The following is a 72,089-nucleotide window of genomic DNA, read 5'->3' on the forward strand; positions in this document are numbered from 1 at the left end:
TGCTACATCCACCCTGCAAACCCCTCCTGACCCCACACATCAACTTCCCGTCATCCAGCACCATGACAACCAGAACAGTAGAGTCCTGCATACACGAGGACCCTGATCATGTGACCGCTGACTCCTCCCCCTCCTGTGACCTCATCACAGGTCCTGTGTGCACAGAGCAGCCATCTATGAGCAACCCGAGGAGATGCATGGAGAAGAGCGACTTCAGCGTCAGGACCTGTGATGATGTCACGTGAGTTGGTGAGGGCTGGATGAGGAGATTCAGGACAGAGCCCTGAATAGACTCAATAGCGTAGTAACTGAACCTGCGTCTCCGACGCAAATCCAGTTACTACAGCGACAGAATCTGCCGCCCCCTCTCTTCAGGGACGGCAGTGTCACCTGAGCCAAAGCGCTCAACTCGGCTCATGGTAGCGGCGCCCCTGCATGGCATCTTGCAGCGGCATGCTACTCCATCCAGTTTGCGTTTAATTGGACCATCATTTTTATTTTTCAACAGGACAATGACACCAAACGCACCTCCAGGCTGTGTAAGGGCTATTTGACCAAGAAGGAGAGTGATGGGGTGCTACGCCAGATGACCTGGCCACCACAGTCACCAGACCTGAACCCAATCGAGATGGTTTGGGGTGAGCTGGACGGCAGAGTGAAGGCAAAAGGGCCAACAAGTGCTAAGCTTCTCTGGGAACTCCTTCAAGATTGTTGGAAGACCATTTCCAGTGACTACCTCTTGAAGCTCATCAAAAGAATGCCAAGAGTGTGCAAAGCAGTCATCAAAGCAAAAGGTGGCTACTTTGAAGAACCTAGAATATAAGACATATTTTCAGTTGTTTCACTCTTTTTTGGTAAGTATATAATTCCACACGTGTTAATTCACAGTTTTGATGCCTTCAGTGTGAATGTACAATTTTCATAGTCATGAAAATACAGAAAAATCTTTAAATGAGAAGGTGTGTCCAAACTTTTGGTCTGTACTGTATATATATATATATATATATATATATATATATATATATATATGTATTCTCTGTGTATATATCTATTCTATCTATTGTATTCTAACCTGTCAGTGTGATTTTACTGTACGCGGCACATGAATTGCCAGCATTTCAAGGGCACCGATGCATAAAAATTGGACATCACTTGCACGGTCCGAGTGCTGTGCAATTTTTCTTGCTCCCATAAACCAGCATTAGCGAGTCACGAAGGAGCCTCAGTGACAATCGCAGCATGCTGCGAATTTACACGTACACTGAATACTGGTCATGCTCCTGCAATATACTGCAGACAAGGAGATGGCAATGTCTTAGTACCATCAGAATCATCCAAAGGAGGCAGCGAGAAAAGCATGACTCTCTTGCTACCTGCAGAGCTGACAAGGTCACACATAAGAACGCGGATAGATACAATTAAAAGTAGGAGGAAACAGATCAGCGCCCTGCTCTTCCCCAGTTCTCCAAACCAGTCTGTTTGGTTTTAGTTACACTTATCACAGCTAAAACTCAAGAGGGTGAAAAATAGAATGCAATACTGATTATGTTATACACCTAAGCAAACACAAGAGGGCAAAAAAGAGCAACCAAGAATGTTAGAAACTGAAAATGGATCAGTCAACAGGGTTTTTTGGTTTGATGACTTTTTCTATGTTTGGTGTTTTTTTTGTGGGTTAAAATGACACAAAAAGCACTGTATATAGCACATTTAATATTTACCTTTTGATTTACAGTCATGGGGAAAATGGCAATGATGGGGGTGGTAGGGGAGAAGGCAATGATGGAGGTGGGGAAGAGGACAATGATGGGATTCAGGGGGGAAGGAGGATAATAGGGGTGTGGGGATTGGGATGGGAGGAAGGGGGACTTATAATGGATGTATGAACAGGGGGAGGTGGAGGAAGACGTTAGATATGGATGTAAAATGAATTGGGTGGTGGAGGAGGGTACTAAGCCCCTGATAGCGTCCTCGCACATCTAACAATTCATTGTGATGCTATTGGGGACTTAACATTTATTGAGGAGTGGGAGAGGAGGCGATAAGGTGCATAGGACACTTTATAATGAACTGAAAGGTGGGAGAAGACGTTGTCAGGGACTTGTAATGAATTGGGAGGTGGCAGAGGATGCTCATTACCTGATGGCATCTTCTCCCACTTCCAAATTCATTATGATGCTATCAAATACTTATAATGAATGATGTGGACACAGGACAGGGACTAAAGTTATGTGCACACGTTCAGGATTTACAGGAGAAAATTCTGCTGCATATCCTAATGTTTTGGCAGGAAGAAAGTCGCATAAAATACAGTAATTTTTTTCCACATTTTTTACATGCTTTTGTTACGTATTTTTTCCCATTAGTACTGGTGAAATACGCTGCAAGAATTGACATTATGCAGATTTTAATCTGCTGAAAATCTGAAAGGAAAAAATAAGCAGCATGTGCATCAGACTTCAGGGATCTCATTGCAGAGCCCCAGAGTCCTGGTCGTTGCAGTACTGACGCTCCGCCGCTAAGGGGAGTGATGGTACGTCTGATGGCACTTAAGGAGTTCACCTGACCAGGTATAACAGACACTAATACACTTCACAGTCTGGCCTCCAGGGGGAGCAAAGGGTACTATGTATTAGGCCACTCCTCACAATCTGGTAAAACTGGGGGTTGGATAGGAAGTTAGTGAGAAGCTGACTGGGTTGGAACCAGGCAACATCCTGTGGCAGGGGGTGTTGTAGGGGAAAGATTCAGGGGGGTCCCTGTCAGGGGTGGGATCCTGACAGAGGCCTAGCGAATAGAACAGAATGTTATGGAGCCGCGCCTGCACTACATTGCGGCGGTATCTCAAGAAAGGACAAGAAGCGAGGTTTATTGTGAAGAGTGAGAAACGAGATCACAGCAAAAAGGAGATAACACCAGTAGGAGTCGTGCCGTAAGATCGAGGCAACATCCTACTGAGGCGCGTAGCCGGTCCCGGAAGAACTCCAGGCCTACCCGTCATACGGGTGCGTCCTAGCCATATCATCTGGGGGACGGAGAAGAACATCAGAACAGATATAAGTTGTGAGAAAGAACATCACAAACAGACACAACAGTTGTGAGGACTATCCCGTGGTGCTCAGCAGGGAAGTACTACAACACACAGGCGCTAGAAGGTAGGCACAGATTTCCACCTGCAAAGGGAACTCTGGAAGTGCCATCGGACCGGCCGGTCTCAGCCAGCCCTGTTAACAGTACTCTGGATTGAGGATCTTGAAGCCATGGCCAGCCGCCAGGGATCGGAGCGTGGGGTCGGAGCAGAGGACTCCCCCAGCTACCCAGAGAGATACCGCGGCCAGGCATCCCCTGTTGGCCCTGACTTCCTGCAGGCCGGAGTGGACGAGCTCAGCGACCAACTCCTGTGGATGCAGCTGAACACTGAGGCCGGGTGGAAGAAGACCTTCATCGGGAGCCTCACCAGACGCCTGTCGGCAGCCTCGTCTGGTCCGGAGCAGGAAAGAAGTTCCAGCGCTCCGAAGCTGGAAAGCCAGGCCCTGCCGGAAAGCGGGATGCTGCAAGCAGAGGTGACAACGTCGCAGCACAAGGCCCCGCAACCAGCGTTCCAGACCCCAGCGGAGACAGAGCAGACCGGCACCGGAGGGACCGCATCTGAAGCAGGTATGAAGGACGACCCTGCCCTGACGACCGACACCACTCCAGTGACTGCTAGTGCCACAGCTGCTGACTCCGTTCCAGTGACTGATCTTGCAGCAGCCGCTACCTCTGCTGCAGCAAATGGCCATACTCAAGCTGCACAGACCTCCATCGCTGCGCATGATTTAACCGTACATGAAAGACGGATTAACGGCGTTTGCCCAGCACTGGGTGTAACCCTGGACCTCACTTTTCCCCGGCCGAGAAGGGTTAAGTGCCAGGTGCAGCCCTGGAAGCCGTCCAAGTAAACCTCGGAAACCTGAAACTGTAAATAGTTAACTGTTTGTTTCCCTGCTTTTTGCTGCTAATACCTGACCTGGGTCATTCTTAAAGGGATCCCTTCGTTTACCCGGGATCCCTATTGCTTTTATTTTTGTTTTTTTTATTTTCCTTTTGCTCCTTGTTCACCCATGTTATAAAGACTGCCGAATCATGGACGGTGAATGGTTCAGAAACTGTAATGTAAATAGTTTGCACCCTATTAAGGGTGCCCCCTACTGGTTTTACAAGAAAAATAACTCTTTTCGAAGAAACTGTTCCTGGAAACAGTACAGGAGTTCCTGCCATACACGGACTTGCAACTTGAGAAGTTGCACTACCTCAAAGAGACTTGGTCCCCTCTTAAAGGGGAAGTTCACCAGTTGCACTTAATGTATAGTGTTGCCTTAAAAGAAAGTGAATAGTGATAATGTTTTACATAGGAGTATTATGTAGTTAGCTACACAGTTATAGAAAATGTTTGATAATGTTGTTAAAAGATTGAGGACAGGAAGTAAACCCGTAGGGGTTAGTGGTGAGTCCTCCTAGGAGCCATAGAGAGATGGCTCAGTGATCCTGTACTAAGAGAAGAGGCAGTAGGCCTGGGCAGATAGACAGGCGGTCCTGCATAAGACAAATCAGAGAATAAGAAGAAAATGTTGCACTTAGGCTACGTTCACATTTGCGTTGTGCGCCGCAGCGTCGGCGCCGCAGCGCACAACGCAAACAAAAACGCGGCAAAACGCACGCTAAAACGCTGCGTTTTGCGCCGCATGCGTCCTTTTTGGCCGAAAGTTGGACGCAAAAAAATGCAACTTGATGCGTTTCTTGCGTCCATGCGGCGCAAAACGCAGCACAACGCATGTCCATGCGCCCCCATGTTAAATATAGGGGCGCATGACGCATGCGGCGACGCTGCGGCGCCCGACGCTGCGGCGCTGACCGCAAATGTGAACGTAGCCATAGAGGAGAAAAATAAAGAAAAAGTTAATTTATACTTAGAGTTTTATAATAAGCCTTTAGTGGATCCAGCTTATACGTCCTTAAAGGCAAAGTTAAATTATTGTTCAGAATTTGCACTTAGTAGGATACCCGGCTGGGTAATAGAAGTTATTTATAGTATGTTATTTAAAATATTTAACCATGTTTTGTTTGTAACGTTCAAGAGTCCTCACCTCCCATAAAGGGAAGCACTGTTATTATTACTTATTACTTGTTTATTGCATTTCAAAAATTTGTATGTCTTTTGCTGACATGTATTGTTGTTTTCATCCCAGTCCGGGAGTACTGGATTTAACCGGGGGGGAGGCAGCGCCCCAGAGTCCTGGTCGTTGCAGTACTGATGCTCCGCCGCTAAGGGGAGTGATGGTACATCTGATGGCACTTAAGGAGTTCACCTGACCAGGTATCACAGACACCAATACACTTCACAGTCTGGCCTCCAGGGGGAGCAAAGGGTACTATGTATTAGGCCACTCCTCACAATCTGGTAAAACTGGGGGTTGGATAGGAAGTTAGTGAGAAGCTGACTGGGTTGGAACCAGGCAACATCCTGTGGCAGGGGGTGTTGCAGGGGAAAGATTCAGGGGGGTCCCTGTCAGGGGTGGGATCCTGACAGAGGCCTAGCGAATAGAACAGAACGTTACGGAGCCGCGCCTGCACTACATTGCGGCGGTATCTCAAAAAAGGACAAGAAGCGAGGTTTATTGTGAAGAGTGAGAAACGAGATCACAGCAAAAAGGAGATAACACCAGTAGGAGTCATGCCGTAAGATCGAGGCAACATCCTACTGAGGCGCGTAGCCGGTGTCCAGAACGCCGAGGAAGTATTGGGCTCCAAGCATTACTTCAAACCAACGGCAGGACAGTTAATAATAGGTTGGCTGTCTCACCTAAATCACCTAAGCAGACATAGGGGGCCACTGTGGGAGAAGGGCGTCACTAGGGTCCCGGAAGAACTCCAGGCCTACCCGTCATACCTGTGCGTCCTAGCCATATCATCTGGGGGACGGAGAAGAACATCAGAACAGATATAAGTTGTGAGAAAGAACATCAGAAACAGACACAACAGTTGTGAGGACTATCCCGTGGTGCTCAGCAGGGAATTACTACAATACACAGGCGCTAGAAGGTAGGCACAGATTTCCACCTGCAAAGGGAACTCTGGAAGTGCCATCAGACCGGCCGGTCTCAGCCAGCCCTGTTAACAGTACTCTGGATTGAGGATCTTGAAGCCTTCAGTAAAGAGGTAAAGAGACTGCAACCCTGTGTCCTCGTTATTCACCGCGACCTACACCACGCACCACCATCACATCTTTCATTGGACGCCCATTAGCAGGGTCACGGACCGGGTCTAGCCACCGTGACGACCCCAAGACCGAGACAGAGAGGCCCGATACCGAGTACCCCGCGGCCCTGCGTCTGGGGCGCTCCATCATTCACTTTGCTTGTACTGTAAAACCTTGCATATATTCTGTGTGCACATAGCCTTACAGTTAATTGGGGAGAGTCACAGACTGAATAATTTATATTATTGGGAGTCAGAGACTATACACTGCTCCAAAAAAAAAAAAGGGAACACTAAAATCCCACATCCTAGATATCACTGCATGAAATATTCCAGTTGTAAATCTTTATTCATTACATAATGAAATGTGTTGAGAATAAAACCTAAAAATGGTCAACGTAAATCACAACTAATATCCCAAGGAGGTCTGGAGTTGGAATGATGCTCAAAATCAAAGTGGAAAATTAAGTTACAGGCTGATCCAGCTTCAGTGGAAATGCCTCAAGACAAGCAAATGATGCTCAGTAGTGTGTTGGCCTCCACGTGCCTGTATGATCTCCCTACAATGCCTGGGCATGCTCCCGATGAGGCGGCGGATGGTCTCCCGAGGGATCTCCTCCCAGACCTGGACTAAAGCATCCACCAACTCCGGGACAGTCTGTGGTGCAACGTGACGTTGGTAGATGGTGCGAGACATGATGTCCCAGATGTGTTCAATTGGATTCAGGTCTGGGGAATGGGTGGACCAGTCCATAGCTTCAAGGCCTTCATCTTGCAGGAACTGCTGACACACTCCAGCCACAAGAGATCTGGCATTGTCCTGCATTAGGAGGAACTCAGGGCTAACCGCACCAGAATATGGTCTCACAAGGGGTCTGAGGATCTCATCTCGGTACCTAATGGCAGTCAGGCTACCTCTGGTGAGCACATGGAGGGCTGTGCGGCCCTCCAAAGAAATGCCACCCCACACCATTACTGACCCACTGCCAAACTGGTCATGCTGAAGGATGTTACATGCAGCAGATCGCTCTCCACGGCGTCTCCAGACTCTGTCACATGTGCTCAGTGTGAACCTGCTTTCATCTGTGAAGAGCACAGGGCGCCAGTGGAGAATTTGCCAATCCTGGTGTTCTGTGGCAAATGCCAAGCGTCCTGCACGGTGTTGGTTGGTGTTGAGCACAACCCCCATCTGTGGACGTCGGGCACTCAGATCATCCTCATGGAGTCTGTTTCTAACCATTTGTGCAGACACATGCACATTTGTGGCCTGCTGGAGGTCATTTTGCAGGGCTCTGGCAGGACTCCTCCTGTTCCTCCATGCACAAAGGCTGAGGTAGCGGTCCTGCTGCTGGGTTGTTGACCTCCTACAGCTCCCTCCATGTCTACTGGTGTACTGGCCTGTCTCCTGGTAGTGCCTCCAGCCTCTGGACACTACGCTGACAGACACAGCAAACCTTCTTGCCACAGCTTGCATTGATGTGCCATCCTGGATGAGCTGCACTACCTGAGCCACTTGTGTGGGTTGTAGAGTCCGTCTCATGCTACCATGAGTGTGAAGCACAACCAACATTCAATAGTGACCAAAACATCAGCCAGAAAGCATTGGCACTGAGATGTGGTCCTTGGTCCCTACCTGCAGAACCACTCCTTTATTGAGGGTGTCTTGATAATTACCAATAATTTCCATCTGTTGTCTATTCCATTTGCACAACAGCATGAGAAATTGATTGTCAAACAGTGTTGCTTTCTAAGTGGACAGTTTAATTTCATAGAAGTTTGATTTACTTGGAGTTATATTCTGTTGTTTAAGTGTTCCCTTTATTTTTTGGAGCAGTGTAGTTAATGGGGACACAGTGCTGCTTAACACATTATATTTTTAATGGTGCGTGGCTAATAGTATATTAATGGTGGGTACATATCTGTATTTGGGGGTGAGACATGTCTGTATACAATGTATGTGACCTTGTTATTTTCAGAGCTGCAATGATCCTCGTGACAAGACGAGTCATGGCTGGGAGATGTCGGCATGAAGGTCTGACCAGATGGAAAAGAAACAGCAGAAAGCTGTTATAATCAGACGAGACGTCAGCGGTAAGTGCCTGGATGTAAATATTATTTTGTATCTTAACTGTGTGATGTGGAGTGACAGGGCTGCCACTAGGAATTTCGGGGTCCCATACTGGCAACATTTTCGGGGGCCCCCTTGAGACTCTGCCCAGGCTCCACCCCAGCCCCGCCTCCACCCCTCAAACTGTCCACAGTCAAAAGATTTTTTAAGCTGCCATCACGACAAGGTAGACTCTTTTAGCCGGGCCCTACTCTACTCTAACCTATTAAACATTTGTTAAAATACCCAATACAATTTAGGTATATTCTTATTTATTTTTCAATTTTTAAAATCTATATATATAATTGTCTAAGGGTTTTTCTGTCTGTCTGTCTGTCTGTCTGTCCTGGAAATCCCGCGTGTCTGATTGGTCGAGGCCGCCAGGCCTCGACCAATCAGCGACGGGCACAGCATGGCGACGATGATGTCATAAAGGTCGCCTCGACCAATCAGCGACGGGCACAGTCTGCCGCGAATTCGCCTCGACCAATCAGCGACGGGCACAGTATCGACGTAGATGTCATAATGGTTGCCTCGACCAATCAGCGACGGGCACAGTCTGCCGTGAATTCTGGAATCATCATTGTCCATATACTACGACCAATCAGCGACGGGCACAGTGCGGCCGCGAAATGGCAGCTCACTACTCCCCTGCCGTCAGTGCCCGTCCCATACTCCCCTCCAGTCAGTGCACACACAAAGTTAATGGCAGTGTTAAGGGACGCGTTATGCTGCGGTGTAACGCACTCCGTTAATGCTGCTATTAACCCTGTGTGACCAACTTTTTACTATTGATGCTGCCTATGCAGCATCAATAGTAAAAAGATCTAATGTTAAAAATAATAAATAAAAAAATCATTATATACTCACCTTCTGTCGGCCCCCGGATCCAGCCCAGGCCTTTCCCGCTCCTGGCGACGGTCCAGTCCATGCATTGCGGTCTCGCGAGATGATGACATAGCGGTCTTGCGAGACCGCTACGTCATGTCATCATCTCGCGAGACCGCAATGCACTCTTGGGACCGGAGCATTGCGAGGAGCATCGGTAAATGCTGGATCCGGGGGCCGACGGAAGGTGAGTATATAACTATTTTTTATTTTAATTCTGTTTTTAACAGGGATATATGTAAATATAATTTGGCCTGCACTCTAAATTTAGATCGGGGTGCTGGTGAGACAGACCGTAAGGTCTAGTATCAGTATTATTGAAATCCACCGCACTCCCTGTGTGGAATATCTTAGAAACAAAAGGATTTTTTTAAATTTGCTAATTTATTCAAGTGAAAAACAGAAAATCAAATGTGACAGATCAAATAGTAGGCAGTATAAGCGACTGAGTGATTTGACGTTTCGACCCTCCCGGGTCTTACTCTAAAGTCGCACTTAATCCAGGATTTATGAGTGGCTCTTATGGTAGTGAGGATGTTATCCCTGTAGTGTCAAGGGGCAGGTACAGTCTTTTTGATACCAAGTATGGCCTGATAGTTGATTTCTCTCTGAGTATGACCTTGCTGAGGAATAGCAGCGGTGCATCAGCGTCTTGCTGCTGTTTGCATATGCGATTCAAATAGAAAGTTGGTATGTCACTGGAGACAACCTTTCTTGCAGGTGCCAATATATCAGCCTTAAATTGCTGGTAAGTTGTATGTGGTTTAATGGATTTGCCAGTTCTGGATAAAGCCTTGTAGTGGGGTAACAGCGGCGCAACTGCGTCTTGCTGGTGGACATGTAGGCTTAGTACCCTTAGTGGATGGGGGATAGCGCTCCTGCGTCCTGTGGGAAGGACGCAGGAGCGCTATCCCCCATCCACTAAGGGTACTAAGCCTACATGTCCACCAGCAAGACGCAGTTGCGCCGCTGTTACCCCACTACAAGGCTTTATCCAGAACTGGCAAATCCATTAAACCACATACAACTTACCAGCAATTTAAGGCTGATACATTGGCACCTGCAAGAAAGGTTGTCTCCAGTGACATACCAACTTTCTATTTGAATCGCATATGCAAACAGCAGCAAGACGCTGATGCACCGCTGCTATTCCTCAGCAAGGTCATACTCAGAGAGAAATCAACTATCAGGCCATACTTGGTATCAAAAAGACTGTACCTGCCCCTTGACACTACAGGGATAACATCCTCACTACCATAAGAGCCACTCATAAATCCCGGATTAAGTGCGACTTTAGAGTAAGACCCGGGAGGGTCGAAACGTCAAATCACTCAGTCGCTTATACTGCCTACTATTTGATCTGTCACATTTGATTTTCTGTTTTTCACTTGAATAAATTAGCAAATTTAAAAAAAATCCTTTTGTTTCTAAGATGTTTAACAGGGATATGGTGCCCACATTGCTATATACTACGTGGGCTGTGTTAGATACTGCGTGGGCTGTGTTATATACTACATCTCTGTGCTATATACTATGTGGGCTGTGCTATATACTACGTGGCTGTGGTATATATTAGGTGGCTGGGTAATATACTACATTGCTGTGCTCTATACTATGTGGCCTGGGTTATATACTGCATGGGCAGTGTTATATACTACGTCTCTGTGCTACAGTGCCTACAAGTAGTATTCAACCCCCTGCAGATTTAGCAGGTTTAATAAGATGCAAATAAGTTAGAGCCTTCAAACTTCAAACAAGAGCAGGATTTATTAACAGATGCATAAATCTTACAAACCAAAAAGTTTTGTTGCTCAGTTAAATTTTTATAAATTTAAAACATAAAAGTGTGGGTCAATTATTATTCAACCCCTAGGTTTAATATTTTGTGGACTAACCTTTGTTCGCAATTACTACCAGCGAAAAGCCCACATGTGATCACTGAGTGATCCCTTCAACTAAATCAATATACCAATAGAGAGCAAACGAAGGTACACATGTATAAATTAATATATAAATTTATTAAATGCAAAAAAGTATATAAACATACAACATATGAACAAACAATACCCTATACCTAGGGGAGGGAATGGGATCGGCCGTGTGCTATACAGAGAGCCAATGGGGCCACAAAACATCTCCCAAATGTCAAACACCACTTACATAGGTAAGGCACTGAAACACCTAGACCTGCCGCAGGGGCATGCAATAGATGTCTAATGACATAGTGTAAAAGGGTGTAGCATCAAGAATGGAGACCCACATATAGTGTATCTGCAAATAGCAGTGTGAAATGTCTCCAATAGTAATATGCTTATAAGCACAGTATACTACCGAACAGGTGCACCGTCTTTAGAACACAGAAACTGACCCTGCCATCTAAAGTGCTATGTGCCTAATACCAAGATAATGATAGTGCCCACAAGTAGAAATGAACATAGTAGGCGGATATCATGATATGTATATACTACCTGTAGCCATGGTGGAGGATGGGCGATGTGAGTGAACCCGTAGCGCACCTCGACGCGCGTTTCACTGCCCCTGCAGTTTCGTCAGGAGGTATATATATATATATATATATACATACAATGCCTACAAGTAGTATTCAACCCCCTGCAGATTTAGCAGGTTTAATAAGATGCAAATAAGTTAGAGCCTTCAAACTTCAAACAAGAGCAGGATTTATTAACAGATGCATAAATCTTACAAACCAAAAAGTTTTGTTGCTCAGTTAAATTTTTATAAATTTTAAACATAAAAGTGTGGGTCAATTATTATTCAACCCCTAGGTTTAATATTTTGTGGAATAACCTTTGTTCGCAATTACAGCTAATAATCGTCTATAATAAGACCTGATCAGGCCGGCACAGGTCTCTGGAGTTATCTTGGCCCACTCCTCCATGCAGATCTTCTCCAAGTTATCTAGGTTCTTTGGGTGTCTCATGTGGACTTTAATCTTGAGCTCCTTCCACAAGTTTTCAATTGGGTTAAGGTCAGGAGACTGACTAGGCCACTGCAACACCTTGATTTTTTGCCTCTTGAACCAGGCCTTGGTTTTTTTGGCTGTGTGCTTTGGGTCGTTGTCTTGTTGGAAGATGAAATGACGACCCATCTTAAGATCCTTGATGGAGGAGCGGAGGTTCTTGGCCAAAATCTCCAGGTAGGCCGTGCTATCCATCTTCCCATGGATGCGGACCAGATGGTCAGGCCCCTTGGCTGAGAAACAGCCCCACAGCATGATGCTGCCACCACCATGCTTGACTGTAGGGATGGTATTCTTGGGGTCGTATGCAGTGCCATCCAGTCTCCAAACGTCACGTGTGTGGTTGGCACCAAAGATCTCGATCTTGGTCTCATCAGACCAGAGAACCTTGAACCAGTCAGTCTCAGAGTCCTCCAAGTGATCATGAGCAAACTGTAGACGAGCCTTGACATGACGCTTTGAAAGTAAAGGTACCTTACGGGCTCGTCTGGAACGGAGACCATTGCGGTGGAGTACGTTACTTATGGTATTGACTGAAACCAATGTCCCCACTGCCATGAGATCTTCCCGGAGCTCCTTCCTTGTTGTCCTTGGGTTAGCCTTGACTCTTCGGACAAGCCTGGCCTCGGCATGGGAGGAAACTTTCAAAGGCTGTCCAGGCCGTGGAAGACAGTAGTTCCATAAGCCTTCCACTTCCGGATGATGCTCCCAACAGTGGAGACAGGTAGGCCCAACTCCTTGGAAAGGGTTTTGTACCCCTTGCCAGCCTTGTGACCCTTCACGATCTTGTCTCTGATGGCCTTGGAATGCTCCTTTGTCTTTCCCATGTTGACCATGTTTGAGTGCTGTTCACAAGTTTGGGGAGGGTCTTAAATAGTCAGAAAAGGCTGGAAAAAGAGATAATTAATCCAAACATGTGAAGCTCATTGTTCTTTGTGCCTGAACTACTTCTTAATACTTTAGGGGAACCAAACAGAATTCTGGGGGGTTGAATAATAAATGACCCTCTGATAAAACTTTTCACAATTTAAAAAAAAAAATAAACAAAGAAATAACATTCTTTTTTGCTGCAGTGCATTTCACACTTCCAGGCTGATCTACAGTCCAAATGTCACAATGCCAAGTTAATTCCAAACGTGTAAACCTGCTAAATCTGCAGGGGGTTGAATACTACTTGTAGGCACTGTATATACTATGTGGCTGTGCTATCTACTACCTGGCTGTGCAATATATTAAGTGGCTGTGCAAAATACTACGTGGCTGTGCAAAATACTACGTGGCTGTGCAATATATTACGTGGCTGGGCAATATACTACGTGTCTGTACTATATACTACGTGGCTGGGCAATATACTACGTGGCTGGGAAATATACTACGTAGCTGGGCAATATACTACGTGTCTGTGCTATATACTACGTGTCTGTGCTATATACTACGTGGCTGGGCAATATACTACGTGGCTGGGAAATATACTACGTGTCTGTGCTATTTACTATGTGGGCTGTGCTATATACTACGTGGTTGGGCAATATACTACATGGCTGTACTATATACTACGTGGCTGTGTTATATACTACGTGGGCTGTGTTATATACTATGTGGGCTGTGTTATATACTACGTGGGCTGTGTTATACGCTACATGGGCTGTGCTATATTTCTTTGCTGTATCTGTGCATCTTGAATCGTGGTATGTGTTAAAGAGGGGGGCCCAATGAGACTCTTTTGCCCGGGGGCCCTCAAAAACCTGCAGCCGGCCCTGGCTTCACTGATTGTTTGCGGCCGGCCGTGAACTATCAGCGACAGGAGCAGTCCGGCCGCAAATTGGCGCAGAATTTGAACCACGCTTCGCTAATTGGTCGCACTCGGCCAGCCGAATCCTGTGTATAAATTGCATTATTCTGAAAACTTCATAAATAAACTACATACATATTCTAGAATACCCGATGTGTTAGAATCGGGCCACCATCTAGTGACCAATAATATCACATACAGGGGACAAATACCACCGCACCACATAGTGACCTATAATACCACATACAAGGAACAAATACCACCACACCATGTCCAGACCACATATTACCACTACAGTGCCCATTTAATATCACATACAAGGGACAAATACCACCGCAACATGTCCAGATCACATATTACCACCACATGATGAACAATAATACCACAAACAAGGAACAAATACCACCACACCATGACCAGACCACATATTACCACTACATAGTAACCAAATAATAGCACATACAAGGAACAAATACCGCCACATGATGTACGGACAACATATTACCACCACATAGTGACTGAATACTAAAATACTGATCAGTAATATAAAAAACACAATTCTAATATCATCATAAGTGCCTTTATACACAGGAGATCTGTACTTACTATGCAGTGTCTGTGTACAGGTATATATATATGTATATAGTGTATAGTGTATAGTGTAAAGGTAATACAGTGATCACTGGTGACATTATACACAGGAGCTCTGTATATATGTATAGTGTAAAGGTAATATAGTGATCACTGGTGACATTGCACACAGGACCGCTGTATATAGTATACAGTGTATAGTGTCAATGTACAGGTAACACACTGACTCACCAGTGACGTCTCTAGGTGAAGTCCTTCATCTTCGCTTTTAAACTTCATCCAGCACAGACCACCATCACTTATTCCAGTCAGGGCTCGTCTCTGCAGGACATAACACAGTTATCTATCACAGCTTGTAGAACACATTACTTATTTTTTTCCCAAATTCTAAACTACACCAGATGAAGTGTTGCTCTGCACAGTAACAGGACCACTTCCCCCATTTAAAACAGTATCCTCAAAAAATAAAATAAATACATCACTGCAGCAATAATATTCCCCATCCTGGCCCCTGTGTGTTTCATTCCTGGCTTCAGCCATATGTTCTCCCATCCTGCCTCCATGTGATGTCCCATTCTGCCCCATATGACCTCCCCATCCTGCCCCATGATCCTGCCCCATCTGTCTCCATCCTGCCCCATCTGTCTCCATCTTGCCCCATGATCCTGCACCATCTGTCTCCATCCTGCCCCATATTCCTGCCCCATCTGTCTCCATCCTGCACCATGTCTCCATTCTGCCCTGTGTCTCCATCCTGCCCCCTGTGTCTCCAATCCTGCCCCGTCTCCAATCCTGCCCCCGTGTCTCCCATCCTGCCCCCGTGTCTCCCATCCTGCCCCCATGTCTCCCATCCTGCCCCCATGTCTCCATTCTGCCCCTGTGTCTCCAATATTGCCCCGTATCCATTCTGCCCCTTGTTTCCTTTCTGCCCCATGTCTCCCATTCTGCCCTCGTGTCTCCCATCCTGCCCCAGTGTCTCCCATCCTGCCCCCGAGTCTCCCATCCTGCCCCCGTGTCTCCCATCCTGCCCCAGTGTCTTCATCCTGCCCCCATGTCTCCATTTTGACCCGTCTCCCATCCTGCCCCGTGTCTCCAATCCTGCACCCATCTCCAATCCTTCCCATCTCCAATCCTGCCCCGTGTCTCCATTCTTCCCCCGTGTCTCCAATCCTGCCCCATGTCTCCATTCCTGCCCCTAGTCTCCATTCTGCCCCTTGTCTCCATTCTGCCCAATCTCCCATCCTGCCCCGTGTCTCCAATCCTGCCCCCGTGTCTCCAATCCTGCCCCGTCTCCAATCCTGCCCCCATGTCTCTACCCTGCCCCGTGTCTCCAATCCTGCCCCCTGTCTCCAATCCTGCCCCCATGTCTCCATCCTGCCCCGTGTCTCCAATCCTGCCCCGTGTCTCTATCCTGCTCCATCTCCATCCTGCCCCCGTGTCTCCATTCTACCCCATCCCCATTCTGTCCCCGTGTCTCCAATCCTGCCCCCGTGTCTTCATCCTGCCCCCATGTCTCCAATCCTGCCCCCATGTCTCCATTCTGTTCCATCTCCATCCTGCCCCCGTGTCTCCATTCTGCCCCATCTCCATTCTTCCCCGTGTCTCCAATCCTGCCCCTGTGTCTCCATTCTGCCCCATCTCCATTCTGCCCTTGTGTCTCCAATCCTGCCCCCATGTCTCCAATCCTGCCCTCTGACTCCTTTCTGCCCCTTGTCTCCAATCCTGCCCCGTGTCTCCATTCTGCTCCATCTCCATCCTGCCCCCGTGTCTCCATTCTGCTCCATCTCCATCCTGCCCATCTCCATTCTGCCCCCTGTGTCTACAATCCTTCCCCTTGTCTCCATTCTGCCCCTGGTTTCCATTCTGCCCCCTTGTCTCCAATCCTGCCCTCGTGTCTCCAATCCTGACCCCGTGTCTCCAATCCTGCCCCCGTGTCTCCCATCCTGCCCCGTGTCTCCCATCCTGCCCCCGTGTCTCCCATCCTGCCCCGGGCTGCTATCAATTAAAAAAAAATAAAACACCTTTCTTCTTACCTTGCCGCGCTCCTGTGGCGAAGTTCCTTCCAGGCGTTTCAAGCGCGCACTCGCCGATGAATGACAATGATGTCATACGCCGGCGATGTGCATGCTGACCTCAGCTGCCAGCCTCCGATTGGCTGGTGACTTTAACTATTGCCGTGCGGGTCCGCGGGTTCAGTTACTGCACCGGCAGAAGCCTGCCACTGGAGCCCGATCAGCAGAAGAGATGGGGCCCGATGCAGGCCCCCTCTGCTGATCGGGCCCCATGCATCAGTCAGAGCAGTAATGCCCTGATGGCGGCCCTGTGGAGTGATAATGTTATCTGTAAAATCCCTTATTCTACATTCTCACATTAGTGTGAAATATCCATGTGCTTCCATGTTCTTTTATCAGATGTCACACGGGCTTGTAAAGTTTTATAGGTCCATTCACACATACATAAAAATCACGGATCTGAGAATGATATCCGTGAGGGTCAGAGAATGTCCTCTTATCCGATTTTGAGGATCAGAATAGGATATGCTCAATGTGCCTGTAAAAGCAGGCAGCACACCAACACTGCACCCAGATATAGGGATGTAGCCTTATTCTGTATAGCACAGCCCCTTAGTATATACAGTAGTGTACTCACTTATGTATAGCACAGTCCCTTAATATATAATGTACTCAATTATTATGTATAACACAGTCCCTTAGTATGTAGTGTACTCACACAGTCCCTTAGTATACAGTGTATTCACTTACTATGTATAACACTGTCCTTAGTTACATAGTTTCCTCTTTATGTATAACACCGTCCCTTATTACATACCATCCTCTCTAGTTGTATATGGTGCCATCCCTTATATAGCTTCCTCTGCAGTTATGTACAGTGCTGTCTCTTACATAGTTTATTCTGTTGTGAATTCTGCTCTTGGGTTCCCTCCGGTGGTTGTTGGTGGTAATACAGTTGTCCCTGGGTTGCAATCCTGGGCAGGTGTCCCTGCTGATTGCAGTGCTGACTGGGGTATTTAAGGTTGCAGGATTCATTAGTCCTTGCCAGTTGTCCATTGTTCTTGGAAGGTTTGGATCTCAGTCTGGTTCCTCCTGCCCTGCTGCCAATTCAGCAAAGATAAGTGTCTGGTTTTTGTTTCTGCAGCACACATGCTGTGTGCTTTACAGATCAGTGCTATTCATTGTTTTTTCTTGTCCAGCTTTGACTGTGCCAGGATTTTTCCAGTCAACTTGGATTCTCAGGAGATGCAGATATACGTTCCATGTCTTTAGTTAGATGGTGGAATTTTTGTATTATCTGCTGTGGATATTTTCAGGGTTTTATTACTGACCGCTTAGCATTCTGTCCTATCCTTTTCTATTTAGCTAGAGTGGCCTCTTTTGCTAAACCCTGTTTTCTGCCTGCGTGTGTCTTTCCTCTAATACTCACAGTCAATATTTGTGGGGGGCTGTCTATCCTTTGGGGTTCTGCTCTGAGGCAAGATAGGATTCCCATTTCCATCTATAGGGGTATTTAGTCCTCCGGTTGTGTCGAGGTGTCTAGGATTGTTAGGTACATTCCACGGCTACTTCTAGTTGCGGTGTCAGTTTAGGGATTGCGGTCAGTATAGGTTCCACCTACTCCTGATAAAATCTCATGCGGCTCCAAGGTCACCGGATCATAACATTATTCCCCTCTCTTGTTAGATATAAAATGATCGCTAATGGAGGAGTCAGTGACCAGACGACCAGTCCAACAGCCTCCTCCATTAGAAAAGAAGCTTTCCCATGCTCCATCAGCCGTCATTACCTTATACATCTAACAAAACAGGACGGTCTATATAATCCGATATGTAAGGGACGGTGCTGTACATAACAAGAGGGGGCACTGTTTAATAAGGGATGGCAATATACATAATTAAGCAGACTTAGGTATATACACTACAGATCAAAAGTTTGGACACACCTTCTCATTAAAAGATTTTTCTGTATTTTCATGACTATGAAAATTGTAAAGTTACACTGAAGGCATCAAAACTATGAATTAACACATGTGGAGTTATATACTTAGCAAAAAAGTGTGAAAAAACTAAAAATATGTCTTATATTCTAGGTTCTTCAAAGTAAACACCTTTTGCTTTGATGACTGCTTTGCACACTCTTGGCATTCTCTTGATGAGCTTCAAGAGGTAGTCACCCGAAATGGTCTTCCAACAATCTTGAAGGAGTTCCCAGAGATGCTTAGCACTTGTTGGCCCTTTTGCCTTCACTCTGCGGTCCAGCTCACACCAAACCATCTCGGTTGGGTTCAGGTCTGGTGACTGTGGAGGTCAGGTCATCTGGCGTAACACCCCATCACTCTCCTTCTTGGTCAAATAGCCCTTACACATCCTGGAGCTGTGTTTGGGGTCATTGTCCTGTTGAAAAATAAATGATGGTCCAACTAAACGCAAACCGGACGTGTCCCTCCAGCTGAACGGCACGCCTCTTCCATTTGGACCGGGACACTCAGCGCAGTACTCTTGCAATTCTGTTGCTCCTGACCCCGGCACTTGCTCCAGTATGACTGGTGTCCATCATCCTTCAGTTGTAAGAATCAGGCTGCACTCAGATGTCGTCCGAGTGCAGTCCTGTAACTACTTCTGCTGTGACTAGTGTGACAATGACGGAGAAGTAATAAGAAACGAAGGGGTGGACCCACTGGACCGTGACAACGATCCTCCCACGGGCAAGCTTACCAGATGGAACCGCCCCCTATACAGGGAGCGTTAGGGGCAGACCCGTGAGACACTATCGCCACGGCAGCTGGAAGAAAGGGTGATGAAGTGGTACAAAAGAGAAGCACGAATCCGGAAGATAACTGAGGACAGGCTGGAGAGTGAAGCAGGGACGGTGAAGTGGAAGCGGACAAGCAAGCAGGACTACATGTAGGTAGACTGGATGAGGGACTAGGACAGGACCTAGGGAAATAAAGAAAGAAGCACAAGGTCAGGCAAATGAGACGCAGGACAACAGTGCAGCCAAGGTCAGTTGCAAGTACAAATGATCACAAGGCGAGGTTTGAAGGAAGAGGCGGACTAATAAGGCCAGCACTGAGAGCACTTCCGGGTTGAGGTCCTCCAGGGAAAAGAGAGGAGAAGATAGAGCAGCAGGGACACTCTCAGCGACGTACGCGCACAGCGCTGAACCGAGCTTGTGCGCGCAGCCGGGGAGGAGCAGAGTCCGGGCGCGCACGCAGATGAGAGGACGCCGGACGGGAACCTGCGGCAAAGGAGGCGCGCCGAGGCGCCGAAGACAGGTGAGAGCAAGAGGGAGCAGGAAGCCGCGGAGAAAGCGAGGATGTAACAGTACCCCCTTCTTTATGCCCCCCTTGTTTTAAGCTGGAAAGAAACCTAGCCAAAATTCGAGGAGCCTGAATGTTCTCCTGAGGCTCCCAGGACCTCTCTTCCGGACCGAAACCCTTCCAATCCACCAAAAACAGTTCTACCTCTAAGTTTTTTCATAGCGAGAATATCTTTTACCTCAAAGACATCATCAGCAGAGGCAGGCGAAGGAGAATAAAGAGCTGAAGCATGGTACCCATTAAACACCACTGGTTTTAGGAGAGACACATGAAATGAATTGGGAATTCGAAGAGAGGAGGGTAACCTAAGCTTATAAGAGACTTCATTAATGCGAGTCAACACCTCAAAAGGGCCAATATAACGGGGACCCAGCTTACGAGAAGGAACTTTAAGATAAATTTAGAAGATAACCAGACCTTATCGCCCGGTTGATATAAAGGAGGATCCAGACGCCTCTTATCTGCATGTCTTCTCATTCTATCCTGTGCTAATTCAAGAGCGGACTTGGTCTCCTGCCAGACCCTGGAGAACTCTCTAGACAGAAGATCAGCCGCCAGTACAGTAGAGACAGGAGGAACTGGTAGAGGAAGACCTGGATGCTGACCATAGACGATAAAAAATGGTGACTTGGAAGAAGCTTCGCTGGTATGATTGTTATAAGCAAATTCTGCCCAAGGTAGTAGATCTGACCAGTTGCTCTGATGAGCATTGGAGAAATGACGAAGATAAGTCACCAAAATCTGATTTGTGCGCTCCACTTGACCATTAATCTGCGGATGGTAAGCTGAAGAAATATCAAGTGAGATGTTCATAGACTTACAGAGAGCTCACCAGAAGCGAGCGGTGAATTGGACTCCTCTGTCAGAAACAGTATGTTGTGGTAATCCATGAATACGAAAAATATGGTGAACAAAAATCTTTGCCAACTCAGGAGCCAAAGGTAGGCCTGGAAGAGCGATGAAGTGAGCCATCTTAGAGAAACGATCCACGACCACAAGGATAACGGTGCAAGCAGAAGAACTGGGTAAGTCAGTAACAAAATCCATTGCGATGTGTTGCCACGGATTGGAAGGAATCGGAAGAGGACGAAGACGACCAGTAGGTAATTGCCTAGGAACTTTATTCTTGGCACAAGAGGGACACGAGGCTACGAAGTCTTGGACATCCTGAGGAAGAGACGGCCACCAGTAATAGCGGGACAGCAGGATGAGAGTCTTTTTGAGACCGGCGTGACCTGCCAACTTGGAGGTATGGCCCCATAGTAAGACTCGTCGCCTGTTCTTCAAAGACACAAAAGTCTTACCCGGAGGCAGCGAGGTAAGACCAACTGGAGCTTGATAAAGGTCCTCAGACCGAAACGTTGCCACAGGAGGCAGAATAAAGTGTGTTATTGCCTAACACTCCCTGATGTGGCGCTGTCCTCTGCTTTGATTCTTATCGTCAACTGGAGCGACAGTGATGACCGTAGCGGGATTGATGATATGCGTGGCCTCCTCCTCGATATCTTCCGACAAGAAGGACCTAGACAATGCGTCAGCCTTGAAATTTTTATTACTGGGCTGAAAACGAAGCTCAAAGTCAAAACGGGCGAAGAACAGAGCCCACCTGGCCTGTCTAGGATTTAGTCTGTGCGCAGAATGAATGTATGCCAAGTTCTTATGATCCGTATAGATCACAAAGGGATGCACGGCTCCTTCCAAAAGATACCTCCACTCCTCCAGTGCCAATTTGATGGCCAAAAGTTCTCTGTCTCCGATGGAGTAGTTCCTCTCGGCTGAGGAGAAGGTCTTGGAAAAAAAACCACAAGGAGCAAGGCAACCAGTAGAAGACTTCTGAGAAAGAACTGCTCCGGCCCCTGTGGCGGAAGCATCGACTTCGAGAATAAAAGGTTTATTAGCTTCTGGACGTTGAAGAATAGGAGCTGAGGCAAAAGCTTGCTTGAGAGATAGGAAAGCCTTCTCAGCGCCAGTTGACCAGTGGTGTGGATTAGCCCCTTTTCTTATTAGAGCGGAGATGGAAGTGGACAAAGTGGAAAAGTGAGGAATAAACTGCTGGTAATAATTCGCGAATCCCAGAAATCGCTGAATTGCCTTGACTCCAAGCGGACGCGGCCAGTTGAGCACGACAGAAACTTTTCCCGGATCCATGCGCAAACCGGAATCGGAGACGATGAAGCCCAAGAACGGAAGAGACGATTGCTCAAAAGCGCACTTCTCAAGTTTGGCGTACAGACGATTCTCCCTAAGCCACTGAAGTACAAGACGAACATGGTTTCTATGTGAAGACAGATCGGGAGAGTACACAAGAGTATCGTCAAGGTAAACCACAACGCAGGTATACAGTAGATCCCGAGAGATGTCATTGACAAACTCCTGGAAGATAGCGGGAGCATTGCACAGACCAAATGGCATTACCAAGTACTCGTAGTGACCGTCTCTGGTGTTGAAGGCAGTTATCCATTCGTCTCCTGAGCGGATACAGATTAAATTGTATGCACCTCGGAGATCCAGTTTAGAGAATATTCGAGCACCACGCAGACGATCAAAGAGTTCAGGAATGAGGGGGAGTGGGTACTTGTTCTTGATAGTGATATTATTGAGACCCCGGTAATCAATGCAGGGACGAAGGGAACCATCCTTCTTCTTGACAAAGAAGAAACCTGCTCCTGCTGGTGAAGAGGATTTCCGAATAAACCCCTGGCCAGGTTCTCTTGTACGTACTCAGACATGGCTTGAGTTTCGGACGGTGATAGAGGATAGATGCGACCTCTGGGAGGAGAAGAACCTGGAATGAGATCGATTGAACAATCATATGGTCGATGCGGTGGTAAAGTCTCTGCCTCTTTCTTGTTGAAGGCATCCGAAAAAGAGCAATAAGCCGAAGGTAGATTTGCAGATTCAGGAGCAGACCGCGAGGATCCAGCAGGCAGAATGGGAAGCAGACACTTATTCTGACAAGAATGTCCCCAACGTAGAATGTCACCGATGCGCCAATCCAAGGTGGGTTCATGACTTCTTAACCAAGGGAGTCCCAAAAGGAAAGTGTGAGACAACAAAGGCAGAACGTAGAAAGCCAATCTCTCTCGGTGTAAAGCTCCAATTTGAAGTTCCAGTTCTTCGGTAACCAGGTTGATGGTCTCCCGCAAAGGCTGACCGTGCACTGAAGCTACTTGCCAAGGAGTCTCCAAGGATCTGACAGGTATCCCAAGTCTCTCTACAGCCTCAAGTTGTACAAAATTCCCTGCCGCTCCCGAATCAATGTACGCTTCTAGAGAAAAACAACTGGAACCCAAATGCAATAAAACAGAAAGAGTTAAAGGGGGAGAGGATTCATGGTTACCTAGGAAGACCTCTCTTACCTGTCCTAGGCAGAGGCGTTTCCCGGCTTCAGAGGACAAGAACGCAGGAGATGAGAAGCGCTGCCGCAATAGAAGCAAAGGCCCTGTGCGAGTCTCTCCTTGCGGCAAAGTTCTGCGGGCTTGAGACGATCTACCTGCATGGGCTCTGGAGAGGAAGAAGAAGGTACAGAGGTGGGTTGGGAGTAAAGGTACCGTCACATTAAGCGACGCTGCAGCGATCTAGACAACGATGCCGATCGCTGCAGCGTCGCTGTGTGGTCGCTGGAGAGCTGTCACACAGACAGCTCTCCAGCGACCAACGATGCCGAAGTCCCCGGGTAACCAGGGTAACCATCGGGTTACTAAGCGCAGGGCCGCGCTTAGTAACCATCGGGTTACTAAGCGCAGGGCCGCGCTTAGTAACCCGATGTTTACCCTGGTTACCAGTGTAAATGTAAAAAAAACCAAACACTACATACTTACATTGCCGTGTCTGTCGCGTCCCTCGCCTTCAGCTTCCCTGCACTGTGTAAGCGCCGGCCCTAAGCACAGCGTCCGAGGCGCGCTACAAAAGAACGGCACATCGCTAGCGCGTGCCGAAAATGACACGCGCTAGCAATGCGCTTTAACATTGCTGGCAATGGGAGCGCTAACGGACGCGTTGCACGGCATTAATTTCACCATGCAACGCTGTCCGTTAGCGCTCACACTAAAACGCAATGGGAACCTAGTCTAAGATTAGGGACAGTTAGTTTTGAAAGATCCAGTCAAATCTTCACCCTTGACAAGACACCATTGGTCTGGAATTTGGCCAAGACCGTAACGGTGGATTTCAGGCTCCAAGTGGGAGCTCTCCACTCTATATAATCAGCTTCTGGGGGCCAGGTTGTTCTCTAAACTTGACCTTAGAGGGGATTACAATTTGATACACATCTGGAAGGGTGATGAGTGGAAAACGATGTCTTTAACCCCTTAACGACAGGAGGTATTATCTTTTTTGCATTTTCGTTTTTTCTCCCCTTCTTCCCAGAGCCATAACTTTTTTATTTTTCCATCAATATGGCCATGTCGGGCTTATTTTTTTCAGGACGAGTTGTACTTTTGAACAATATCATTGATTTTACCATGTCGTGTAGTAGAAAACGGGAAACAAATTCCAAGTGTGGTGAACTTGCAAAAAAAGTGCATTCCCACACTTATTTGTTGTTTGTCTTTTTTACTAGGTTCACTAAACTGTAAAACTGACCTGCCATTATGATTCTCCAGGTCATTACGAGTTCATAGACACCAAAGATGACTAGGTTCTTTTTTATCTAAGCGGTGAAATAAAAATCTAAAGTTTGTTAAAACAAAAAAAAAAATTGTGCCGTGTTTTTGTGTACTGAGCTGACGTTTTTAAAGATACCATTTTGGTGCAGATACAATCTTTTGATCGCCCGTTATTGCATTTTAATGCAATATTGCGGCGACCAAAAAACATAATTCTTTTGACTTTTTTTCTCGTTACGCCATTTAGCAGTCGGGTTAATTCTTTTTTATACTGATAGATCGGGCGATTTTGAACACTGCGATACCAAATATGTGTATATTTGATTTTTTTTTTTTATTGCTTTATTTCGAATGGGTCAAAAGGGGGGTGATTTGAACTTTTATATATTTTTTTTAATATTCTTAAAAACTTTTTTTTTACTTTTGCCATGCTTCAATAGTCTCCATGGGAGACTAGAAGCTGCCATAACCAGATCGCCTCTGCTACATACAGGCGATGATCAGATCGTTCATAGCAATCCAGCAGTGACAACCATAGAGGTCTGCTGGAGACCTCTGGTTGTCATGTCAACCCATCGGTGACCGGCGGTAATGTGACATGGACGATGATGGACGGGATTGCCTGAAGCGCAAGTTAAATGCCGCTGTCAGAGTTTGACAGAGGCATTTAATGAGTTAACAAACGTGGGTGGATCACGATTCCTTCTGCGGCTGTTAGCGGCAAATGTCAGCTGTTTAAAACAGCTGTCATGTGCCAGAAAAGATGTGGACTCAGCGCCTGATCCCACTTCAAAGGGAGGGTGTCCAGCATTGGCGTATTATTACACCCAATGTCGGAAAGGAGTTAAAAAGGCCTTTTACTCAGTATGGCACCTGGGCTTGTTTTTGAAACTGCTGGAGAGCGGAGGAAATTCATATGATGTATAATTAAAAGCTCCTACACCGAGAAAAGTTGCAGTGTGAGGGTGAATGGGAAAAGAATGGCTTATTTCCAGCAGAGCTGAGGAAGCAGACAGGGCTGCAGCCTAAATCCAACTCTCAAAATCTACATCAATGAACTGGCCACTGTTCTGGAATCCTCCACGGCACCAGGCCGTACACTCCATGACGCCAAGGTGAAATTCCTCCTGTCTGCAGATGACCTACAGCTGCTGTCACTAACTGAGAAAAGTCTCCAAGACCGCCTGAAAATCTTGGAGAAATTCAGCTCCACATGGACACTACCCATCAACCCAAAGAAAATCAATTATCATGGCTTTCCAGAGGCAAAAGACAAGATCGGACCAGCACCCTTCATTTGTTCTAAACAACTGCGCTGTTACAGGAATGGACAAATAGACCTACCTGGGCCTGGAAATTCACCAATCAGGCAACTTCAAACAAGCCATAGAGACCCTGAAAGGACAAGGCCTGCAAAACCTTCTATGCCATCAGAAGGAAACTCTACCATCTGACGCCGGTGAGGGTCTGGCTAAAATTATTCAATGCCATCATTGCCCCAATCCTCCTGTATGGTAATTAAGTCTGGGACCCTCACACATACCCAGGATGGTCAAGGTGGGATTTCAGCCCAACAGAAATATTCCACCTGGAATTCTGTAAGCACCTTCTCCAAGTCCATCAGAGCACTACTAACAGGGCCTGTCTGGCTGAACTGGGTAGATTCCCATAGCACATAGCGGTCATGAGTAGGGTTGTGTCCTTCCAGGCTTACCTACATAGTAGCAGTCTGAGCTCCCATCATCATAAAGCCCTGCTACATGTAAGGGGGGCAAACGAACCAGGATCCCCAGAACAGCTCGCCCAACCTGACCGAAACGTCAACCATAGCAGCATGACAAAAGTCAGAATCTGGAAGAAGTTAGACGAGGACCAAGAGAGATACGTCAGTGACTGGAGAAACAATATTCGCATCTCACAAAAACTGACCTTGTACCGGAGTCTGCAGACTGGTTTCATTTCTGGAGAAAGTCCCGGAACCCAGAGATTGCAAGATCCTGAACTGGTTTATACTCCGTGCCCACAAACTGACGATCTAGTTTGTCCAGCACAGGCAATGCTACAAGCCCAGGGAGGACAGGCCGTGCCCACACTGTGACTGGGAGGCCCTAGAGGATGAGACTCACTTCCTGCTACACTGCACCAAATACTCAGCAGTGAAGAATAGTCACTTAAGGAGACTCTGATATTTCCCCAAATTTCAGCTCCATGAAGGAGCAAGAGAGAACGTATATCCTACTGGTGGAGGAAAAGAGCGCTGTGGAGATAGCCGGGCAATATGTGAGCACATACCATAGGCTGCAAGAAAGACAACTATGAGATGCCATGGACTTCCATAGCACCCACTTTGGATGTGCCTCATTCATTGTTCCTACAGCCCCTACCCATCATCCCCACAGTCCCTATCCCTTTTCCCTACTGTACTCATGCTATAGCAAAACTAATGTTTATTTGGTCATGCTAATCCAGCTTCTTTGAATTTGAAGACAGATAGAGCTATAGATAGATAATAGATAGATAATACATAGATAGATAATAGATAGATAATACATAGATAGATAATAGATAGCTAGATACACAGATATAGATGATAGATAGATAATAGATAGATAGATAGATAGATAGATAGATGATAGACAGCCAGGTAATAAAGGAGGTGATTGATAATATCTTATTCAAAAACACATTTGCAATTAGAAACGCCAAACTAGTGAAAATAAAACGCTTCCACCTTAGTGGACACAGGAGGGCACTACTAGCGAGTAGTGATGGGTAGCTCCTGAATGAGCCGGCTCAAAGAGCCGGCTCTTTATAGTGAACCATATGAGTCGGCTCCTGGCAAGGAGCCATATAAATTTTAAACGGCTCCTTGCCAGTTCCACAGACAGTCACTGATCCTATTTAACCACAACCCCAAAGCGGAGACTGACAATGCATCCTCCTGCCCGTTGCGGCCACCTGCTGCATGCATGCAGTACTCACAGCCTAGCCTCCCCCATTGCCCTCAAGCCTGCCTGCCTGCCCATTCACATTAAAGTTCACAAAAACAAACTGTACTCTATGTGACAGACTGTTGGAATTAGTGTATGTGTCAATTCTTAAAGTTGCTATCACATCTTGAGACCATCAATTCCGCCCAGTGTGAACATGGCCTAAAATGTGTCACTGTAAGGCTACGTGCAAAGTCGTATTATGTTGCTGATTTGCAGGTTGATTTTGTGTTTGTTACTTTTTACAGCAAATAATATAAAATCTGGTTATTCTGGAAATTATACTCTTTTATGTCATAAATGGCCATGTGTGAAGATTTTTGCTAAAATGATGGATTAAAACATTCCAGAATTTGGCTGTAAATTAAAATGCAAAGGTAAAAAATGAAGAGCCATTTTGGGAGCCAAAAGAACCGGTTCTTTTTGGTGAGCCGATCCAAAAGAGTCGGCTCACCCAAAAATCGCATTTTACCCATCACTACTAGCGAGCCGCTGAGATGACATACCCGTCCATAGCCGCTCTTCTCCCTTATATAACCCGCCTCTATGGTTATTTCGATCACCAGCACTCCCTTACAGTAGAGTGAGAGCGGACTGAGAAAGCTACGTAAAAAGTGTCTTCTGTTTTGGTCAGTGGCGGCCATTTTGCCGTGTTCAAACTTGCATTGTTAAATATCAGGTACATCCTTTTCAGCGGCTCCTTACAGAGACCCAGCCATACAGCTAGCCGGCAGCTCTTGTGATATAACAGCCTGCAGATGGCGTGATAAGTCAGAGTGACCCGCAGTACTGTCTCCTATGGAAAGCAGGCGCACGGCTCGGTGACGGCAGCAGCTATGCGGGTGCTCCTCGGTGAGCGGACATGGAGCTATAGCGGAAGGTGCTGCTGTGGCCAGTACCGCCGTGTGAGGAAGGGGCTGCTGTACACACAGGTGGTTAGTCGCTCTCGGACCTCCATAGTCCTGGTCACACCTGTGTATACAAGTTCCTCCACTATGGTGCTTGTCCTGTGAGGCAGGAGGGTGTGTGGCGCATGGACGCTCCATAGTGAGCCGCTCAGAGGCGCTATGGAGCCACAACCCGGATCTGTTTGTGGTGTAATGCGGTTTTCCTGTGTGTCTGTCCCTCCTGGCTGTAAGATCTCTGCTTGCTGTCCTTCATTAGGAGCCTTCACAATGTACTAGCTGGACCTTTGCCGATCACTCTGGTGCTTGCTCATATTCGGCCGTGTTCACATCACAATGTGGCTCCGTATCTGGTGACCGGGCCATTCCCTGTAATAATGAAGACTCTGTCCCTTTGTGGTCTCCTGACTCTGGCAATAATGCAGTCCACCACGTTTGTGCCCTTTTTAAAAAAAGTGGATACTTCCGAAAAGGTCAGACTTGTTACAAAGTGACTCCTTCTGCTTCATTAAGGTCAGCGGCCGTGTCGGTGGGTCAGCCGGAATCACACTTTCCAGGGTTTCAGACTGGCGCCCCTATGCAGCCATGAATGTGTAACAAAAAGGTGATGTGAACGCGGCCTTACAAGTCCGTCCCTATTGCATTACCGCAATCAGATCTGTATAAAGCATACTGGAGGGTCGTTAGCCTTTCCACCCCACAGTGGAGCCCGTCTGTTGCTGATCCTGGACTCCATCTTTAAATATACATAGTTATATAAGGACTAGGTGAGCCCGCTGACTGAATCTCACTTACCTCGGTAACCGTTTGAAAGCATCTCCTGCCATTTTTGTTGCCATTGATTGCCTTGACCAGTCTGCTGGTAAGGCCATGTTCACATGATCAGTATTTTAGATCAGTCTTTATAAGCCAAATCCAGGAGTGGGTGATAAATACAGAAGTGGTGACGTGTTTCTATTCTACTTTTCCTCTGTTTGTTCCTCTCCTTTTGGCTACAAATTCTGAGGTAAAATATTGATTGTGTGAACATGGCCTTAAAGTTCCTCTTTCCTTTTTCTCTTTCTAGGAGGCGGCAGTGGGTTTATTGGCCAGTCATTTTCCAAGTTACTTAAAAGTAGAGGACATCAAGTGACAATAATTTCCCGCCAACCGGGACAGCAGAAGATCACTTGGGTATGAAAATCCGTTCTTCCAATGTGTCATTTACCATAGTGGGCAATATGTATTGAAGGGGTGGTCCGATATACAAAGTAATTTTTCTCCTAAATCCAGATCTATTTAATTCCATAATCAAACTAATATACTTGAATTAAAAATTCACCTATCTTCCCTCACTACACTATCTTAATGCTCCACAACCTCTGCCCCCTCGCTGAAACTAAGCATCATCAGTGACCTTTGTTTCAGGTGCTTGGCAAGTCCCCGCGTGATGTGAACTGTGCGATATGTAAAATGACAGTACGCTCTGTCACCAGCGTGCAAAGACCAGTAGCGCCCTCACAAGTCATGTCACTGGGAGGAGGGGGAGAAGAGCTGGTCCTTGCACGCCGGTTATTCTTACACCGTGCACTTACGTATGCTTTGTTGCTGGCTTCTTACTGTTGATCTGATCCAGCAAAGGAGTGTGCACTGTCATTGTGCACATCTCAAATGGACTAGTTCAGCCTCGGAAACGGGCATCACTGATGATCCTTCATTTCTGTGATGGGGCAGACGCTGCTGGGATTCTCAAACAATGCATCATCAAAAAAGGAAGTAGTATAAAAAAGAAAAGCAGATGGTGTAGTGAGAGAAGGAAAGGGAACTTGTAATTCAAGTATACTAAAAAATATTGTGTGTGACATAGCAGGCAGTGACAGCAGGTCGGTGAACCATCCAAAAGACCTTTATTGGGACTGTGAGAATATAACACCAAACATAGATCTGGTTCCTTAGAGTCACCAATGTGGCCACAACAAAAGGAACAAATTGGGGGGTGCCACTTGGTAATCCGACGCCAAGGAAAATGCAACAACCGTCCCTAGACTAGTTCCTCAAATCCAGCAGGGTGGGCAAGACCTCACAATCCCACTTGGCAATTGATCTCAGATCTCCAATAGTCCATACACTGGCACCAGGACATGGCCGCAGCAACAGATCCTAGCTTTTCACAAGACACAGCACCAACTACCAAACCAAATATGTGGCTTATTGTTCTACCGCTCTTGTGATCAACCCCATGGTTGGGCAGAGGTGGCTTCACCCCCCCGTGGCTACGATCGCTCTGATTGGCAGTTTCACTTTCAACAGCCAATCAGAGCGATTTGTAATATTTCACCTAAAAAAACTGGTGAAATATTACAATCCAGCCATGGCCGATGCTGCAGTATCATCGGCCATGGCTGGAAACACTGATGTGACCCCCCCCCCCCCCACCGATCGCCCCCCCCCAAGCCACCGATCTGTGGTCCGCTCCCCTCCGTCTTGTGCTCCGCTCCCCCCGTGCTCCTATGCCACCCCCCGTGCTCCGACGCCCCCCCCCCCCCGTGCCCCGATCTCCACCCCCTTATACTTACCGAGGCTCCCAGTGTCCATCCGTCTTCTCCATGGGCGCCGCCATCTTCCAAAATGGCGGGCGCATGCGCAGTGCGTCCGCCGAATCTGCCGTCCGGCAGATTCGTTCCAGGTATAGGTTATATCACAGTGATCAAAATAAAAAAAATAGTAAATGACCCCCCCCCCCCCCCCTTTATCACCCCCATAGGTAGGGACAATAATAAAAAAAAGAAAATATATTTTTTTCTTTTTCCACTAGGGTTAGGGTTAGAACTAGGGTTAGGGGTAGGGTTAGGGGTAGGGCATGTGCACACAGTGCGGATTTGGCTGCGGATCCGCAGCGGATTGGCCGCGGATCCGCAGCGGATTGGCCGCTGCGAATTCGTAGCAGTTTTCCATCAGGTTTACAGTACCATGTTCACCTATGGAAAACCAAATCCGCTGTGCCTATGGTGCGGAAAATTCCGTGCGGAAACTCTGCGTTGTATTTTCCGCAGCATGTCAATTCTTTGTGCGGATTCTGCAGCGTTTTACACCTGTTCCTCAATAGGAATCCGCAGGTGAAATCCGCACAAAAAAACACTGGAAATCCGCAGGTAAAACGCAGTGCCTTTTACCCGCAATGTGGGCACATTAGCCTTAGGGTTAGGGTTGGAATTAGGGCTAGGGTTGGAAATAGGGTTAAGATTAGGCTTGTGGTTAGGGTTACGGATAGGGTTAGGAGTGTGTTGGGGTTACAGTTGTGGTTAGGGTTGGGGTTAGGGTTGGGATTAGGGTTACGGGTGTGTTGGGGTTAGGGTTGTAGTTAGGGGTGTGTTGGGGTTAGGGTTGTGATTAGGGTTATGGCTACAGTTGGGATTAGGTTTAGGGGTGTGTTGGGGTTAGTGTTGAAGTTAGAATTGAGGGGTTTCCACTGTTTGGGCACATCAGGGGTCTCCAAACGCAACATGGCACCACCATTGATTCCAGCCAATCTTGCGTTCAAAAAGTCAAATGGTGCTCCCTCCCTTCCAAGCCCCGACGTGCGCCCAAACAGTGGTTTACCCCCACATATGGGGTACCAGCGTACTCAGGACAAACTGGGCAATAACTGTTGGTGTCAAATTTCACCTGTTACCCTTGTGAAAATAAAAAATTGCTTGCTAAAACATCTTTTTTGAGGAAAGAAAAATGATTTTTTTATTTTCACGGCTCTGCGTTGTAAACTTCTGTGAAGCACTTGGGGGTTGAACGTGCTCACCACACATCTAGATAAGTTCCTTGGGGGGTCTAGTTTCCAAAATGGGGTCACTTGTAGGGGAGCTCCAATGTTTAGGCACACAGGGGCTCTCCAAACGTGACATGGTGTCCGCTAGCGATGGAGATAATTTTTCATTCAAAAAGTCAAATGGCGCTCCTTCCCTTCCGAGCCTTACCATGTGCCCAAACAGTGGTTTACCCCCACATGTGAGGTATCGGTGTACTCAGGAGAAATTGCCCAACAAATTTTAGGATCCATTTTATCCTGTTGCCCATGTGAAAATGAAAAAATGGAGGCTAAAATAATTTTTTTGTGAAAAAAAAGTACTTTTTAATTTTTACGGATCAATTTGTGAAGCACCTGGGGGTTTAAAGTGCTCACTATGCTTCTAGATAAGTTCCTTGGGGGGTCTAGTTTCCAAAATGGGGTCACTTGTGGGGGAGCTCCAATGTTTAGGCACACGGGGGCTCTCCAAACGCGACATGGTGTCCGCTAAAGATTGGAGCCAATTTTTCATTCAAAAAGTCAAATGGCGCTCCTTCCCTTCCGAGCCCTGCCGTGCGCCCAAACAGTGGTTTACCCCCACATATGAGGTATCGGCGTACTCAGGACAAACTGGACAACAATGTTCGTGGTCCAGTTTCTCCTTTTACCCTTGGGAAAATAAAAAAATTGTTGCTAAAAGATCATTTTTGTGACTAAAAAGTTAAATGTTCATTTTTTTACTTCCATGTTGCTTCTGCTGCTGTGAAACACCTGAAGGGTTAATAAACTTCTTGAATGTGGTTTCGAGCACCTTGAGGGGTGCAGTTTTTAGAATGGTGTCACTTTTGGGTATTTTCAGCCATATAGAACCCTCAAAATGACTTCAAATGTGAGGTGGTCCCTAAAAAAAAATGGTTTTGTATGCATGGAGAAAAGAAAGAAGACCAAAGAACTGTCTGAGGACCTGAGAAACCAAATTGTGAGGAAGCATGAGCAATCTCAAGGCTACAAGTCCATCTCCAAAGACCTGAATGTTCCTGTGTCTACCGTGTGCAGTGTCATCAAGAAGTTTAAAGCCCATGGCACCGTGGCTAACCTCCCTAGATGTGGACGGAAAAGAAAAATTGACAAGAGATTTCAACGCAAGATTGTGCGGATGTTGGATAAGGAACCTCGACTAACATCCAAACAAGTTCAAGCTGCCCTGCAGGCCGAGGGTACAACAGTGTCAACCCCTACTATCCGTCAGCGTCTGAATGAAAAGGGACTGTATGGTAGGAGACCCAAGAAGACCCCACTTCTGACCCTGAGATATAAAAAAGCCAGGCTGGAGTTTGTCAAAACTTACCCGAAAAAGCCTAAAACGTTTTGGAAGAATGTTCTCTGGTCAGATGAGACAAAAGTAGAGCTTTTTGGGCAAAGGCATCAACATAGAGTTTACATGAGAAAAAAAGAGGCATTCAAAGAAAAGAACACTGTCCCTACAGTCAAACATGGTGGAGGTTCCCTGATGTCTTGGGGTTGCTTTGCTGCCTCTAGCACTGGACTGCTTGACCGTGTGCATGGCATTATGAAGTCTGAAGACTACTAACAAATTTTGCAGCATAATGTAGGGCCCAGTGTGAGAAAGCTGGGTCTCCCTCAGAGGTCATGGGTCTTCCAGCAGGACAATGACCCAAAACACACTTCAAAAAGCACTAGAAAATGGTTTGAGAGAAAGCACTGGAGACTTCTAAGGTGGCCAGCAATGAGTCCAGACCTGAATCCCATAGAACACCTGTGGAGAGATCTAAAAATGGCAGTTTGGAGAAGGCACCCTTCAAATATCAGGGACCTGGAGCAGTTTGCCAAAGAAGAATGGTCTAATATTCCAGCAGAGCATTGTAAGAAACTCATTGATGGTTACCGGAAGCGGTTGGTCACAGTTATTTTGGCTAAAGGTTGTGCAACCAAGTATTAGGCTGAGGGTGCCAATACTTTTGTCTGGCCCATTTTTTGGAGTTTTGTGTGAAATGATGAGTGTTTTGCTTTTTGCTTCATTCTCTTTTGTGTTTTTTTCATTTAAGACAAATTAAATGAAGATAATAATACCAAAGAATTTGTGTTTGCAATCATTTTCAGGAAGAAACTGAGTATTATCTGACAGAATTGCAGGGGTGTCAATACTTTTGGCCATGACTGTATTAATATAGTTTTATTGTATATCTTTTGGGAGAAGCATTGCCAAAATCTTTCTGCCTTTTTTTTTTTCTCATTTCCATTTGGGTTAATTCATTTAATATGATGAAGAAATGGGGCAATTCCAAATGTTTTTTAAATTTCTTTATTTTCAATGGGAGTAAAAAGAGAAGATTTGAACACTTATATTTATTTGTTATTAAAAAATGTTAGTCCCCTTAGAAGATTTGAATCTGCAGTCATTTGATAACTTATACTATATATTGCAAGACCACAATATTGCAGTATGTAGTGTAAATCTGTTTCCTTTAAAGTGAACCTGTCGCCAGAAAAAAAACTATAGTGTATAGGCAACACACTGACTCACCAGTGACGTCTCGAGATGAAGTCCTCCATCTTTACTTTTGATCTTCATCCTGCACATACCGCCATCACTTCTTCCAGCCAGGACTTGTCTTTGCAGAAAATAAGTTATCTAGAGCAGTGTTTGCAGAGCACATGACTTAATTTATTCCCAATTTCTACACTACACCAGATGAAGAAAAAAGATGACATAGTGCCGCCCTGCACAGTAACAGGACCCCCCCACCAATTGAAAACAGTATCCTCAATAATTAAAATGCATCACTGCAGTAATAATATCCCTTAATTGGCTCCAACAGCAATAATATCCCCCATCCGGGCCCCCTTGTATCTCATTCCTAACCACTTGTGTATCATTCCTGGCTCTAGCCGTACGTTCTCACATCCTGCCCCCATAATTTTGACCTATGTGTATTTATCCTGCCCCATGTTTCTCTGGAGGAGAGCTCCTGCTACAGACATGTTTGTAATGAGACAATACTCAGGTCAGCTGTACTGCCCCTCAAACCACAGCATTGACTGGCATGAGATAAAAGGTGTTTGTAAATACACGCAACTTTACAGTTTGATCAGTGTTGGCAGACTGTCATTACATGTCTCACACTCTCTTTCCCCACCACCCCTACCTCCCTGTATGTTGCTCTCTGCTTATGGTTGGTCAAAATCATACACGGAAACAAATACATGCCCCCAGAGAAGAATCTCTGGTAACACCACCTTGAACTTAACATAAATTCTAGCCTAAACATTACAGGCAAATGAGAGGGGAAAAAAAACAAACTCTCAGTCGCCCATGACAGCACTACCAGAGAGAGGGGATCAGCCCTTCAGGGACAGGAAACCTAAAGGATAAAAGGGCGGTACCTCTCCCCTGCATCAGTTTGGTTTCCTGTCCCTGACGGGGAACCTTCTTGGACGGTACCTGTATGAAGACCGACCGACGAGGATCCGGAGCCGGCCAGTCCGAGTTCTGGCAGCGGGGACGCCCCTGCCACGGCTGGTCCGGTATCCGAAGCCGCCACAGCTACGACCGATGGGTCTGGAAGTGTGAGCGGGGGGGAGCGCAGCCGCCGCTCCAGATAGGAGTCAGGGGCTTCAGCGCTCTGCCACGCACACGTCGGATTTCCAAGATGGCGCCGAACCGGAAGTGGTAAGAGCTTCCGGTTCAGGGGCGCTGTGGTGACTGAAGTCGTCCAGTATCAGCCTGAGCTAGATGCTGGGACTGACGTCTCCGCTGAGCAGACTCCACTGCGGCTGGAGAAGAATGGGAGACCGCAGCAGAGGGAAGGGATTTTACTCTCCATTGTTCCTGGTTCCCAAACCAGATGGAACCTTCTGAACCATAATAAACTTACGGAAGTTGAATACTTATGTAAAAAATCAGAGATTCAAAATGGAGTCAATAAAGTCAATGATAAAAAATCTGTTTCCAAACTGTTTTATGATAGTTCTAGATCTCAGCGACGCGTATTATCACGTCCCCATCCACAAGTCCTCTCAGAAATTCCTCAGACTGGCGGTAGTCATGGAAGGACAGACAAGGGAATACCAATACAGGGCTCTTCCCTTTGGCATATCAATTGCACCCCGCGTCTTCACCAAGCTGATAGCTGAGATGATGGCGCATCTGAGAGAGGGAAACGTCTTGATTATTCCATATCTAGACGACTTTCTGATTGTGAGCAATTCGGCCGAACTCTGCCGTCAGCAATGCGACAGAGTCATAGACATTTAAAAAAAAAAATTGGGCTGGCTAGTGAACCTCCAAAAGTCAAAGCTGGAACCAACCAGGGTTCAAGAATTTTTGGGTCTCACCTTGGACTCAAATTCTCAAATGTGTCACCTTCCACACAAGAAAAAACAAAAGATAATCCACTTAGTATCGGAAGCACGCGCAAACCCTACCATGACCCTAAGGAAGGCGGTCATTGCTGGGGTCCCTCTCTGCTTGTCTCCCAGCAGTTCAGTGGGCACAGCTCCACACAAGACCTCTCCAGTGGGACGTTTTAAGGAACCAGAAACTACTGGGGAGGTGGTTAGAGGGTCACATGACTCTAGGTTTGCCTACTATTCGTTCCCTAGCTTGGTGGTTAAATCCCAGCAACTTATCAAAAGGGGTTCCCTGGGTGATAGAGGCGTCTCAGATAGTTACCACAGACGCAAGTCCCACAGGGTAGGGGGCTCACCTGGACAACAGAGTCGCTCAGGGGTTATGGACAAATCAGGAGCTCAAGTCTTCCTCAAATCAAAAAGAACTGAGAGCGGTAAATCATGCGTTACTGTTCTTTCTAGACGAGCTACAAGGACATTATGTCCGAGTATTCTCGGACAACAGAGTAGTGGTAGCTTACTTAAACCACCAGGGGGGAACCAGATCCCAAATATTAATGAAAACCACCTCCGAAATTTTCAGCTTGGTTCAAAACAACTTCCTTTCCCTATCGGCCCTACACATAAAGGGGGTAGAAAACCAGAAAGCGGACTTCCTGAGTCGTACCCAATTAAAACAGGGAGAGTGGTCTCTAAATCTGGGTATCTTCAACAAAATCACAGATCTATGGGGAATCCCTGGCAAAGAGGTCTATCACAATCTCCACAACAGGAAAGTGGAAACCTTCTGCTCCCTAGATTCCAGGGGGAACCCTCAGGCTGTGGATGCATTCACAATTCCCTGGACACAAACACTTGCGTATGCATTTCCCCCCCCACTATTCTCATTCCAGCAGTCCTACGGAAGATCAGGCTGGACAGATCCAGACTCGTCTTAATAGCCCCCTTCTGACCCAAGAGAGCCTGGTTCTCATGGCTGAGGATGCTATCGATCACCGATCCCTGGGTTCTTCCGGACCTCCTGTCACAGGGACCGGTGTTCCACCCTCAGTCAGAATCTCCATCTGACAGCGTGGAATTTGAGAGGTCCCTATTGAGGGAAAGAGATTTTTCTGACAAACTAGTGTCTACTCTAATGAAAAGTAGAAAACCTGTGACCACAAAAATTTACGGTAAAACCTGGAAAAAATTTCTATCCTCCTCTGGGGTAAAGTTGCAGGATGGGGTTCCAGTGGCTGAAATATTGAGTTTCTACAAAAGGGGTTAGACCTAGGCCTTTCAGTAAGTACATTAAAGGTACAAATAGCAGCTCTAGGAGCATTATACTGTGAAAACATAGCAGCGAACCCTTGGGTAGTACGGTTTGTCAGAGCAGCCGCAAGGTCTAAACCCATAACTATACGTAGATTACCATCCTGGGATTTGAACTTAGTATTGTCAGCTCTAACAGAATCCCCGTTCGAGCCTATAGAATCGCTACCCCTTAAGATTCTTTCACTTAAAATGGCCCTTTTAATAGCCCTGACATCGGCCCGTAGGATAAGTGACCTCCAAGCCCTATCTGCAAACCCTCCCTTTACACAAATCCTGGACGATAAGGTTATACTAAAAACAGACCCTGCCTATTTGCCAAAAGTTGCGTCCACATTCCATAGATCTCAGGAAATAATCCTTCCTTCTTTCTGTCCAGACCCTAGAAATAAGAAGGAAGAGAAATTCCACACACTAGATGTGAAAAGGTCCAATACCTTAAAATCACCCAGCAGCATATAAAGGAAGGGTCTCTTTTTATCTGCTTCCAGGGACACAGGAAAGGACTCAAAGCTTCTAAGGGCACTATTGTTCGATGGGTAACAGACGCAATAGCCTTGGCGTACTCATCCACCGGAAACGCCGTTCCACAGGGACTGAAGGCCCACTCTACGAGGGCTATGGCGACCTCCTGGGCCGAAAGGTCGGAGGTACCATTAGATCAAATTTGTAAGGCGGCCACCTGGTCATCACCTTCAACCTTTTTCAGACACTACAGCTTAGACCTAGCCTCTTCATCTGACCTAACCTTCGGAAGAAGGGTTCTGCAGGCTGTGGTCCCTCCCTAAGCAATAATCTCTGCAATTCTCTCTGGTAGTGCTGTCATGGGCGACTGAGAAAGTCATAGTTACTCACCGATAACGGTGTTTCTCAGAGCCCATGACGGCACCTGCTTATTCCCCCCCCCTCATCACGTGTGCGGTGAGCACATTATTTTGTGTGAAGTGGTTTTCCATATAGACACGGTGTTTACTTGTTAAGCAATGTGATAAAATTGTATATTTTTTGTTGTTGTGACTAACCTGGAGGACCTCCGATGCTCTGTAAACAGACTGATGCAGGGGAGAGGTACCGCCCTTTTATCCTGTAGGTTTCCTGTCCCTGAAGGGCGGATCCCCTCTGGTAGTGCTGTCATGGGCTCTGAGAAACACAGTTATCGGTGAGTAACTATGACTTTTTATTGAGCTCCGTTGCCTTAGGTGTCGGTGTTGTTCCAGCGGTGTTGGCACTGACTCTCTCGGCAATCTCGTGATGTTGTCACATAATCTTCTGCTGCCAATCAGAGCTGGCTTAGCTCTCCCCTCATACAGACGTAACTGAAATCCAGAGTATGTGAGTGAGCATCCGCAGCTCTCACTTCTTCCCGATGTCTTGATTTGTCATGTCTCACGGTCCCCGGTATAGGCAGTCCCGATACTGCTGGACTGGCACCAGAGGTGAGTTAAGTGTTATTTTAAAGGTGGCAAACCAAAGGATTGAAAAGGGGTTGTTCGAGTAGTGGACAACCGCCTTAAGTACTTCTGTCAGTCTGTTGCTACTAATGTCAGTGTGCTTAACAGAAAGTAGGAATCTAATATTTTTATTTTTTTTTCCCCCGCTTTCCGGTAGATCACATAATAAAATGAATGGTGTCATTCAGAAGTCCAACTCGTCCCGCAAAAATTAAACCCTTATATGGCTATGGGAATGGAATACAGGAGTCTGTCAGCACAGATTGTCTGTTCAAGTACGGGCTTGGGTGGCCAAATATGTAAGTGCCCCTCCCCACCTACTTGTTTTCTGTCTGCCCCACGTCGCCTTTGATGGACAGCTCTGGCATTTTAGATCCAGAGAAGGGTGGAGATGGAGCAATAACAAGTAAATAGGAAGGTACACTTGATTGTTTGGGCACCACAGGGGTGTACTGAGCGCCTGTGCTTGGTTTGAGCAGTCATTCTGTGCTGACAGGCCTCTTTTAGAGGATTCTGCACCTTATTTACATCTGGAGGCACGGAATCATGCCTTGAGCATGTTCAGCTGACATAGTATATTGTAACAAAGTTTCATAACTGTTCAATAAGGGAGAGATGGCTATATCTACAACATAACTAAAAAAAAAAAAAAATCTTCAACATATTAAAAAGAACATTTTCCACTTATGTTGATTACTGAGCTTTTTTTTTTTTTTTTTTTTTTTTTCTTCCTGTATGATAGGCAGATGTCTCCAAGAAGGGTTTACCACCATGTGATGCAGTTGTAAACCTCTCTGGAGAGAATGTGATGAACCCACTGAAGAGGTAAGACCTAAAAACAGAGGATTGATTCATATTTGATTCCATGATACATTTCTCATAAACCTATTATAAATGGTGCACATGTCTAAACAGGGGCCACAATTCTACTCCCTGTATAGGAGGTGGTTGGTCTGCCATTGTGCAGTGGAAAAACAGTGTAGGTGCTGCGGTGCTACAACAGTTGGAAAAATGTCACGTTAAACACTTGTTTACCACCTCGTCCAAGTTCTAAGGGTTTAAGGGGAACCTTCTCTCCTTGTGGAGAGTGCTAAATTGGTATGAGGAGATTCATAAGCCATGCAATGATTCTCTGGGAAATTAAAGGGAATCTGTCGGCAGGTCTTTGCTGTGTAATCTGAAGACAGCAAGAGATGGAGGCTGAAACACAGAATTCGGGGATGTCACTTGTGTACTGTTATTTACTAACTATGAAGGACTTCTCACTAAGAATATCATTGTGGCACTAGTCCAGTAACTAAGCACCTCACTGTCTATGGACTTTGTACACAGAGAACCTGCTGTGGGCGCCGTTCGCTTCCTCAGCTCTGCTTCATGCTAAATCTAAAAGCTCTGATTGTGTCAGAACGGCTGCAGGCAATCCCGGCATGTGTTGCGACTGTCTAACAGCCTCGAGATATGCAGCCGCGAGGACTCGAACATATTTCTGAAGCACGCTGAAGACACTTGGCTAGCACATGAGCATGCTCAAATAGCACCTTAGCCGAGCAGGTTCGCTCATCAATAATAATTAACAGAATTTATGGTATAATAATGAACCCAGAGCCGAAAATTTGTATATTGGGAGTTATACCAGATCTCCCTGAAGTGGATCCAGTGGTAATTGGTATGGCCAGAATACTGTATATTACAAGAAAAACTATTACTGCTCACTGGATACAAACTTCTCCAACATCAACTGGTGACTTTATTAATAGAGTAAATGGGTTTTATACATTTCGAAAAAGGAATTTATAAACAAATTTGATATTTGTGGTCCTTGGATCAACACCACGGGTTTACCTTAGAGAATCCTACTGTTGGAAAATAGTTTAGTGTAGAGAGTCAAAAGTAACTTTTCCTTTCTTGGCTTGCAATAAACAGTCAAAACATCTAAGCTAAAAACATAATGAGTAAATACCCGGCAGTAAATAAACAGCAATAGTGCATGAAAATAACATTAAATACTTGGTTAACATAATTTTCATTTAAAAATAAAAAATTAAAAAATAAATGCAAAAGCCATCCCTTTACATCACGGTGCTGTATAGGATGGTCCTAACCTCCTCATATTAAAACCTTACTAGTGATGAGCGAGTATACTCGTTGCTCGGGTTTCCCTCAGCACACTCGGGTGGTCTGAGTATTTGTAACTACTCGGAGATTTAGTTTTCGTCTCCGCAGCTGCATGATTTACGGCTGCTAGATAGGCTGAATACATGTGGGGGTTGCCTGTTTGTTAGGGAATTCCCACATGTATTCAGGCTGTCTAGCAGCCACAAATCATGCGGAGATGAAAACTAAATCTCCGAGCACTTACAAAGACTCGGAGATCACCCGAGCGTGCTCTGGAAATCTTAAGTAACGAGTATACTTGTTCATCACTAAACCTTACCATTTGTCAAGTGATGTGCATGTGGGTAAGGGCTGGGAAGGACAGACCCGGCTAGTGGACACTTATTCATGAGCAACTAGATGAATGCAAGGTCCAAAACCAGCAAGGAAAAAATGGAACGCACTCACCGACCTGATGATTCTGATCCTTTATTCAAACATGTCGTCGTTAGGACCCATAGAAGCGCCTGTGTGCTCGAAACGGCCGTGGTCCTTCATCCTCCACACCCCTCCCTGCCGAGTTTGTCCATGTTTGAATAAAGGATCAGAATCATCAGGTCGGTGAGTGCGTTCCATTTTTTTTCCTTGCTGGTTTTGGACATTTCATGTTTGCACTCCTTTTGGATACTGCACCCGACCTTGTTGCTATACAGGGTATCCTATAACATTGCAGCACCGTCCGGCAATCAGATATGGTGGTCTAAGCAATACGCAGCTGTGCGGAGGTGCCGCTCTGATATATTGCACTCAAATGAATGCAAGGTCCAGCTTTAAAAAAAAAAGGCAGGCCACACCTTTTTTATATGCATTGAGTGCAAAACAAACAAAGAACCTAAAGAGATGAACAGGAATATGCATGTTCACACTGGCCACTAAACAGACAAAAACCCTTGCAAGATAAATGTGATAAGCAAATGCCCTGCAGTAAATAAACAGCAATAGTGCATGAAAATAACATGGGTTAATATAACTTTGCTTAAAAGAAAAATGCAAAAGGCTGGAATCGCAGTGACCCTATTCCATGCAGTCCTAACCTCTAATATTAACCCCCAGAGCTTTTTTCGGTTTTGCGTTTTCGTTTTTTGCTCCCCTCATTCCCAGAGCCATAATTTTTTTTTTTTTCTGTCAATATCGCCATGTGAGGGCTTATTTTTTGCGGGACAAGTTGTACTTTTGAACGACACCTTTGGTTTTACCATGTCGTGTAACCGAAAACAGGAAAAAAATTCCAAGTGCGGTGAAATTGCAAAAAAAGTTCAATCCCACACTTGTTTTTTTGTTTGGCTTTTTTGCTAGGTTCGCTAAATGCTAAAACTGACCTGACATGATTCTCCAGGTCGTTATGGGTTCATAGACACCAAACATGTCTAGGTTCCCTTTTTTTTTTTTTTTATTTAAGTGTTAAAAACAAATTCCAAAGTTTGCTTTAAAAAAAAAAAAAAAAAAAATTGTGCCATTTTAATGCAATGTCGTGGCGACTAAAAAACGTAATTCTGGCATTTTTTTTTGCTGCCATCAATATAATAGAGCATCTGTCAGTAAGGGGTTAAAACCTTACCATTTGTCAAGTGAAGTGCATGTGGATAAGAGCTGAGAAGGACACACCTGGTTACTGTACATTCAGTCCTTATCCACATGCACATCAGTGTACAGTAGCCAGGTTGGGTAATGGTAAGGTTTTAATATTAGAGGTTAGGTCCTTCCCGAATAGGGTCACCGTGACGTGGTAGAATGGCGTTTGCATTTTCTTAATCAACATTATATTGACTAAGCCCCATATATTATATTATTTTCATGCACTCTTCTTTATTTACTGCAGGGTCTTTGCTTATGTTTATATCTTGGGTTTTTGTCTGTTTAGTGGCCAGTGTGAACGTGCGCTTACATGCTGCATGCACACCAACTTATATTCTAGTTCATCTAATTAGGTTTTTTTGTAATAAACTTAGTGAATGCACACTTGCTGGACTGCAGATAACTTTTGTTCACATGTTGAATCCGAGGAATTACTTTTGGTCGTATTTGCTTATATAGAAACTAGCTATTGAACCCGTTCTACATCCGGGTGGCGAGCATTTATATTGGTATATGGTCTCCATCCTGGTATGTGCTGCTCCCATCTTGCTCTCCCATCCTATCATGTGCTGCTCCATCCTGCGCCCCCATCCTATCATGTGCTGCTCCCATCCTGCGCCCCCATTCTGTTGTAATGTGCTGCACCCATTCTGCCTGTTCCTGTTTCCATTTTGCCATATGTTGCTCACATCTTTCTCTCTCCAGCTCTACTGCCCGAGTGCGGGCGGCTGTGGTGAGTGCGGGCGGCTGTGGTGAGTGCGGGCGGCTGTGGTGAGTGCGGGCGGCTGTGCTGGGCGCCTGTGGTGAGTGCGGGCGGCTGTGCGTGGCTGTGCTGGGCGCCGAGTGCTGGGGGCCTGAGCAGGCGGGGACACCGGCACGCTGTGGGGGTCAGGTGCTGAAGTCGCCGCTAGCTCAGGCCCCCGGCACTTGCTATATTTACCTGTCCCGGCGTTCCATCGATGCGCGCTGCTCCACCCTCTGGCTGTGACTGTTCAGTCAGAGGGCGGCGCGCATTAAGCGCGTCATCGCGCCCTCTGAACTGAACGTCACAGGGGATGTGGAGGACAGAGCAGCGCGCATTGGTGGAACGCCGGGACAGGTAAATATTGCATACTCCCCCTCCTGGCCCGTCCCTGCTTCTCCGTTGGAGATCGCGGTGTGCGTTCAGTGCTTACGCATACCGCAATCTCCTGGGAGCGTCACTGTGTGGGGTTCAGACTGCGCCGGCGCTCGCGCAGTCTATAAAGGCTTCGGACAGAGTGACGCTCCCAGCGTTATATTATAGATGTCAATATACACTGCTCAAAAAAAATAAAGGGAACACTTAAACAGAATATAACTCCTAAGTAAATCAAACTTCTGTGAAATCAAACTGTCCAGTTAGGAAGCACACTGTTTGACAATCAATTTCACATGCTGTTGTGCAAATGGAATAGACAACAGATGGAAATTATTGGCAATCCTCAAGACACACTCAGTAAAGGAGTGGCTCTGCAGGTGAGGACCACAGACCACATCTCAGTACCAATGCTTTCTAGCTTGTTTTGGTCACTTTTGAATGTTGGTTGTGCTTTCACACTCGTGGTGGCATGAGACGGACTCTACAACCCACTCGTGGCTCAGGTAGTGCAGCTCATCCAGGATGGCACATTAATGAGAGCTGTGGCGAGAAGGTTTTCTGTGTCTGTCAGCGTAGTGTCCAGAGGCTGGAGGCGCTACCAGGAGACGTGGAAGGGGCCGTAGGAGGGTAACAACCCAGCAGCAGGACCGCTATCTCAGCCTTTGTACAAGGAGGTATAAAAATATACTTAGGCACACTCTGGGGAGTCTGATGCATCAAAGTGTTTAATACATACAGTATTCACAATGTTCACAAACATTTTGGTCTGCAAATGACCTTCATCAGTGTGCTGTAAGGCTAATCAAAGGGTGTACAAGATGACCCTTGAGAGAAAAATATTGCATCAAAAAGTTTGTGCATGAACAGGAAATCCTGTAGGTAGAGGGCTAGGCCAGCCGATCAAGTTGGGTACAGCTGGAGAGCTGGTGGGAGACGCAGTATCCACCGCAAGTCTGATATTAGAAGTATTTTTATATCATATTGTATGGTCTGGGCACCTACTATGAGGGCACCTCTACCATAGGGCTGTGCTGATCATTTCCTGTACTGCTTTGTGCAAGGAGGAGCACTGCCAGAGCCCTGCAAAATGACCTCCAGCAGTCCACAAAAGTGTATGTGTCTGCACAAACGTTTAGAAACCAACTCCATGCGGATGGTGTGAGTGCCCGACGTCCACAGATGGGTGTTGTGCTCACAGCCCAACACTGTGCAGGACGCTTGGCATTTGCGACAGAACACCAGGATTGGCAAATTCGCCACAGGTGTCCTGTGCTCTTTGCAGGATGAAAGCAGGTTCACACTGAGCACATGAGACAGTCTGGCGATGCCATGGAGAGCAATCTGCTGGAGGGCCGCACAGCCCTCCATGTGCTCACCAGAGGTAGCCTGACTGCCATTGGGTACCGAGGTGAGATCTTCAGACCCCTTGTGAGACCATATGCTAGTGCGATTGGCCCTGGGTTCCTCCTAATGCAGGACAATGCCAGACCTCATGTGGCTGGAGTGTGTCAGCAGTTCCTGCAAGATGAAGGCATTGAAGCTATGGAGTGGCCCGCTCGTTCCCCCAGACCTGAATCCGATTGAACACATCTGGGACATCATGTCATCATGTCTCGCACTATCCACCAATGTCACGTTGCACCACAGACTGTCCAGGAGTTGGCGGATGCTTTAGTCCAGGTCTGGGAGGAGATCCCTCAGGAGACCATCTGTCGCTTCATCAGAAGCATGCCCAGGCGTTGTAGGGAGATCATACAGGCACGTGGAGGCCACACACAATACTGAGCATCATTTCCTTGTCTTGAGGCATTTCCACTGAAGTTGGATCGGCCTGTAATTTTATTTTCCACTCTGATTTTGAGTAGCATTCCAAATCCAGACCTCCATGGGATATTTATTTTGATTTACATCATTTTTATGTTTTATTGTTCTCAACACATTCCACTATGTAATGAATAAAGATTTGCAACTGAAATATTTCATTCAGTGATATCTAGGATGTGGGATTTTAGTGTTCCCTTTATTTTTTTGATCAGTGTAGTTTACAGAAGATACTCTTTAAATCTTCCTATGCAAGAACCGTTCCAGGACTTGTGTTTCGGCAGGGAGGTTCTTTTCATGTGATATATTCGGGGAGATGTTTCCCGTGGTTGTAATTTTGAAGAATGTTTAATAAAAATAATCTGATTAAATTTAAAAACAAAATGCTCTGGCAAAGTAATTAAGGCTAAAGTACAGATAAAATCAATAAATAAATTAGCAGAGAATAGAAGTAACGAAATCAAGCAATTCTTGAAGGAAATGCTATACAAAAATAGAAAACACATAATATAATATGCATGTGATACATTAATACAATCAATTGAAATCAGGATTATTACGAAAAAGAGGAAAGGTCAGCTCCCACATCAATGACTATCTAAATGCAGGGGAAAGTTGCAGTGCCGCAAAACTTGGAAGAAGGGGTTAAAAAAATTCCAGCATCCAGTTCTTCATTAGAAAAAAAAATTAAAAAGTCGTAAGTCTAAAATCCAACATTTTACCAGCAAATGCGTTTGCATTGCAATGTCTGAGGGTGGTCTGAAACTTCTTTCCTTGTAAATTGTTGCATTTTGGACTGCCGACATTTTAATTTTGCTTATAATAGTGGTGTTTTTGTGTTTGTTTTTTGTTGCTTTTTTGAAAGACCTAGATCCTGGATTTTTTTTTTTCTCCCCTCCTGCAAATTAAATCAGGGGAACATGCAAAGATAAGTGCCTGATGGTAGGAGCTCCAGGCGTATCGCTACCACAATGTAGCTTCTTATTTCAATTGACTGGATTGATGCATCACCTCCTGGCTATCTTTGTACAGTATTTGCTTAAATAATTGCTTTATTTCGTTACTTAGCAGAAAATATAACATTATTGATTTTTCTTCTGTACTAAAGTACAGAAGAAAAATCAATAATGTTATATTTTCTGCTTATTTGCTTTACCTGTGCCGGAGCGTTATCTTAATATTTTATACAGACATTTTTGTTCAACCATGGGGATATTATTGCTTATACCTACTTGCTACTTGTGCCTGATGTTTGGGGATTTCTCTGGATTGTTATATCCATGCCCTGTCTGTGACTAATATATTTTTAATTGTCATTTCCCTATGTAATAAATCATGCTGACTCATTTAATATTGGGTGTGCACATTGATTGCTGTGCATCGTTCCCTCTTTTTTTTTTTTTTTTGTATATCCATTTTCGTACAGCTTTCGCAGCACCCCTGTTGCACATATATTTGTGATGCCCACTACATTTTTTTTTTGTCCTCCAGAACTTGAACTCTATTGCCACCTATTTCCTACTTTTTTTTTTTTTTTTGCCCAGTAACTAACACCACAACAAAAAGTAAATAGGAAGAAATACACAAGGACTTCGCGTTTCCACATCCTCATTTTCTATCTCGCGTATACCCAATCGTTATTTGGAACCTGTCATGGATTGAACCAGGACTAGATCCAAGTCTGTGGAGCATGTACAATTGCAGAAACTGCTGACTCCAAATTGTTGACCTATGCCACTCTACGGCATCGTTTAACGACATCAATACTAGTATATAGGTTAAGCAGCAGCATACCATGGAAACTTGTCCTGGACACTTGTCAAAGTACAGTACTGGGCGCCCAATGAAGAACAGCTGCTACTGACTGAGAGTGCAAGCTGTGGCATGTAAAGGAGCAGCCAGGCCCCAGGGGTGGCTTGTTGTACTAGTTCTGCATGTCCATTCTCATCTGTTGGTGGTCTCCACTCCACCCCTCCATCCCCAGAGGCTTGTGTGTATTTATCCGATGGTGAGAGAACAGATCAGTGCTTGAAAGTGAGTGGTGGGCATACAGTGACTGCAGAAGGAAGGGACCCTCAGTTCATATCAACCCCTTGGAGACGGTGATTATTAATTTATTTTAATTTTTTTTTTTTTTTCCTCTTTCCCCTCTCCGCTTTTACAACATACGGTATTTAATGTTGTGGTGTGAGGGCCTGTTTATTGTAGGACTGTGTTGTTGTTGTTGGTTTTTTTTTTTTTTTTTTTTTTTTTCCCCTATTTTTCCTATTTACGACCGCTTTATATTAAAAACGAACTGTTGTGTTAAGGTACCGTCACACTCAGCAACTTTGCAACGAGAACGACAACAATCCGTGACGTTGCAGCGTCCTGGATAGCGATCTCGTTGTGTTTGACACGCAGCAGCGATCTGGATCCCGCTGTGCCATCGCTGGTCGGAGCTAGAAGTCCAGAACTTTATTTGGTCGTCAGGTCGGCGTGTATCGTCATGTTTGACAGCAAAAGCAATGGCGCCAGCAATGTTTGACATGGAGCTAACAACTAGCGAGAACGAGAAGTGAGTCGCCGTTACGTCACTGGATCGCTCCTGCATCGTTCTGGAGTTGCTGTGTTTGACGTCTCTACAGCGACCTAAACAGCGACGCTGCAGCGATCGGCTCGTTGTCTATATCGCCGCAGCGTCGCTGAGTGTGACGGTACCTTTAGTTGTACTTGTCAATGCCTCCCTCATAAGGATACTAAATTTATGTTGTTTGTTTTGTTTTTGTTTTACGAATTCAAAGAAAAAATATTAAAACCAGTAGAAAAAAAAAATTGTAATCACATTTAGAGAGCTATAACGTTTTATTTTTTTGGTCTATGGAGTTGTGAAGTACTTTTGCGGGACAAGTTGGAGCTTGTTTTTTTTTTTTTTTTTTTTTTTTCTTTTTTTGGGTGGTGGGGCTTGTGAAGGCTAAAGAATAGTGGTGAGCGAACGTGTTCGGATATCTTGCTATGCCTGAGTGTTATCCAAGCATCTCTGGCGTGCTCGAATTATATGTTCCAGTCCCCGCAGCCTCAACACATGCCGGAATTGCCTAACAGCCTCAAAACATGCAGCTGCAGGGACACAAACATATTGTTCGAACACTTTTTTTTTTTTAAATAAAGCATATAATATAATTTCAGTACTATAAAAATGGCAAGTTTACAATAGCCAGGTTATAATTGAGCATTTATTATCTTGAAGATTTTTTTTTTTTTTCGTACTAGATGGACAGACCAGTTCAAACAGGAAGTTATTGGCAGCAGGATTGAAACTACTCGCATTATTACTCAAGCTATTAGCAAGTCTCCGAACCCTCCACACACTTGGGTGGTATTGACTGGAGTTGGTAAGATAAGGTGTTAGAACAATGCAAACATTTTCCCACCTGAGAGCGATCATACTTATCTACCTGTTTGCTCTTCCTCAAGGATATTATCCACCCAGTAATACCCAGCAATATTCTGAAGATAGCCCTGGTGGCAATGCAGACTTTTTATCCCGCCTTGTGAGAGACTGGGAGGGTGCAGCCGAGCTGTGTGCTACAGAGGACAAGCCAGTCACCCAACTGGTAAAAGTGCGTACAGGTAAGTGCGTTTCAGAAGGATCTTGCAAGCATTATAGTATTTCGCATCAACAGGCAAGTTAATTCTGCATACTTTTTAGTGTTGCGAAGGTAGTTTGACCTTACTCATTTAAAGGGAATCTGTCAATAGGATTTCAACCCCCCCCCCCCCCTAACTATTTATGAGCATGTAACACTTTTAAAAAAGAATCCAGCAATACCTTTACATGGCCAGTCTGTTCCTCCGTTACTGAGAATTCAGCATTTGAATATATATGCAAAAATCAGGACTATGGTAGATTTGAAGACTCTGCCACTCCATCTTTATTTTCCACACAGCACCACCACCTCCTCCTGCTTGATTGACTACGCCTGTGTCTGAGTTCACCCACCATCGAGGCTTTCATCAAGCAGGAGGTGGTGCTGGAGTGACAGAGGCATCAGATCTACAAAGAGTTGTTGCTGGACTTGTCTAATAAAGAGCTATATGAGCATATCCTGCTGACCGATTCCCTTTAACAAGTACCATGCACAATAATTTTTATAAAAAAACGTAGAAAGACCCGTGGAAGTGCGGCAGCGCGAAACGGCGGTCGTCTTGTAACATCACGTTTCTCCCTGCTGTTCCTTCAATTGACATGTGGTCATAATAAAGACTGAATATTAGCAGATGGTGAGTACCCACTCTTTTTCTACTTTTTTGGTAATTCTATGGACTTTGTTTTCTTGTGGTGGCACCCGATTCTTGCGCATGGCATATACGCTGGCTATCTGACACACAGGTGTATGGCAGTATTCACAAGCAGCTGGTGCGGCAATCTGATTTCTTTTTTGTTGGACAATAATTCCAGAGCATAAAAATTGTGTAGACTACATACAATGAGCGCAGGATGACGTCTAACATCATCATTTAATCATTTTATCTGTCTACTAGGTGCAGTTTTGGGTCGAAATGGTGGTCCATTTCCAAAAATGCTGTGGCCCTTCCGGTTCTGTCTTGGTGGTGTTCTTGGTTCTGGAAAGCAGCCATTTCCTTGGATTCACATTGATGATCTCTGCAGACTCTTATGTTACACTATTGAACAGGAAGGAAAAGTTGGTAGTATCCTGAATGCTGTGTCACCCTCCGCAGTTACAGATACCAATGCTGACTTCACAAGAGTCCTAAGCAAAGCACTGGGACGCCCTGCTTTCCTATTCACTCCAGATTTTGCTGTGCAATTGCTGTTTGGGAGTGACAGGGCTCCAATGCTGCTTGAGGGTCCACGAGTAGTTCCACAAAGGACCCTACAAAGTGGATTCTCCTTTCTGTATCCAACCCTTGACTCTGCCCTTGCTCAACTTTTGAGCTAAAAATGTCAATAAAAATAAGTCAAAGTTGAAAAACCAGTCAGACATTGAGTATACTTTCTATTGTCAAGCCATCTGACATATAGCAAGTCTGTTTTATTGAAAATCCCAAATTATTAAACTAAGTGGATTAGTTATACGTAGCATCAATTCGAATAATTCTAAATATATTTACTTAGAAAATTGGTGATATGTTCCATACTTATTTCACCTGCCGTATAATACATATAATTGTGGGGGGAGCTGCAGCGTCGAGGAAGGAGTGGGTCACAGGAAGCAAATGCCGTTGGCTGCTGCTAACACTGCCTGCTGTTAAAATTAATATTCACTGCTCCACATGCCCGTATTCGCTCAAACCTCTATGCACGGAAGCCAGGGCCGAGAAGTGGGAGAGACTATGGACATAAAGAGCAGTGAATATTCATTTTCTTTAATAGCAGACACAAGTGATCCCATAGCCACTGCAGGAGGCGGCGGCTGTGGCTAATAGTGTGCCCACTATTAAAGAGAATGAATATTCACTGCTCCACATGCCCATAGCCCCAGGCGTGAGGAGCAGTAAATCTTCCTGCAGCTGACCCCAGCAAGTGGGGGCACATGACAGTGACATCATGCACTGCTTACTTTCTGAAATCAGCTGATTGCATCAGGACAAGGACTCTGTGCTGTGAGGGAGCTGAAGGAAAGTGATCAAAATATATATATATATATTTTTTTTTTGTGCAGCATGATGGGGGCCATGTTTACCAGGATGGGGACATTACTGCTATAAAAGTCGGGTGCAGATCCACCCCCCCCATAAGTGTGTCATGACCCCAATTTTTGCTTCAATTTTTTTTTTTTTCCTATTTTTCTCCTCTAAAACCTAGGTGCGCCTTATGGTCCGAGAAATACAGTATATTACAGACCTACTGGCATGTAAAAGTTTGGGCACCCATGGTCAAAATTACTGTTATTGTGAACAGTTAAGTTGGAGGTGAAATGATCTCTAAAAGAGCTAAAGTTAATGATACAGTTACTTTGTATGTTAGGCACACAAAAAAAAATATATTTTTTTTTTTACAAAATTACAAGCAGGAAAATGGGCCAAGGCAAAGGTTAATTTATCTTATTTACTAGTTGTTACCATTCCATTTGGCATTTTATACACTACTAGATGGCTTGATTCTAACGCATCGGGTATTCTAGAATATGTATGTATGACGATCAGTGAAGCCAGGGCAAGCTCCAGGTTTTTGAGGGCCCCGGGCGAAAGAGTCTCACAGCCCAAGTAGCATATAACACAGCCCACGTAGTATATAGCACAGCCACGTAGTATATAGCAATGTGGGCACCATATCCCTGTTAAAATAAAATAAAGAATTTAAAATAAAAAAAGTTATATACTCACCTTCCGGTGGCCCCCGGATCCAGCCCAGGCCTTTAGCGATGCTTCTCGCGATGCTCCGTTCCCAGTAATGCCTTGCGGCAATAACCTGTGATGATGTAGCGGTCTCGCGAGACCGCTACGTCATCTGGGGTCATTGCTGACATGCATTCTTGGGACCGGAGCGTCGCGAGGAGCAGGAAAGGCTGCCGCGGACGCCGGAAGGTGAGAATATAATGAGTTGAGTTGTTTTTTTTTTTATTATTATTTTTAACATTATTTGTTTTTACTATTGATGCTGCATAGGCAGCATCTATAGTAAAAGTTGGTCACACAGGGTTAATGGCAGCGTTAACGGACTGCGTTATGCTAAAACACTATGTGGGTGCTGACTGGAGGGGAGTAGGGAGGGGCCAATTCGCGGCTGGACTGTGCCTGTCGCTGATTGGTCACGGCCGGCTGGGCACGACAAATCAGCTACTCAGGATTTCCTTGATAGACAAACGGAGGAAAGCAGATCAATATATATACACATATATACGATCCAAAGTGTCAGCTTCTGGTAGTCTGGACCGTCCTCGAAGTGAAGCACACTGCTTTTTATATTTTCGTCATTTTAGTTTTCACTAATAAAAGTCAATTTTTAAACTAATGAATCTCTTCATCCCCCCCTCTTTATTTCAACTGGGATGTGTAGTATATATTGAAGTAAAGTGCCATTATTAATTTATATCTGGACACTATCTTGATAAATTATGCTTGTTTAGATGTAATATACGTCTTTGAATTTTCTGATGAGGACGCAGGAGAGGTTTTCTCTAGTAGCCTTCCACGACAGCCACCAGGAGGTTGTCTCCATACCCTAATGGGGGACAGGAAGCACGAGAGGTTAAAAGCCCCTCCCACCTCCCATTAACCAGTGTCTTTCCTGTCCCCCATGGGGCATGGAGAGGTTTCTGGTGCGCTGCAGCGGCGGCTCTGAGCAGTGTACCTGGTTTTTCTTATGATGCCGGGCACTAATGGTCGGGTCCCTCGGGGCTTCCTCCTGCGCTGTGCCTCCCGTCTCCTCCGGATTCTGGGACCACGTTCCCGGTCCTCCTGCGTCCTCTTGCGGGGACAAAGCTGGCCGGTGTGTGCCCCCCCGGAGGCCTCCCTGAGCTCTCCGGCGTCTCCCCCTCCTGATGCACGCTGTTCGGCGACCCGGAAGTCAGGTGATCCTCCACTTCCGGGTCGGCGCTCCTGCACAGGAGCGATACAGGCCAGATCTGTGGATTACCGAACGGCGTGCGAGGCACGCTGCATCCTCGCACGCCTGCCTGGGACTACGGAGGGGGAGGGGCGGCGAAATGCCTCGCGCTGGTGCAGGCTTATTTTCTATATAAGCTGCGAAGACGTCTCAGGTAAGCTGCTGTAAGCATGGATTCGTCTTGCCCTGCAGCTGCAGAGCCCAGCGCTCCTCAAGCCCTAGTAAGTGTGGCAGAGATGGGTCCCATTCAAAGGTAGTACCTTATACACCTTCTTACACTGCTCCCTCTCTCTTTGCAGGCAGTGAAGTCTGGCCCTAAAAACATTTCCAAGCGCAAGTGTGCTACTTGTAATGTAAAAATGCCGCTAGATTGGGAGAAAAAGCTGTGCCAGCCGTGTACAGATAAAATTGTCCGGGCGGAACACCCTTCATTAATTGAGGAGATCCGCTCCCTGGTTAGGCAGGAGGTTCAGACCTCTCTGGCCACGCTCGCCCCACCTCCACCGCCACCACCATCCTCACCTGGTCCATCACTCCCCAAAAAGAGGAAAATCCAGGAGTATTCTGAGTCAGAGTCTGAGGGATCTTATACGTCCTCTTCTGTCAAATGGGAGGATGTGTTACCCCATAAATCTGCGGAAATTAGAAAATATCTTTTTTCCTCTGAATACATTGAGGAATTGGTATCTGCAGTGAGGAACACGATGGGGCTAAAAGAGGAATCAGTTCCTCAGTCTATACAGGACGAACTTTTTGGTATACCTACTGAAAAACATCCTGGGTTTCCCGTCCATAAAAGCATAATAGACATGATCAATAGTGAATGGGAATTGCCGGAGAAACGTCTAACAACTCCTCCAGACTTCAAACATCGGTTTCCTCTTGATGAGGACGCAATAAAATGGAACATTCCAAAAATTGATGTTCAGGTGGCTAGAGTGGCTAAAAAAACGGCTTTGCCGTTCGAGGATTCCTCCCAGTTGAAGGACCCCTTAGATAGAAAGATTGAGAGTCTTCTCAAAAAATCCTGGGAGGCGTCTACCTCAGCCCTCAGATTCAACATCGCATCCACCTGTGTGGCCCGCTCCCTCTTCCGCTGGATAGAAGAGCTAGAAAATCACATCTCTCAGTGTACCCCGAGAGAAGAGGTTCTGGACTCCCTGCCTATTTTGCACAGAGCGACCGGTTTCCTCGCGGACACCTCACTAGAAACTATCCGGGTGGCGGCCAGGTCCTTGGTCCAGACAAATTCAGCCAGAAGAGCTCTCTGGTTAAAAATGTGGAGCGGAGATGTCACTTCCAAAATAAAACTGTGTTCCATTCCCTTTAAGGGTGACTATGTGTTTGGGCCCTCATTAGATGACATCTTAGAGAAAGCCACAGACAGAAAGAAAACTCTTCCTGAACAGAGGCCTCCCAGGAAGCGTTTTTTTTTCGAGCCTCCCAGTCCCAGCCCTCCCAGGGTAGAGGAAAAGGGAAAACCGGGAGGTGGAGTTATGCTAAGGGGAAGCCTAAAAACATCCTTATTCCCCAGCAAGCTCAACAAGAAAAGCAATGACTCCGATCCGGTGGGGGGGAGGCTTTCGAACTTTGTTCACAGTTGGCAGAATATCTCCAACAGCCCCTGTGGGTGGTCAGTGTTATACAACAGGGGCTTCTGATAGAGTTCGATGCACCTCCCCCCAGGATCGTAAGAGTCACCTCCCCGTCATCTCGGGAGACTCAGAAACTGATGATGGCTGGAATTCAGGACTTGCTAGACTCGAGAGCTATCTCCCCGGTCCCGGTGAACGAGCAAGGGAAAGGGCACTATTCCCGTATCTTCATAATAAAAAAGCCTTCCGGGCAATCTCGGATTATAATAAATCTGAAAGCTCTCAACAAAGTTATAACCTACCGCAAGTTCAAGATGGAGTCCGTAAAAACAGCCATCCCTCTAATAGCTCCTCAATCATATATGGCAACAATAGACCTCAAGGATGCCTATTTCCATATTCCAATGCATCCTCATCACAGAAAATATTTAAGATTTGCGGTCCAATTCAATCAAAAAATCTTTCATTTCCAATACAATGTTCTCCCCTTCGGGATCTCCTCAGCCCCAAGGGTGTTTTCCAGAGTTATGGCGGAAGCAGTAGCCCATATCAGGAGCCAAGACATCGCTATAGTGCCATACTTGGACGACCTTCTAATAATTGGTCCTTCCGCCGAAATTCTCAATCAGAGAATTTCCAAAACTCTAAACATTTTACAAAATTTGGGTTGGATACCAAATCTAAAAAAGTCTCAGCTGTCGCCATCAAAGGTGAGGAAATTCCTCGGGGTCCTCTTGGATTCAGAGAATCAGAAATCTTTCCTACCAGAGGAACACCGAATAAACCTGATTTCCAAAGTCTCAGACTTCAGAAAACAACGTTCTCCGACTCTACGGACCGCAATGTCTCTCCTGGGGTCGATGACGGCCTGTATACAATCAGTCCGGTGGGCTCAGAGCCACTCAAGAGTACTGCAGGCACACATCTTAGGGAACTGGAACGGGAATCCAAATTCCCTGAACAGGAGAGTGTACACTCCTGGGAAAGTAAAGGTCTCGTTAACCTGGTGGGCGACACAATCAAACCTGCTAAAAGGAGTAGACTGGGTACAGGATCCTCTAATCACGGTGACAACGGATGCCAGTCAGAAAGGTTGGGGAGCAGTTGTGTCGCAGATCCCATTCCAGGGTCACTGGAACCAAAGAGAAAGTTCCAGTTCCTCCAACTCCAGAGAATTGATGGCAGTGGAGAGGGCCCTCCTGGCGGCCAGCAGTCTCATTATAGGTCAAGATGTCAGAATTTATTCGGACAATATGACGACTGTTGCGCATCTAAAACACCAGGGAAGTCCAAAGTTCAACCAGCTGAGAGCAATATCAAACAGAATATTTTGCTGGGCAGAGAAACATCTCCTCTCACTATCGGCGATACACCTCAGAGGGTCAGTGAACATTCATGCAGATCTCCTAAGTCGTCACGACTTACATCCAGGAGAGTGGAGCCTGAAGGCGGACATTTTCAGAATGTTGACAAACAGATGGGGACTTCCCGATTATAGACCTTCTAGCATCAAGTCACAATGCACAGGTCGAGAACTACTTCTCCCTGAACCCCAAAGACAGGTCTCAAGGAGTAGACGCCTTCGCTCACACATGGAGGTTTCATCTAGCGTACGCATTCCCTCCAATACCGTTACTGGCGAAGACCCTCCGGAAGATCGGGGACGATCAAGTCCAAACTATCTTAGTAGCGCCGACATGGCTGAAAAGAAGCTGGTACCACCTCATAAAGGAACTGAAGGTGGATGGTCCAGTTTTTCTTCAAGCAGAAGATCTCCGCCAGGGCCCCTTTTATCATCCGGAACCACAAAGGTTCAATCTGGCAGCTTGGCTATTGAAGCCCAGGTACTAAGGGCTAAAGGCCTTTCACAGTCGGTAATTTCTACCCTACAGAAGTCTAGAAAACCTATCACCAACGCCATATATGGAAGAATTTGGAATAAATTCTCATCGTGGTGTCACCCTCATAATCCTGACCCTTTCCATCCTAATATCTCCCAGATATTAGATTTTTTACAAAAAGGTTTGGAGTTAGGGCTGAAACCAAGTACCTTGAAAGTCCAAGTGTCAGCCTTGAGCTCTGTCTTCGATCAAGACCTTGCAAATCATCGGTGGATAAAGAGGTTTATGGTCGCAGCATCAAGGCATTGTCCAAGAAAACAAATTTTTGTACCATCATGGGACTTAAACATAGTTCTAAAGGGCCTTATGGCTCCTCCGTTTGAGCCATTGTCATCTTGTTCCTCGCAACTTCTGTCCTGCAAGGCGGCCTTCTTGGTTGCAATTTCTACTGCAAAACGAGTGGGAGAAATACAAGCCCTTTCAGTTAGAGAGCCTTATCTTACCATAAGAGATGACTCCATCGTGTTCCGGCCTGATCCATGCTTTCTCCCGAAGGTAGTGTCAGAATTTCATCGATCACAGGATATAGTCCTCCCATCATTCTGTCACAATCCTTCAAATCCGGAGGAACACAGATTTCATACTTTGGATGTACGACGTATAGTGTTGTACTATTTGGAACATACTAAATCGTTCAGGATTGACAAAAATCTCTTCGTTCATCTTTCTGGCAAAAACAAGGGCAAGAAGGTAGCGAAGAGTACCATCGCCAACTGGATAAAGAAAGCCATTACTGAAGCATACCTAACTCAGAATATTGCTATTCCTGCGGGCCTAAAAGCTCATTCCACCAGATCTACGTCTGTCTCTTGGGCTGAAAGGGCTGGTGCTTCAACAGAGCAGATTTGCAGGGCAGCAACATGGTCTTCCTTGCACACTTTTACTAAGCATTACAGATTGGACTTCTGGTCCAACCGGGATCTTGCCTTTGGCCGAAAGGTTCTTCAGGCTGTAGTCCCCCCCCCCCTAAAATACAGAATTGGTTGGCATTCCTCCTGGTGGCTGTCGTGGAAGGCTACTAGAGAAAATAGAATTATTCTTACCGTTAATTCGGTTTCTAGGAGCCTTCCACGACAGCATTAATTCCCTCCCGATGTTCTTGGATACATTTTTTCTGAGAACCTAAAAGGTAACTGGTGCTATGGGTTCAGTTGTAAGTCACTGGTTAATGGGAGGTGGGAGGGGCTTTTAACCTCTCGTGCTTCCTGTCCCCCATTAGGGTATGGAGACAACCTCCTGGTGGCTGTCGTGGAAGGCTCCTAGAAACCGAATTAACGGTAAGAATAATTCTATTTTCTTCTGATGACTCTTCCATAAAGGCCACATTTGTGCGGGTGTCTATGAACAGTAGAACGATGTACCACAACTCCATAGCTCAGCTCACTGAAATTTTGCTTGGTCTTCCAGAACTTGTCTTGACCTTCACTATTCCTGTTAACTGCCATTTCTTAATTACATTTCTAACTTAGGAAAGGGCAACTTGAAAACGCTTTGCTCTCTTCTTGTATCCTTCTCCTGCTTTGTGGGCATCCACCATTTTCAGAGTGCTAGGCAGCTGTTTAGAAGAGCCCATGGTTGCTATTTTTTGGCACCAGGTTAGAGGAGGCTAGGTTTTTATAAAGCTGGGAAATTTGCGTCACCGGGCTTTCCTAACGATGATGGTGAACAAGCCATAACCCTAAGGCCATAACCCTAAGGGCGCCTCACCGCGACTCAATGTAAGTACAGATCACCCAACTTTCCTTTCAGCACCCGGGGTTTACAGGTACGAGCGAGTGCTTTAGCACAGCTCCTGCCTGTAAATTGATTTAACCCCTTCAGATGGATTTACTTCGTAGGACGTGACAGTTCATCAGAAGGTATGTATATTGTTGGTTTATTATTTTGTCAAGCGAGGGTCTTCGGGTGGATTGAGAGAGCAATCAAATATTAAAACAACCTGTGTGTTTATTTCATTAAAATAATTTTTAATAATGTGTGTGTTTTTTAACCCTTTCATACAATTGGATTAATAATGGATAGGTGACATAATTGACGCCTCTCCATTATTATCCAATATATAAATGAACAGCGCTCCATCCAGGTGTGGAAATCTTCAAAGTATTTATTAAGCCATAGAAGACATAGCAGCGACGTTTCGACCATACACTGGTCTTTATCAAGCATGATGGATGGAGCGCTGTTCATTTATATATTGGATGGTCTTGGAATGTCCAGGAGGGTTCCCTGGATGAGGAACGGGCGCCCCAGATAAGTGAGTGCTGTCAGCCCCTCTTGTATTTTCTGTGGCCTCTCCATTATTAATCTGGCTTAATGTCACCTTACAATAGCAAGGTGGCATTAACCCTTCATTACCCCCATATCCCACCGCTACACGGGAGTGGGAAGAGAGAGGCCAAGTGCCAGAATAGATGTGCCTTTTCTGGGGTGGCTGGGGACAGATGTTTGTAGCCAGGGGGGGCCAATAACCATGGACCCTCTCTAGGCTATTAATATCTGCCCTCAGTCACTGGCTTTACCACTCTGGCGGAGAAAATTGCGCGGGAGCCCACGCCAATTTTTTCTGCCATTTAACCCTTTATTTTAGCTACAGCACCCACATTTTGCACATACACACTACTAACAGTAGTGTGGAATATGCAAAAAAAAAAGGGATATGAGATGGTTTACTGTATGTAAACCATGTCTCATATCCTGTCGGGTTTGTGAAGGAGAAATGAAAAGCTGGCAATTGAATTACCGGCTTTTCACTAACACCGCTGCATATTTCTCGCAAGTCACACTGCTGGTCCGTGTGGAATCCGTATTTTTCTCGCCCCCATAGACTTTCATTGGCGATTTTTTTTTTGCGCAATACGGTGACAAACGCAGCATGCTGCGATTTTGTACGGCCGTACAAGACCGTATATTACGGATGCGTAATATACGGCTGATAGGAGCAGCCCCATAGAGAATAATTGGGCCGTGTGTAATGCGTTTTTTACGGACGTATTTTCGGCGCTCATACGTCCGTAAAACTCGCTAGTGTGACGGCGGCCTAACAGGCTATTTAAGGTATGAAACCTGGGTCAAATTTATCTGAGCGCACACCTCTCCACGAGTACCCAAACTTTTGCGCCTTTTGTAATTTTTAAAATGTTAAAAATGGCTAAATGTATTTTTTTTTTTTCCTAAAATACAAAAGAAATGTCATTTTTATCGTTAGGCCATTTAGAGATCATTTCATCTTCAACTTTCTTAGCTGTTCACAATAACTGTAATTTTGACCTGGGGTGCCCAAACTTTTACATGCCACTGTACTGTATTCACAGTATTGAACACAATTTTCTAAGTTAATGCTTCTAAAGGTGCTATTGACATGAAATTCTCACCAGATGTTGCGTAATGAGAAATGGCACGCGAAAAAGTATTGAACACGCTTACTGAAATGTATTTAATGATTCAAGACACCTCCTGTATGGAGAAATTGGTCCCCTGCATTGCTCAGTTGTTTGTGGCCCCTTCTTCTACACAAACACACTTCCAATCCTGAATGTCTCATGGGCTCCTTCCATTAACTCTGAGCTTTAGTTCCTTCCATAAATTTTCTATTATATTCGGATCAGTTGATTAGCTGGGCCATTCAAGCAGCTATCTTTCCATTCTCTGAAACACATTTGAGTTTCCTTGGCTGTGTGTTTAGTATCATTGTCTTGCTGAAATGTTCACTCTCTTTTCATATTCATCATCCTGGTAGATGGCAGTAGATTTTTATCAAGACTGTCTCTGTACATTTGTCCATTCATCCTTCCTTCAATTACATGACGTTTGCCAGTGCCTTTTGCTGAAAACTAGCCCCAGACCATGTTGTTCCCACCTCCAAACTTCACTGTTGGTATAGTTTTTGTGTTTTTTTTTGGGGGGGGGAGTGAAATGCAGTTCATTTTGGCCTCCAAACCTCGTATGTATTATGGCATTCAGAGTTCAGTTGTGGTCTCGTCTGCCCAGTATTTTCCAGGCTTGTCTAAATGTTTAGTAAACTTTAGACTCTATTGAACATGCTTTTTGTTCAGCATTGGAGTGTTGTGTGCAAACAGCCCATGGAGGTTGAATGCATTACTTATTGTTTTCTTTGAAACAATTGTACTGCTGATTCTCCAGGTCTGTCGCTCTCTACAGGTGGTCCTTGGCTCGTGGCAAACACTTCTGATTCTTCTCACTCCTGTCAGAAATCTTGTGGGGAGCACCTGACCATGGACAGTTTATGGTGAAATTATGTTCTTTCCACTTCCAAATTATGGCCTCTACAGTGCTCACTGGAACCTTCAGTAATTTAAAAATTCTTCTGTCAATGCCATCAGTATGTTTTGAAAACAATAGGTTACGAAGGTCTTGAGACAGTTCACTGGTTTTACCCATCATGAGATGTTACTTGTGTGGCACCTTGGTAATGAGACCCCTTTTTATAGGCCATTAGTTGAACTAGCTGCTATTATTTTTCAAGTGGCAGAATTGCGTTCTAATTATTGGTAGATTTCAGCTGGTGTCATGACTTTCCATGGCTTTTTGCACATCTTTCTTCGTGTGTTCAATACTTTTTATTTTCCTGTATCATCTTACTGCACAACTTAATTTATGGACATCTATGGTCTGATTTCTTTGCCTGTGTGGATTGGATGGGTTGCTACCGACATCTGGCGAGAATTTCATGTCAATAGAACTTTTAGAAATATGTTTACTTAGAAAATTGGTGATGTGTTCAATACTTTTTTTCACCTACTGTGTGTATATGTATATAATTTTTCATTTTTTTTGTTCTTTTTATAATGTTCCAGTGGATATTAATAATAAATATTGGTAAAATGGATAAAATTGTTACCATAGTCACACACAAGACAAGGAATTTGTATCGTGCGTAGATTAATCCTGGTTCAACGTGTAGCATGCAGTATTTTCAATATGTACAGGTGGCACAAAGATCTGTAAGATATGTGACAGCAGGAAGGAAGTAATTTTCGAAGTTCATTTGCTGCATTGGTGCTTTATATTGAAAACTTGTCACTACTATAGATCTGAGTTTGTAAAAGGACTTTAACAATTCAGTAGTCAAGAACAGCAAATGAGAATTGATAGGTTCACTTTAAATAAGATGACCCTGTCATCAGGATTTTGCTGATTAACCTGCAGACACTGTCAGGTTGGCACTGTTACACTGATTAAAATACCTGGGTTGAAGAAATCCGTCTTGTGGTTGTTCTGTAATAATTTTCAGCTCATGAGATTCTCGTGCTATGATGCGGAATATGGTCGGAGCTTTATTTGGTGCGCTCTGGCCTTATCTTCATTATTGTTGCTTACTGACAGGTGGATCCTTCAGTGACCTGCCTCCTATTTTAAATATTGCAGTTTACAGGTGTGATCATTCAGTAAGCAATACTGCTACTGCACAGGCATCGGCGCAATTTTGCTTTAGGTCCTTATAGTGTGGGCTTTGAGGGGATAAAAAAGACCTAAAGCAAAATGGCGCCTGTGCAGTAGCTTCTATTGTTTACTGCATAAGCACATACTATAAACTGCAATATCTAAAATATGAGGCAGGTCACTGAAGGATCCACCTGTCAGTAAGCCACAATAATGAAGATGAGGCCAGAGTGCACCAAATAAAGCTCCGACCACAGGCTGTCCTGAAGCATGAGAATCTCATTAACCTTTGCTTTCAGTTTTTAGGTAAACAACAAAAACCACAAGACTGATTTCTGCAACCCAGGTATCATTTTAATCAGTAAAACAGTGCGAACCTGCCACTCTGTAGTTTACTTAGCAAAATTCCGATGATAGGTTTGATTTAATTAAACGTCTGGACTATGAAAAATGTAAAGTTTTTATTAATTTACCAGCAGCCTCTTATCAGCCATTGGCTCTTGATCTAAAGCTGGGGCTTATCTACATACAAAGACAAACCCTCAAACAGACCTAAAATTTAACGTTTATTACTTTCATTAAAATGTTATTGAAACAACAATACTAAAATGGTGAAGTAGGTCAGACACGGGAGCCTGATAGATTTGGATGCCAGGTACAAAATTACCACAAATAGAAAATCAACTAGGAGAACAGATCCACAATACTCCCATTTCCCTACCTGGCAGCGGAGGTTGGTACCCTTGGGGAATATGTTATGGCACCCCCTAATGTCGGCTGACCCTATAGGCAAATCCCTCACCAAGCAATCACCGTCACCCACAAAGTGCTTTATCCAAATGTTGAGCCTCCTATCGATATAGTGTATTGATAATGGTTATGTGTCCAGTACTTGGGTATAATATTATAACCAAATGATTAATTTATATTGTGTCCTTAATGTCCCTGGTCGTATCTTTGGGTGATAACAAATACTAGAATATAGGCCACCTCCCAAGAAAAATATATTCCAAGTTAAATGTTAACGTGGAGCATCTCTAATGACAGATCAAGAATGATTTTCATTGATATTAGATTGGAGACTTTATACACTGCTCAAAAAAATAAAGGGAACACTTAAACAACAGAATATAACTCCACGTAAATCAAACTTCTGTGAAATCAAACTGTCCAGTTAGGAAGAAACACTGATGGGCAATCAATTTCACATGCTGTTGTGCAAATGGAATAGACAACAGATTAAAATTGGCAGTTATCTGGACACACTCAATAAAGGTGGTTCTGCAGATGGGGACCACAGACCACATCTCATTACCAATGTTTTTTGGCTGGTGTTTTGGTAACTTTTGAATGTTGGTTGTGCTTTCACACTCGTGGTAGCATGAGACAGACTCTACAACCCACACAAGTGGCTCAGGTAGTGCAGCTCATCCAGGATGGCACATCAATGCGAGCTGTGGCAAGAAGGTTTGCTGTGTGTCAGCATAGAGTCCAGAGGCTGGAGGTGTTACCAGGAGACAGGCCAGTACACCAGGAGATGTGGAGGGGGCCGTAGGAGGACTACAACCCAGCAGGAACGCTACCTCAGCCTTTGTGCAAGGAGCACTGCAAAATGACCTCCAGCAGGCCACAAATGTGCATGTGTGCGCAAACGGTTAGAAACTGACTCCATGAGGATGGTTTGAGTGCCCAATGTCCACAGATGGGGGTTGTGCTCACAGCCCACACCGTGCAGGCTGCTTGGTATTTGCCACAGAACACCAGGATTGGCAAATTCACCACTGGCGCCCTGTGCTCTTCACAGATGAAAGCAGGTTCACACTGAGCACATGTAACATGTGACAGAGTCTGGAGACACCGTGGAGAGCGATCTGCCTGCAACATCCTTCAGCATGACCGGTTTGGCAGTGGGTCAGTAATGGTGTGGGGTGGCGTTTCTCTGCAGGGCCGCACAGCCCTCCATGTGCTCGCCAGAGGTAGCCTGACTGCCTTTAGGTACCAAGATGAGATCCTCAGACCCCTTGTGAGACCATGTGCTGGTGGCCCTGGGTTCCTCCCAATGCAGGACAATGCCAGACCTCACATGGCTGGAGTGTGTCAGCAGTTCCTGCAAAATGAAGGCATTGAAGCTTTGGACTGGCCCACCTGTTCCCCAGATCTGAATTCGATTGAACACATCTGCGACATCATGTCTCGCACCATCCACTGTCACGTTGTACCACAGACTGTCCATGAGTTGGCGGATGCTTTAGCCCAGCTAGCCCAGGTCTGGGAGGTGATCCCTCAGGAGACCATCCGCTGCCTCATCAGGAGCATGCCCAGGCGTTGTAAGAAGGTCATACAGACACGTGGAGGCCACACACACTACTGAGCATCATTTCCTTGTCTTGAGGCATTTCCACTGAAGTTGGATAGGCCTGTAACTTCATTTTCCACTTTGATTTTGAGCATCATTCCAACTCCAGACCTCCGTGGGATATTAGTTGTAATTTAAGTTGATATGCAAATTGCCTCTTCAGAGAAAAAGAGGACTTGAACTCTGTGGCGCCACCTGTTGGAAGTAGCGATCCTACAAGTCACAATCAACCCTTTAACGAGTCTTGCAATACGACTTGGGATGAGAGCCAAATCAGTATCTCAATTCGCAGACACGGTGTTTCGGGCTGTTGGCCCTCGACAGTGTGAAGTATGAGAACTGATTTGGCTAGGTGAGAGGCTCTGGAGCCTCCTTACCTTGACAAGCCAGAGCTGGTATGTCACTCTCCACAAGTAGAAATCTTACCCCTTAGATTTAAGTTGATAATTTTTAGGTTTTCTTGTTCTCAACACATTCCACTATGTCATGAATAAAGATTTACAACTGGAATATTTCATTTAGTGATATCTATGATGTGAGATTTTAGTGTTACCTTTAGAGATATACAGTTGTGGCCAAAAGTATTAACACCCCTGCAATTCTGTCAGATAATACTCAGTTTCTTCCTGAAAATGATTGCAAACACAAATTCTTTGGTATTATCTTCATTTAATTTTTCTTAAATGAAAAAACACAAAAAGAATTGTCCTAAAGCCAAATTGGATTTGATTCCACATCAAACATAAAAAAGAGGGTGGACAAAAGTATTGGCACTGTTTGAAAAATCATGTGATGCTTCTCTAATTTGTGTAATTAACAGCACCTGTAACTGAACTGTGGCACCTAACAGGTGTTGGCAATAACTAAATCACACTTGCAGCCAGTTGACATGGATTAAAGTTGACTCAACCTTTGTCCTTGTGTGTACCACATTGAGCATGGAGAAAAGAAAGAAGACCAAATAACTGAGGACTTGAGAAACCAAATTGTGAGGAAGCATGAGCAATCTCAAGGCTACAAGTCCATCTCCAAAGACCTGAATGTTCCTGTGTCTATCGTGCGCAGTGTCATCAAGAAGTTTAAAGCCCATGGCACTGTGGCTAACCTCCCTAGATGTGGACGGAAAAGAAAAATTTACAAGAGATTTCAACGCAAAATTGTGCGGTTGTTGGATAAAGAACCTCGACTAACATCCAAACAAGTTCAAGCTGCCCTGCAGTCCGAGGGTACAACAATGTCAACCCGTACTATCCGTCGGCGTCTGAATGAAAAGGGACTGTATGGTAGGAGACCCCGGAAGACCCCACTTCTTACCCTGAGACATAAAAAAGCCAGGCTGGAGTTTGCCAAAAACTTACCTGAAAAAGCCTAAAACGTTTTGGAAGAATGTTCTCTCGTCAGATGAGACAAAAATAGACTTTGCAGGAGAAAAAAGGCATTCAAAGAAAAGAACACGGTCCCTACAGTCAAACATGGCGGAGGTTCCCTGATGTTTTGGGGTTGCTTTGCTGCCTCTGGCACTGGACTGCTTGACCGTGTGCATGGCATTATGAAGTCTGAAGACTACCAACAAATTTTGCAGCATAATGTAGGGCCCAGTGTGAGAAAGCTGGGTCTCCCTCAGAGGTCATGGGTCTTCCAGCAGGACAATGACCCAAAACACACTTCAAAAAGCACTAGAAAATGGTTTGAGAGAAAGCACTGGAGACTTCTAAGGTGGCCAGCAATGAGTCCAGACCTGAATCCCATAGAACACCTGTGGAGAGATCTAAAAATAGCAGTTTGGAGAAGGCACCCTTCAAATATCAGGGACCTGGAGCAGTTTACCAAAGAAGAACGGTCAAAAATTCCAGCAGAGCATTGTTAGAAACTCATTGATGGTTACCGGAAGTGGTTGGTCGCAGTTATTTTGGCTAAAGGTTGTGCAACCAAGTATTAGGCTGAGGGTTTTTGGAGTTTTGTGTGAAATGATCAATGTTTTGCTTTTTGCTTCATTCTCTTTTGTGTTTTTTCATTTAAGACAAATTAAATGAAGATAATACCAAAGAATTTGTGATTGCAATCATTTTCAGGAAGAAACTGAGTATTATCTGACAGAATTGCAGGGGTGTCAATACTTTTGGCCAAAAAAAAAAAAATATATATATATATATATATATCCGACCAAAAGTTTGGACACACTTTCTGATTTGAACATTTTTCTGTATTTTCATGACTGAAAGTTATAAATTCACACTGGAGGCATCAAAACTAGGAATTAACACGCGAAATTATATACTTAAGAAAAAAGTGTGAAACAACTGAAAATATGTCTTATATTCTAGGTTCTTCAAAGTAGCCGCCTTTTGCTTTGATCACTGCTTTGCACACTCTTGGCATTCTCTTGATGAGCTTCAAGAGGTAGTCACTGGAAATGGTTTTCACTTCAGAGGTGTGCCATGTCAGGTTTAATAAGTGGGATTTCTTGCCTTATAAATAGGGTTCGGACCATCAGTTGTGTTGAGCAGGAGTCTGGTGGATACACAGCTGATAGTCCTACTGAATAGACTTAGCTGCTTTTTTCTTGCCATAATACAAATTCTAAGTAAAGAAAAACGAGTGGCCATCATTACTTTAAAAAATGAAGGTGAGTCAGTCCGAAAAATTGGGAAAACTTTGAAAGTGTCCCCAAGTGCAGTTGCAAAAACCAGCAAGCGCTACAAAGAAACTGGCTCACATGAGGACCACCCCAGGAAAGGAAGACCAAGAGTAACCTCTGCTTCTGAGGATAAGTTTATCCGAGTCAGCAGTCTCAGAAATCGCAGGTTTACAGCAGCTCAGATTAGAGACCAGGTCAATGCCACACAGAGTTCTAGCAGCAGACACATCTCTACAACAACTGTTAAAGGGAACCTGTCACCTGAATTTGGCGGGACCAGTTTTGGGTCATATGGGCGGGGTTTACGGGTGTTTGATTAACCCTTTCCTTACCCGCTGGCTGCATGCTGGCCGCAATATTGGATTGAAGTTCATTCTCTGTCCTCCGGAGTACACGCCTGCGTAAGGCAATATTGCCTTGCGCTGGCGTGTACTCCGGAGGACAGAGAATGAACTTCAATCCAACATTGCGGCCAGCATGCAGCTAGCGGGTAGGGAAAGGGTGAATCAAACACCCGAAACCCCCCTCCCATATGACCCAAAACTGGTCCCGCCAAATTCAGGTGACAGGTTCCCTTTAAGAGGAGACTTTGTGCAGCAGGCCTTCATGGTAAAATAGCTGCTAGGAAACCACTGCTAAGGACAGGCAACAAGCAGAAGAGACTTGTTTGGGCTAAAGAACACAAACAATGGACATTAGACCAGTGGAAATATGTGCTTTGGTCTGATGAGTCCAAATTTGAGATCTTTGGTTCCAACCACCGTGTCTTTGTGCGATGCAGAAAAGGTGAACTCTACATGCCAGGTTCCCACCGTGAAGCACGGAGGAGGTGTGATGCTGTGGGGTTGCTTTGCTGGTGACACTTGGGGATTTATTCAAAATTGAAGGCATACTGAACCAGCATGGCTACCACAGCATCTTGCAGCGTCATGCTATTCCATCCGGTTTGCGTTTAGTCGGACCATCATTTATTTTTCAACAGGACAATGACCACAAACACACCTCCAGGCTATGTAAGGGCTATTTGACCAAGAAGGAGAGTGATGGGGTGCTACGCCAGATGACCTGGCCTCCACAGTCACCAGACCTGAACCCAATCGAGATGGTTTGGGGTGAGCTGGACCGCAGAGTGAAGGCAAAAGGGCCAACAAGTGCTAAGCATCTCTGGGAACTCCTTCAAGATTATTGGAAGACCATTTCCGGTGACTACCTCTTGAAGCTCATCAAGAGAATGCCAAGAGTGTGCAAAGCAGTCTTCAAAGCAAAAGGTGGCTACTTTGAATAACCTAGAATATAAGACATTTTCTGTAGTTTCACACTTTTTTGTTAAGTATATAATTCCACATGTGTTAATTCATAGTTTTAATGCCTTCAGTTGTCATGAAAATACAGAAAAATCTTTAAATGAGCTGTGTCCAAACTTTTGGTCTGTACTGTGTTTGTGTGTATGTATGTATGTGTGTGTATATATATATATATATATATATATATATATATATATATATACATACAATGCCTACAAGTAGTATTCAACCCCCTGCAGATTTAGCAGGTTTAATAAGATGCAAATAAGTTAGAGCCTTCAAACAAGAGCAGGATTTATTAACAGATGCATAAATCTTACAAACCAAAAAGTTTTGTTGCTCAGTTAAATTTTTATAAATTTTAAACATAAAAGTGTGGGTCAATTATTATTCAACCCCTAGGTTTAATATTTTGTGGAATAACCTTTGTTTGCAATTACAGCTAATAATCGTCTTTTATAAGACCTGATCAGGCCGGCACAGGTCTCTGGAGTTATCTTGGCCCACTCCTCCATGCAGATCTTCTCCAAGTTATCTAGGTTCTTTGGGTGTCTCATGTGGACTTTAATCTTGAGCTCCTTCCACAAGTTTTCAATTGGGTTATGGTCAGGAGACTGACTAGGCCACTGCAACACCTTGATTTTTTTGCCTCTTGAACCAGGCCTTGGTTTTCTTGGCTGTGTGCTTTGGGTTGTTGTCTTGTTGGAAGATGAAATGACGACCCATCTTAAGATCCTTGATGGAGGAGCGGAGGTTCTTGGCCAAAATCTCTAGGTAGGCCGTGCTATCCATCTTCCCATGGATGCGGACCAGATGGCCAGGCCCCTTGGCTGAGAAACAGCCCCACAGCATGATGCTGCCACCACCATGCTTGACTGTAGGGATGGTATTCTTGGGGTCGTATGCAGTGCCATCCAGTCTCCAAACGTCACGTGTGTGGTTGGCACCAAAGATCTCGATCTTGGTCTCATCAGACCAGAGAACCTTGAACCAGTCAGTCTCAGAGTCCTCCAAGTGATCATGAGCAAACTGTAGACGAGCCTTGACATGACGCTTTGAAAGTAAAGGAACCTTACGGGCTCGTCTGGAACGGAGACCATTGCGGTGGAGTATGTTACTTATGGTATTGACTGAAACCAATGTCCCCACTGCCATGAGATCTTCCCGGATCTCCTTCCTTGTTGTCCTTGGGTTAGCCTTGACTCTTCGGACAAGCCTGGCCTCGGCACGGGAGGAAACTTTCAAAGGCTGTCCAGGCCATGGAAGGCTAACAGTAGTTCCATAAGCCTTCCACTTCCGGATGATGCTCCCAACAGTGGAGACAGGTAGGCCTAACTCCTTGGAAAGGGTTTTGTACCCCTTGCCAGCCTTGTGACCCTCCACGATCTTGTCTCTGATGGCCTTGGAATGCTCCTTTGTCTTTCCCATGTTGACCATGTATGAGTGCTGTTCACAAGTTTGTGGAGGGTCTTAAAAAGATGGGTGGTGACCATGGTGGCCATTTTAAAGTCGGCTATTTTGGATCCAACTATTTTTTCCAGTGAGAAGAGGGTCAGGTGGCACATCAAACTTATTGAGAATTTCACAAGCAAAACAATGGTGTGCTTGGTTTTAACGTAACTTTATTCTTTCATGAGTTATTTACAAGTTTATGACTACTTATAAAATGTGTTCAAAGTGCTGCTCATTGTGTTGGATTGTCAATGCAACCTTCTTCTCCCACTCTTGACACACTGATAGCAACACCGCAGAAGAAATGCTAGCACAGGCTTCCAGTGTCCGTTGTTTCAGATGTTGCACATCTTGTATCTTCACAGCACAGACAATTACCCTCAGATGACCCCAAAAATAAAAGTCTAATGGGGTCAGATCGGGAGACCTTGGTGGCCATTCAGCTGGCCCACGATGACCAATCCACTTTCCAGGAAACTGTTCATGTAGGAATGCTCGGACCTGACACCCATAATGTGGTGGTGCACCATCTTGCTGGAAAAACACAGGGAACATGTGGCATCTTTAGTGCCTAACTGAACAGTTTCCTGGTCAGTGGTTTTTATTTCCTGCTTGGAGGATGAGTTCTTTTGTTGTTCACTTCTTATAGGGTGCTAGCCTTGTAGGTAATGAATGGCATTTACCTTTGCATGATATTGAATGCTATATATTTTTCATCATAGCATTATTAGATTACTTCTTATAATCTACAACATATCTGAAAAACCTTGTGGCTATTAACCACAGCCAGGGCTGCCACTAGGAATTTCGTGGCCCCCAAACTGGGGGCCTCTTGAGACTCCACCCAGGCTCCACCCTAGCCCTGCCTCCACCCCTAGAACCTTCCCCAGTCCCACCTCCCTCTCTTGGAAAAACTCCACTTCTGCACAATGTCTTCACCAATCACAAATTTATAGTTCCCATCAACAGGTCACATACATAGCCAGCAGATTTTCTTTTGGCCAAAAGATTTTACTCTACTGTAACTTATTAAACATTTGTTAAAATATCCTATACAATTCTAGGTATGTTTTTATTTTTCAGTTTTTAAAATGACTAATAGTATCACAAACAAGGGACAAATACCACGATACCATGACCAGACTACATATTACCACCACATAGTGACCGAATGATACCACATACAAGGAACAAATACCGCCACACTATGACCAGACCACATATTACCACCACAGTGACCGAATAATACCACATACAGGGGACAAATACCACTATATCATGACAAGACCACATATTACCACAACACTGACCAAATAATAGCACATACAAGCAGCGTCGGACTGGGGTGTCTGGGGCCCACCAGAGGAATGGACTCTAGGGGCCCACCCTACAGCTATATGCAAATATCTGTCATTATAGTGGAGCATCGGCTGTAAAACACCGGCGGCTGCTGCACATCTACCGTGTACCCCAATAACTGGGATGTATAATTACGGTAGTTTGCATTAATGGGGTTCTTGGTTAAAACAAGTTATCACTGATCCATGGGCTCCACAGGATAGGTGATCGCTTAGATCCGACCATTAGAAATTGCACCGATCGGAAGAATGGGGAAGTTTTATCCCTGACAGGACACTTTTATCACTATTTTAAAATGCAGCGGCAGGTGGGATTTCTGACCGCAGCTCCATTCATTCTCTTTGGGGCTTCCAGAAAAAAACAAGTGCAGCCATTAAGGGAATGAATGGATCAGTGATCTAGTCGGACATGCAACTCCAGTCTAATGGAGATAAAAAGTTCCACATTTTGCGGAGTGGGTCCAAGCAGTCAGACCCCCACCAATCAATAATAATAATAATAATAATCTTTATTTATATAGCGCCAACATATTCCGCAG

At 45.3% G+C, this 72,089-nt stretch overlaps 1 protein-coding gene and 1 long non-coding RNA gene across 3 annotated transcripts; one reads left to right on the top strand and one right to left on the bottom strand.

Annotated features, from left to right (window-relative positions):
• Positions 1-8,264: 8,264 nt before the first annotated feature.
• SDR39U1 (short chain dehydrogenase/reductase family 39U member 1) lies at positions 8,265-51,117 on the top strand. Of its 2 annotated transcripts, none has more exons than XM_077298142.1 (6): positions 8,265-8,328; positions 29,498-29,604; positions 40,067-40,149; positions 49,247-49,368; positions 49,451-49,606; positions 50,519-51,117. In XM_077298142.1, the coding sequence occupies exons 1-6, from the start codon at positions 8,280-8,282 to the stop codon at positions 50,935-50,937; spliced, it is 936 nt and encodes a 311-aa protein (XP_077154257.1). In that variant the 5' UTR covers positions 8,265-8,279; the 3' UTR covers positions 50,938-51,117. The 2 variants fall into 2 exon arrangements, with proteins under 2 accessions (XP_077154257.1, XP_077154266.1); XM_077298151.1 differs by lacking the exon at positions 8,265-8,328 and adding an exon at positions 28,182-28,378.
• Positions 18,603-28,091, bottom strand: LOC143817067 (uncharacterized). Its single transcript, XR_013224061.1, has 3 exons — positions 28,033-28,091; positions 23,289-23,433; positions 18,603-19,546 (listed from the first exon to the last, which is right to left on the bottom strand). It is a non-coding gene; the product is annotated as an uncharacterized LOC143817067 (long non-coding RNA).
• Positions 51,118-72,089: the final 20,972 nt, after the last annotated feature.

Source organism: Ranitomeya variabilis, chromosome 1 (assembly GCF_051348905.1).
Source record: "Ranitomeya variabilis isolate aRanVar5 chromosome 1, aRanVar5.hap1, whole genome shotgun sequence".
NCBI classification, from domain to species: domain Eukaryota; kingdom Metazoa; phylum Chordata; class Amphibia; order Anura; family Dendrobatidae; genus Ranitomeya; species Ranitomeya variabilis.

Bases quoted from the DNA above. Each gene is read 5' to 3' on its own strand.
- SDR39U1 (XM_077298142.1), top strand. From the start codon at position 8,280: ATGGAAAAGAAACAGCAGAAAGCTGTTATAATCAGACGAGACGTCAGC. The intron at 29,605-40,066 runs GTATGAAAATCC...CCTGTATGATAG, and splicing joins GACAGCAGAAGATCACTTGG to GCAGATGTCTCCAAGAAGGG. The intron at 49,369-49,450 runs GTAAGATAAGGT...CTCTTCCTCAAG, and splicing joins GGTGGTATTGACTGGAGTTG to GATATTATCCACCCAGTAAT.